At 37.6% G+C, this 60,948-nt stretch overlaps 6 protein-coding genes across 16 annotated transcripts in view; 5 read left to right on the top strand and 1 right to left on the bottom strand.

Moving 5' to 3' along the window:
* The first annotated feature begins 1,358 nt into the window (after positions 1-1,358).
* On the top strand, positions 1,359-8,480 carry LOC126628042 (non-specific phospholipase C3-like). Its single transcript, XM_050297623.1, has 4 exons — positions 1,359-2,566; positions 3,223-3,632; positions 7,420-7,590; positions 7,919-8,480. The coding sequence occupies exons 1-4, from the start codon at positions 1,917-1,919 to the stop codon at positions 8,251-8,253; spliced, it is 1,566 nt and encodes a 521-aa protein (XP_050153580.1). The 5' UTR covers positions 1,359-1,916; the 3' UTR covers positions 8,254-8,480.
* A 2,976-nt stretch (positions 8,481-11,456) lies between these two features.
* On the top strand, positions 11,457-16,213 carry LOC126628043 (non-specific phospholipase C3-like). Its single transcript, XM_050297624.1, has 4 exons — positions 11,457-12,325; positions 14,820-15,229; positions 15,390-15,560; positions 15,736-16,213. Exons 1-4 carry the CDS (start codon positions 11,700-11,702, stop codon positions 16,068-16,070), a joined length of 1,542 nt encoding a protein of 513 aa, XP_050153581.1. The 5' UTR covers positions 11,457-11,699; the 3' UTR covers positions 16,071-16,213.
* A 13,180-nt stretch (positions 16,214-29,393) lies between these two features.
* Positions 29,394-40,072, top strand: LOC126628041 (putative acyl-activating enzyme 19). 11 transcript variants are annotated; one of them, XM_050297616.1, is made up of 15 exons: positions 29,396-30,395; positions 30,864-31,067; positions 31,575-32,300; positions 33,074-33,747; positions 34,065-34,140; positions 34,242-34,328; positions 34,461-34,504; positions 35,009-35,117; positions 35,956-36,015; positions 36,804-36,888; positions 37,005-37,069; positions 37,801-37,860; positions 38,506-38,550; positions 39,510-39,619; positions 39,717-40,072. In XM_050297616.1, the coding sequence occupies exons 1-15, from the start codon at positions 29,499-29,501 to the stop codon at positions 39,904-39,906; spliced, it is 3,432 nt and encodes a 1,143-aa protein (XP_050153573.1). In that variant the 5' UTR covers positions 29,396-29,498; the 3' UTR covers positions 39,907-40,072. The 11 variants fall into 11 exon arrangements, 9 of the variants coding, with proteins under 9 accessions (XP_050153577.1, XP_050153576.1, XP_050153578.1 ...); XM_050297615.1 differs by having other exon boundaries at positions 29,397-30,395; positions 31,575-32,288; positions 39,696-40,072; XM_050297613.1 differs by having other exon boundaries at positions 29,397-30,395; positions 39,696-40,072.
* Positions 40,073-41,997: 1,925 nt separating this feature from the next.
* LOC126628040 (uncharacterized) lies at positions 41,998-42,930 on the bottom strand. Its single transcript, XM_050297612.1, has one exon. It carries the CDS (start codon positions 42,840-42,842, stop codon positions 42,168-42,170), a length of 675 nt encoding a protein of 224 aa, XP_050153569.1. The 5' UTR covers positions 42,843-42,930; the 3' UTR covers positions 41,998-42,167.
* A 12,318-nt stretch (positions 42,931-55,248) lies between these two features.
* On the top strand, positions 55,249-60,409 carry LOC126628036 (5-oxoprolinase 1). Its single transcript, XM_050297610.1, has 2 exons — positions 55,249-55,405; positions 56,359-60,409. The coding sequence occupies exon 2, from the start codon at positions 56,391-56,393 to the stop codon at positions 60,192-60,194; it is 3,804 nt and encodes a 1,267-aa protein (XP_050153567.1). The 5' UTR covers positions 55,249-55,405; positions 56,359-56,390; the 3' UTR covers positions 60,195-60,409.
* Positions 60,410-60,525: 116 nt separating this feature from the next.
* Positions 60,526-60,948, top strand: part of LOC126628039 (uncharacterized) — a 1,768-nt gene continuing 1,345 nt past the window's right edge. Inside the window, exon 1 of the mRNA XM_050297611.1 lies at positions 60,526-60,948. This exon is cut by the window's right edge and continues 1,345 nt beyond it. The gene's annotated coding sequence lies outside the window, so the exon portion shown is untranslated.

Genomic DNA, 60,948 nt, shown 5'->3' with positions numbered 1-60,948 from the left:
TAATTTCAACCATGATTTCTCAGTATAAATTGTAAAAGAAATGAAAAGAAAGTTGCTGATTAAATTATTACTTAAGCGTTGATAGATGTGCTTATTTATATTGGTGACATATTATTTAGTTTGTAAATTTTGTCTCCAAATTTAATTTTCCTAACATTACTCCAAATATATATATATAATTAGTGAGTTCTATGCTGTTCATTTTATAAATTAGCTGACATGCTTTAATATGATCGTAACTAATATGTTGACGTTCAAATGTATTAGATCTTGACTAGAGAATTAGATGTGATTTGAAACATGTCCTGTTTACTGAAAGTTGTTCGATTCGTTACATTTATAGTGGTTTATTGTACTATACGCACCAAAAAAAGAAAAAGGCCCTTCAAAAATATCCAGCCCTATCTTGTTCTGTTCAACTATGTTGTTTCATGGGAGGAGTAAAGGGCCTAATGGACTAATCCAAAGGTAGCAACAAGATGTTCAACGGTTATCATCTATGGCAAATATGTTTTTTTCTTTTTTCTTTTTTTTTTTTTTTTTTCAAAATGCCATATCATTGTTTTTTCTTGCGTCATAGCTCTATTATTCATAGATAGACAAATATGGTTTCACTAAGAAATACTAAGACAATAAGACATTTATTTGCAAGGATCGTCATTCATACATCATCTTAGCAAAATAATAGACAAATTTTGAAACATTAAAACATTAATGTGTAGTAAAAAAACAGAGACGAACACAGTTTCACAAAGAAATACTAAAATGACTCATTTAATTTAATGGTTATGTAGTTTTGGATTTAAGTGATTTTTAATAGACATGATCTTTGAAATAAAATTTAAAAGATAGACGGCCTGATTGTTGGAATATAAGTGGCCTTACAAAATAGTGTCAAAATGTGTTAAAAAGTGTCATTTCGATACATTTTTTACGCACTTTGGGAGATATACGCTTTTTGACACATTTTATGGGCCTATTCTATAATCAACGATTCAACCATCTAATCTCTTATGTCTTCCCTCAAACATTCTCTATTCGTATGACTTGAGGTCTATGGTTGACCGATATTACACTCCATCATTTAACTTCTGCAATTCTTTTGTTAATAGCGGGTCACATGTATCAGACCAACTGGGCATTAGTCATGATATAAAAGATATATTAGAGGCTCGTAAAGGCCCGTTTAAGTTTTTTTCTTTCTGTTTGGGTCTCAATTCACATTTTCTCAAAGTTTAAGTTTAATCTTTTTGTGAATGACCAACTCTGTATAAACATATTCTTTGATCTCTTAGTGTACATTATTCTTTTAATTCATGACAATCTCAATAAAATTGGTTTCTTGTTGACCTTTAAGGTTTGCTACTTTCGCCAATACAACTCCTTGTGCCAATTTAGTAATATTACACGCATAGCATATTCTCTGTTCGTTAGCATAACTTGTACACCTAAATTTCATAACTTATATTATCATACAATACACATTTGACCACACAAAATGTAGAAAAGAATATCCTACACTATATTGCATTTCTGTACGTGTTTAACATGCTAATCACGTACTTTAGAATTAATCTGATTAATGCAAGTAATCACTTCAACCTATCGACTTGCATTCCTAATGTAAGGACCATCAATTTCAACTTCTTATTACTCTCACGCTCATATGAATTTTTGTGAAACACAAGTTTACGTACCCCGCAAGCCTTTCTTATCCAAATAAAACCATATATTTTTTCTCACACTTTCCAAGTTTCCTCTCTGGGTAGTCCAACCAAAAACGTGTCCAACATCATGTCTCTTTAACTCTCTCTCTTATATAACCATATATATTGTCACATACAAAGCGTAACCCCAATAAAATATCTCCCACAATACTAGAATTCCCAACCACCGAAACACACCACCAAACAAAAATGGTTTCCGAGTCGAGCAGCGGCAGCGCTGCAACTCCTCCACCCAGCAGCCCCATCAAAACGGTGGTCGCTTTGGTCCAAGAGAACCGCTCCTTCGACCACATGCTGGGGTGGATGAAGTCCCTAAACCCCGAGATCAACGGGGTCACTGGCTCCGAATCGAACCCCATTTCCACCTCTGACGCCAACTCGACCCAAGTCTTCTTCCGCGACAACTCCGCCTACGTCGACCCTGACCCCGGCCACTCCATCCAAGCCATCTACGAGCAAGTCTTCGGCGAGCCGTGGACGGAGGCCTCCGCTTCCAAAACCCTACCTCCGAAAATGAACGGTTTCGCCCAAAACGCTGAGAAGACACAAACCGGTTTAGCTGAGACGGTGATGAGTGGTTTTAAGCCAGAAAACGTCGCAGTTTACAGGGAGCTAGTGAAGGAGTTTGCAGTGTGCGACCGGTGGTTTGCGTCCATTCCGGCTTCGACGCAGCCGAACCGGCAGTACGTGCACTCTGCGACGTCGCATGGGCTGACGAGCAACGATACGCAGAAGCTGATTGAAGGGATGCCTCAAAAGACTATATTTGAGTCGTTGGACGAAGAAGGCTTTTCTTTTGGAATTTACTATCAATACCCTCCTGCTACCCTTTTGTATAGGTACAAATTTCTTCTTTCCTTTTTTATTTCAGGTACAGAACTTAGTTTTCTTACCTAGTTGTTAATTACAAGAATTATTATTTTTGTTTTATGTTCCAACGAACTGCATGTTAGAATATTCGCACTTCAGTTTTTTTTATTCCGAGATACCCTAAGAAGAAAACAGGATTTCTTGTTGTGATTTCTCCAACAAAATTTATTTTGTCCTATGACATAAGTTGGGCTATCTCCTCTTCATGTACATCAATTTATCTGTCACTCCAAAAGGAAATTTCTACCGTGCACGTGTACTGGTGGACAATGCTTTATGACTCTAAAGATTGGTTTTGCATAGACTTGCACGAGAACAGTGTATCAAGCCGTATTCCCAATATACTGAAATTTTTTTGACTTGCATATGTTTTATTTCAAAAGTTGGTGCATTAGTACACGTGTACTGTAAAAAGCCCTCTTTAAAAGCGATCACCTTGAACTTTAGTATGAGCAATGAGTGCACGACCATTTTTTTAGAATGCAGTAACAACCTTGATAATTTAATTTTTATCTTTTTGTTAGAAAAGAAATGCATAGTGTTTTGCTTCTCAAATCTTCAGTTTTTCTAGCTCGTAAAGGAGTACACGCCACTCACGCGTTTTGAATGTTGCTTAACATTGCAGAAACCTTAGAAAGTTGAAGTATATTAAAAATTTCCATCAGTTTGATCTAACATTCAAGAAGCACTGCGAGGAGGGAAAGTTACCAAACTATGTGGTGGTGGAGCAAAGGTTCTTTGATTTGCTATCAATACCTGGGAACGATGATCATCCATCTCACGACGTCGCTGAAGGCCAGAAGTTTATAAAAGAAGTGTATGAAGCACTAAGAGCAAGTCCCCAATGGCCTGAAATGCTGTTCGTTATAATATATGACGAGCATGGTGGTTTCTACGATCACGTTCCAACACCTGTTACAGATGTTCCTAGTCCGGATGATATCGTTGGTCCCGAGCCATACAACTTTAAATTTGATCGTCTTGGTGTTCGGGTTCCAGCCATTTTAATTTCTCCGTGGATTGAACGCGGAACAGGTAATAACTCAAACAATAATACTAGTTATATATGTTATATACAGTTGCATCATATTCATTACAACGTTAAAAGTACGACCAACTTACACGGATCCCCTCTATCAAGGATCTGATTAACATCCCATAGTTATTCACCAAAAGTGAGACATGTTGAAGATCAACACCAGCCCAGCTGGTGTTTGGATTCTAGAAGACTCTAGCAGCAAGTCTAGAAGGCATAGCTTCTGGAAAACTTGCACTCTGTCCTGGTGAAATGGAACTAGATTTTTCTAGTTCGAATATGCATGGGAGGTGGTTGGTGAATGAATATTAAATATAAAAATATCTAAGCTAAAGTAACCTTGTAGAAAGAGCTAGAAAACTAGTAAAATGACATGCCCAAGTCAATGGGCAATGTGTAAGTCGGTGGAGTACTTGATAAATGCACTAGAGAGTTCTAGCATGTTTAAAGTCGGCAAACATGCGCTATAAATATGGGTGTGGTGCTATGTAACCAACCAAGCAAGCAGAAGAAGAGAGAGTCAAGTGAGAGTGAGAAGCAAGAGTAGTCTTGTAGGAGTGTGAGTGGTCTAGAGTGTGTCTTTAGAAAGTGAGTGATTGTCATAACTTCTCAAGTGTGTCCTTGATAGTTTGTGTGTTGTAATACAAGTAATTTTTTTACTTGTGTTGTCTCTCCAACACTTGTGTTAAGAGTTGTGTACTCTAAAAGAAGCATGGGACACCTTTGCCACACTCTTTTCAAAGAGGAACGATACAAGACTCCAGCTTCTCGAGAATGAGTTGTTAACAATGGCCCAACGAGACATGACGATTGCCGAATATTTCCTTAAGGTAAAGTCTATTTGCCGAGAAATTTCTGAGTTAGATCCTAGTGCTGCCATTGTAGAATCCAGGATAAAAAGAATAATATCCATGGATTGAGACCCGAATATCGAGGCTTCGTTGCCTTTGTACAAGGATGGCCGACCCAACCATCAATTGTTGAGTTTGAGAATTTGCTTGCCGATCAAGAAGCTTTGGCAAACCAAATGGGAGGAGTCTTATCAAGAGGTGAGGAGGAAGCACCCTACACCGAAAGTAAAGGCAGCTTTAAGCGGCGTGCTAGTAGTGGATCTAAAAGAAATGGTGATAAGGCAAAAGGTCATCAAGGAGGAGGGAGTTCTCAACCAGGGGGAGCTCCGAAGTATCACGGCAACCATGGTCAGTCCCAGAATAATAAAAGGTTTGAGGGCAAGTGCTACAATTGTGGAAAGAAGGGCCACATGGCGAAGGATTGCTGGTTCAAAAGGCCTGCAGAAAGTAACGTCGCCAACTCAGAGAAAAAAGTGAAGATGATTGGGACGTCGTTGCGTTTCTAGCCCTGGAGGAAGAATGAGACGCTGAAGCATCTGTTGCTACGGAGAAGTAAAAGTCAGCTCTCATAGCAGCAAGTCCGGAGTTGATTGACTACTAGAATGATTGGATTGTGGATTCAGGCTGCTCAAACCATATGACAGGTGATGAGAAAAAGTTACAAAGTCTGACTGATACAAAAGAGGCCGCTTGGTGGTGACGGCCAACGACTCGAGGCTATCGATTGCTCACATCGGTAAGACAGTAATTGAGCCCAGATACAACACTAATCATGTGCCGCTTCAAGATGTCTACCATGTTCTAGGTATGAAGAAAAATTTGCTTTCAGTGCCGCAAATAACGTCATTAGGAAATTATGTCTTGTTTGGTCCACGAGATGTGAAGGTGTATCGACACCTCAAGATCTTAAGTACACCAGAAATGGAGGGACGACGATTGCAGTCAGTCTATGCAATGTCAGCAGAAACCGCATACGTAGACAAGACAAGGAAGAATGAGACAGCAAATTTATGGCACATGAGATTAGGTCACGTTAGCTATCACAAGCTAAATGTCATGATGATGAAGTCAATGCTTAAGGGGCTACCTCAGCTTGACATGAGAACAGACACAGTTTGTGCAGGATGCCAATATGGTAAAGCACATCAACTACCATATGAAGAGTCGAAGTTTAAAGCGAAAGAGTCGTTGAAGTTGGTTCATTCTGATGTGTTCGGGACCATCAAGCAACCATCGATAAGTGGGATGCGATACATGGTGACGTTCATTGATGACTTCTCTAGGTATGTGTGGGTTTTCTTTATGAAAGAAAAATCTGAAACATTTTCAAAATTTAAAGAGTTTAAGGAGACAGTTGAAAGAGAAATGGGAAAGAATATCTGTTGCATATGCACGGATAATGGAGGAGAATATACCTCGAATGAGTTTTCCAAGTATCTAAGAGATTGTAGAATACGTCACCAGTTCACATGTGCCAACACGCCACAACTGAATGGTGTAGTGGAAAGAAAGAACCGGCATCTTGCAGAAATATGTCAAAGTATGCTCCATGCCAAGAATGTACTAGGAAGGTTTTGAGCGGAAGCTATGAAAATTGCAGCTCATGTGATCAACAGGCTTCCTTAACCAAGGTTAGAATTTGTCTCACCCTTTGAGAAACTATGGGATATGAAACCTATAGTTAGTTACTTTCGAGTATTTGGCTGTGTGTGCTATGTATTTGTTCCAAGTCATTTACGTAGCAAGTTTGACAAGAAGGCAGTTCGATGTATCTTTGTGGGATACGACATCCAAAGAAAAGGGTGGAAATGTTGTGATCCTACGACTAGAAGGTGTTACACATCACGAGATGTGGTGTTTGATGAAGCATCTTCTTGGCGGTCCTCAGAAAAAGAGGCATTGCTTGATTCGAGAGAGATTGAAGATAAGCTGCAATATAAGATGAGGGAGCAAACTGTTCGAATCCAATCGAAACCAGATGAGTCTGAGGATTCACTTGATGGTGATGGTGTTGAGCAAGCAGTGCCCCAAAACTCTTGGCAAGCTGGCGTATATCAACAACCAGAAGAAGATAGACCTAGTGAAGTGGAAGTATCAAGTCCACAATTACAACTAAGGAGGTCAACAAGAATCCGGAAGCAAAATCCTAAATACGTCAACATAGCCATAGAAGAAGAAACAGCTGAACCTAAGTGGTTCAAAGTTGGGAGAAGAGGTCATTGCAGTAGAGCTAAATCAGGCTTGGAATCTAGTGCCAAAGCGAAGAGATATGAAACCCATCTCATGCAAATGGGTGTTCAAGAAAAAGCTTCGTCGTCAACTCGGCATGGAGGAAAGAATGAGCTGATGTTGAGGGGGAGTGTTGAAGATCAACCAGTTGGTGTTTGGATTCTAGAAGACTCTAGCAGCAAGTCTAGAAGGCAGAGCTTCTGGAAAACTTGCACTCTGTCTTTAGTGAAATGGAACTAGATTTTTCTAGTTCGAATATGCATGGGAGGTGGTCGGTGAATGAATATTAAATATAAAAATATCTAAGCTAAAGTAACCTTGTTGAAAGAGCTAGAAAACTAGTAAAATGACATGCCCAAGTCAGTGGGCAATGTGTAAGTCGATGGAGTACTTGATAAATGCACTAGAGAGTTCTAGGGTGTGGTGCTATGTAACCAACCAAGCAAGAAGAAGAAGAGAGAGTCAAGTGAGAGTGAGAAGCAAGAGTAGTCTTGTAGGAGTGTGAGTGGTCTAGAGTGTGTCTCTAGAAAGTGAGTGATTGTCATAGCTTCTCAAGTGTGTCCTTGATAGTTTGTGTGTTGTAATCTTTTGTGAGTGTAATACAAGTAATTTGTTTACTTGTGTTGTCTCTCCAACACTTGTGTACTCTAAGTTTTTCCTCAACAAAACATGCTATATAACATGTATTGATTGTTTATTATTGTAGTGTTGCATGCGCCTTCAGGGCCATATCCCTCGTCACAGTTCGAGCACTCCTCAATCTCAGCAACTGTTAAGAAGATTTTCAATCTGAAAGAGTTTCTGACAAAGCGTGATGCATGGGCGGGAACTTTTGACGTTGTCCTCAATAGAACAAGTCCAAGAACTGATTGTCCAGGTGAGTTTTGATAACTTTAAGCTTTGATAACGACCGTCATACTTTAAGTTTTTCTCGCACTGCTCTCTCTTTCTAGTTCTTATCTACCTTTCCAAAATATATATGCCTCGCATGCATGTACATACATGGCACGTGGGATATTTCTCGTTAATACCACATTTGACAAGTGATTCATATACAATCGACATTTATTACGAATTATTAAGGGACATGTTCACATCATAAAGTATGTGTTCACAGACAAAAATGTGGTCTCTAAAACATTATATATCATAATACATTGACTCCTGCCACATTTTTTTTTTTAAAATTTGCTTATCAATTGCAGCTACTTTGCCTGATCCTATGAAACTACGAGAGGCTGTATCTAAAGACGGGGCAAAAATAAGTGATTTTCAAGAAGAATTAGTACAATTGGCCGCGGCATTAAATGGAGACCATAGAAAAGATATATATCCTCACAAACTGGTGGAGAACATGACTGTTTCAGAGGCTGTCAAATATTGTGAAGAAGCATTTAACAAATTCTTACATGAATGTGAGAAAGCCAGGGAGAGTGGAACAGATGAATCTGAGATTGTCGTCTGTGCAACCTCACCTACACCGCCCTCCACCAAGTCGTTTGCTCAAAAAATATTTTCTTGTTTGGTTTGTGATCATTGATGTCCCGATTGTTAGGGTATATCTCGATACATGTTTCAGTTGGAAAACATAAAAGATAAGTATTTTATAGATTTAATCTAATTAGTGATTTGGTTTGATTTAATTTGGTCTAGTTCCTTGTCTTGTGAACAAAGATTTGATTTTATTTATTTTCTGTTTTTGCTCCATTGTATTCTTATAAATAACTCCTTACGGAGAAGAATAAAATATAGAGGTTGGATTCCAAAGTTCGTGAGATTATTAGAAAATTTTGAATTTTACTTAAACCTTTTATTTTCAACTTGGTATCAAAACAGAGTTCAATTCTTTGTTGAACTTTGTTGTCAGCGCTTCCCTGTGGGTGCACAAAACTAATTTTCTTCGTGCACCCACATGCCATGAACATGAGGGTGAATATTTTCTAATATTTTTGACGAAGAAGAATAGTTTTCATTGTCATGAAGAAAAAAGTTGTGGTTTCGTAGCCATGGAGAAGAGATTAGGGGAAAAAAAAATATCATGGTAGGATCCGTTTCCTATCATGTAGTTTTTTGAGTTTTATTGCAAACCGAATATACTATTGCAGGATCTTCTACAACTTCTGTTGCTATTACTCCCACCTGTCACCACACCACCTCTATTTGTTCTTGTGTGTTTGGTTTGTTTTTGAGTTTGAGGAAGAAAAAAAACAAAAAGAAAGAAAAAAAATTGTAAGGAAAAAAAAGCTTAGGTGACTGGAGCTTCTGGAAAGAGGCGTTAGTTTCTATTGGGTTTTCAAAAATATACCGCTAGTTTCAATTCAACTTTTGAAAAAAAAGGCGTTAGTTCCAACATATCAAGAGCTTTATTAATCGGGCTTTCGATAAAAGACATTAGTACCAATTAGGTTTTCGAAAAGATTAGCGTTAGTTCTAGACTTCCAGTTGGGCTTTCGAAAAGAGGCGTTTCTAGTTGGGCTTTCCAAAAGATTGACGCTAGTTCTAGTTGGGCATACGGAAAGAGGCATTAGTTTTGGTAGATTGTGATTTGTTAAGCTTTTGAAAAGATTGTCGTTAATTTTAGCATATCAATGAAGATTTCTTGCACTTGTGGCTCCCTTAATGCGTGGTCCCATGTGAGGGGGTGTTAAATTTACAAAGTTTCAAAATAGATTTTATTTCCTTCTTGACAAACTCATGATTCCAGAGGCACGTGAGTGTAAAATTGGAGATCCCTAACCTTATACCATTGAAGGAGAATACTCTATGATATGATTTAAGAGTCTTTACCTAGAGCACATGAATATGATTTGGGAAGTACTTTCCAAATCACATTCACGAAAATTATATAGAGAAGGAGAATCACATTAGATAGTAGACATGAATAAAATATCAACTAAACAATGTGATCAAGAATATTGATTTAGAGAAGAACTGTATTGCATTATACTTCCAACTGAATAAGTTCTCCACCTCTTTTGCTTAGCTTAGGTAGCCATGACATACTACTAGATGTCAACCATGGCGTGTGGAAGCCCTGAGGATTAGCACCTGTTCATCTTCATTAAAGGGAGAATTGAAAAGTAGTTTCAATTCACAATCCATTAGTAAGAGTTATAATCACTAACTGCCTCACTAATTAGAACCTAACGGCTCGTACACCGATAAGCTTAAGTTTTGGAAAACTTGTGAAGAAGATGCGATTAATTAAATTAGTTAATCAATCATACGCATGTTAGACGCCGTATTGTGCCTTAAAAGTGAGTTTCAAGTTCCTAGGTTTATTGGGCCTTGACCTATTATTGAGCTCCTAACTCAAGTTATGCATGACAACTTAAGTGTGAAAGCCCAAAAGGCCCACCTACACTACATGGCCGGTTTGGGGAGCGAAATGGTTGGGGTTCCACACATGTGACTCACCTATATAAGCCATTTTATGGCTCCATCCTAGGGGTTTTGGAGAGCACAGAGAAGGATGGAGAGCCACCATTATCCTTCTCTCTAAAATACTTGGCCACCATGGAGAGATTACTATCAGTCCTCTCTTTGCATGGTTATCACATTTTTTCCCAAACCCAGCTTGGCGAAGAGACTTAGAGGCCACCTACCTCGGTGGCTCATGGAGATTCTTATTCTAACACAAATCTAAGGAGCAAAGAAGCTAGGAATGAAGGTCATCTCTTAGGAGAGTATCATTTGCTCAAGAAAGAGATATCTACAAAGGTAAATGAATTCTCACCTCTTTCTTGTAAAATTGAATTGAGTTTTGGTTCACCACCCACTAAGCATTGAATTTCATGGTTAAAGATTGGTTTTTGAGTGCATATAAATTAACAAGCTTCCGTCGTATTGTTATTTGCTCTATATATTTTGCTCAAATGATCTTCAAATAAACAAATTTTTCCTTCGTTTACTACTAGTTTTGTCACTTCCACCGTTACTATGTGCATGCTATTTATAGTCTTGCTTATTATATATATGCATGGTTAATTAGTTTTGCAAAAAATTAAATCCTCAAACCACACAAACCCTTTCATTTCTTAGGGAGAGTATTATTGGTCTCAGTGGAAGTATCATGAAGTATATTTACATGGCCTTGTACTCTTTTTCACTTAGATTAGGAGCATTTTTCCCATTGAATTTTTGCTAACTTAATGAGGCATCTATTCTGGGTTGGTCACACATTTGTGTACATCTTGAAGATGTCAAGCATCAACATACCGCATTATCTCACATTTTTCTCCTTTGACTACGAATTTGTCTCACTGGGTTTATTATAGCTAGTTTTTGTGGGATTATCTTTTTATATGCACCTCTATCAAGAGACTCGTGAATGCAACTATTGTGTTTGCCGAGAAGGCGAGAACAGACAACAACAACCGCCATCTCCTAATCATGAAAACATGATGCGACTACTTATTAAATTGTACACACGCAAGGGGGAGTGTTGTAACTAATACGTGTAAACTTAAATAGGAATCCCAATAGATTTAGAGATACCTAAACTTGTATTTCATGTAAGGCAAAAAAACTCATCATAATTATCATAAATAAAAACCAGAAGGTGAAATACATTTCTCACAAACACCTAAACCCTTGTCTCTTTCTACCATCCCTCTCTCACCCACTCTTAAATTTTAGTTTTACATATTTCTGTTTGTTCTAATTATCAGGAATAGTAACTTTTCATTACAATTGAAACTCATTAGTGGTTATAAAAACTCGAAAGTTTATACTTTATGTTATTCAATCAACTTTACCCTTCTTTTAAGCCCAACCGAAGCTTCTTCAATGTTTCTCCAAAGTCCAACCTAAGCTTCTTCAATATCATAAATCCATGATCATGATCATCTCTCCTCTCTATATATAACAACCATCACATGATCATAACGTAAGCTTAACAACATTTACACAATATATATTTATATTCCCAAGTAACCCAAAGCACAAACCACCACACTCGATCGGACCACCACCGCCACCACCACAATGGTTTCAGAGTCAAGCAGCAGCAGCCCCATCAAAACGGTGGTCGTTTTGGTCCAAGAGAACCGCTCCTTCGACCACATGCTGGGATGGATGAAGTCCATAAACCCTGAAATCAACGGAGTCACTGGCTCCGAATCCAACCCCATTTCCACCTCGGACCCAAACTCCACCCAAATCTTCTTCCGCGACAACTCTGCTTACGTTGACCCGGACCCCGGCCACTCCATCCAAGCTGTGTACGAGCAAGTCTTCGGCGAGCCGTGGACTGAGGCCTCCGCTTCCAAAACCCTACCTCCTACCATGAACGGCTTCGCTCAAAACGCTGAAACAACACAAACCGGTTTAGCTGAGACCGTGATGAATGGTTTTAGGCCCGAAAACGTCCCCGTTCACAGGGAGCTGGTGAAGGAGTTTGCGGTATGTGACCGGTGGTTCGCGTCGGTGCCCGCTGCGACGCAGCCGAACCGGCAGTACATCCACTCTGCGACGTCGCATGGGTTGACGGGGAATGATAAACAGAAGCTAATTGAAGGGTTGCCTCAGAAGACAATATTTCAGTCGTTGGACGAGGAGGGCTTTTCTTTTGGGATTTACTTTCAGTCCTTTCCGTCCACTCTTTTGTACAGGTAAAAACTTTCAAATTGTTTTGCCCTTCCTCTTGAAAATAATGAATTAATTTTCGTTTAGATTCATCCATTAACTAAAATTATCCATTCAATCTATCTGAAAATCCATAATAATTATTCACTTATCGTTTAAAAATAGATTACACTATCAACACATTTATTGTTTTAGTTCATGAAACCCTCTTCAAACTTGTGAAATCATAATGGGTCACGGCAATGTAGTGCTTACCAATCGAAAATGTCGAGAATTTTTACTTGAAACCGACCAAATATATTTAGAATTTTTGGTTGCTCCTTCTATGTTAAGTTTGACACATGGGAAAGGTGTTAAAACCTCCTCGAATAGTACTTGTCTGTTAACTCATCCACAAGTGATTAAAATATTTAATTAATGCCCTTAACATATTCAAGGTTACAAAATAAAATCTAACATTTAAATATAATTCAAGTTTCTTGAGGAATAATGATTTGTAGCATAAATCTTATCCTGTATTATTTGATTGATTTTGGTTCTTTAAGACCATCTCCAACCCTGGGCTAAAAGTCAAATTACCCCCCAAACACTCTCCAATCCATGCTAAAATTTTAGGCTAAATGCCAAATGCTATTTCTGGGCCAAATACCCCCCAGCTTTCCCCCCGGGCTAAATGCGAAATGTTTATCGGAATTTAAATTTTTTTAGATTAAAATGTTCATAAAATTAATTTACAATAATCTACATATTTATTTAAAAAAAAATTGATTTAAGAAAAAAATTTAGGCTAATTTCATTCTTTAATAATTCCGGGCTAAAATTTGAGGGTAGAAGGGTTGGAGCAGAAAAGATGTTTCTGGGCTAAAAGCTAAATTTTCCGGGCTAAAAAATTTGGCTTTTAGCCCAAGGGTTGGAGATGGTCTAAGAGTCAAAGAAAAAAGTAGTAATGGATTTCCTAAGGCGTATGCCAAGTTGGAGTTTTGGAGTCTACAGCAGTACAGATTGTGAAGACAGACCAGTTAATTATTTCGATTTTCTTTCAGAATGATTTTTCAATTTTGTACATAAGAGATCAAAGAGAAGAAGGAAGATCGAGATTGGAATTTTATATTTTTATGATAATTTAGAGAAGTAGCCAACCATTCCAACCACTACAATTTTCTTAATATAAAGGACACTCAATTACTGGACCTACTACAATTTCTCGTCGATATTATTGATTTACCATGTTATTCAAATAATAGCTAGGTCCACTTTGTCAACTCTCTCAGCAAATTTTTATTTAATATAATTAGCGGGCTTCATGTTAAGAACATGCAAACCAATTTGCATATCTCCACCTAAATGGTTCCCCACCCTGTCCGATTATTTGTCCCTTAATTAATTATTACATAACTTGACTTTGTCTATTCTATTCACACCCATTAATTTAATTTATAGTAGTCATTAGTTGGAAAAGATAATTAATCAATACAAATTCAAGGTTTTAACACATGCATATTAATATTTCTTTGTCCTTATTTGGCCTGCAAAATATTCCCAAAACAAGTGGTTAGTGGAGGGGAAAAGTTAAATTGCTTTTGGTTGAGAAAAAATATCATCTATAACTTTGCCCCACCATTGATAAATTTAAATATATCTAGTATTCATTGTGAGATGACGTTCGATTTAACAATTTAATAATAAGATAACATGTGAAAACAAAAACTATAAATAACATTATACTATTGACTTGAAATACGACGGATTGCAGAGTAACGGATTGGAACTCTTCATCGTTTATGTTACATTGGACTATATTATAACATTTTTTGTCCCACAACTCACATGGATTATTATCATATTGCCTTTATACTTTTGATATGTCTTTTGTTTTTTTATTTTGTAACACATATTGTGCATATTGCATGGTTGAAGTTTCTTAGTAAGCAGCCCTCACATGTACATTTATAAAATGATTATCTATTATCATACAGGCGGGGAAGTGATGTTAAAGTATTAAAGTATTAAGAATTGAGTAATGCTACATTTATCACATATTTATACATTATTTATATCTTCTCTCTAATAGAGATAGAGCCCACCAATATACGTGAGTTCATCTCTATTTGAAAAATATTACAAATATGTGATAAGAATAACATTTTTGTTAGGAATTCTCGCACCAAAAAGTTTGGCTACTTCTCTATTTGCCAACTCATGGTGAAATCATATGGAGATAAGCGAAACATCTATGTACGTTATTACCACCGTCACTAGCACATTTAAGAATAAACACCATGCAACATCATCATATCTATTTGAATGATGTAACAAGATTTCGATTGAGCTGAAATTATATGTCATTTAACAAAACAAACAAACTGCCTACCTACTTTTTGTTGGCAAAACGATGTCATCTCAATTTTAGAGGACTGAAAAATCAAAAGGTCACCAATATAAGCTTTGCATTTTTTCTAACTAAGAGAGAAAGTACACAGTAGTTGAGCAATGTTCTGAATTTTAATTTACAAATGGCAGGAATCTAAGAAAATTGAAGTACATTGACAATTTCCATCAGTTTGATCTACAATTCAAGAAGCATTGTAAGGAGGGAAAGCTACCGAATTATGTGGTGGTAGAGCAAAGATTCTTTGATGTGTTATCAGTGCCTGCAAACGATGATCACCCATCCCATGACGTCTCTGAAGGCCAGAAGTTTATAAAAGAAGTGTACGAAGCTCTAAGAGCAAGTCCCCAGTGGAATGAAATGTTGTTCATTATAATATATGACGAGCATGGAGGTTTCTATGATCATGTTCCAACACCTGTGACAGATGTTCCTAGTCCGGATGATGTCGTTGGTCCTGAGCCATACAACTTTAAATTCGATCGTCTTGGTGTTCGTGCTCCAGCCATCTTAATTTCTCCATGGATTGAACCTGGAACAGGTTAGTTGAAGAATATAACTATTTGTATCATAATTAATAACCATATTACTACGATTATTACTGAACTGAGACGTTTAAGATCTAACATTGTTGTTTATTAACTGAAAAGAAGAATATAACATTACTCATACACTATCTTTCATACTTATTGAAAATGCAGTGTTGCATGGGCCTTCAGGGCCATATCCTTCATCAGAGTTTGAGCACTCCTCAATTCCTGCAACTGTTAAGAAAATTTTCAATCTGAAAGAGTTTCTGACTAAGCGTGACGCTTGGGCGGGAACCTTTGAGGGTGTCCTGAGTAGAACAAGCCCAAGAATTGATTGTCCAGGTGAAACTTTAATTAAAAGAGTCGATGTCTAGTGTCTTAATTACCTATGATTATTGTATGAGTTGCTCATTTATAACATTCCTCCTCCTGTATGTATGTGAGTTCCACTGTAATGTGGGATCAAACATATGTATCTGACTTATTGCAACCATACACTTTAATTTGTTCATTGCAGTTACTTTGCCTGACCCGGTGAAACTACGCGAGGCTGCATCTAAAGATGGGACAAAAATTAGTGATTTTCAAGAAGAACTAATTCAATTGGCCGCTGCAATAAATGGAGACCACAGAAAGGATACATATCCTGACAAGCTGGTGGAGGACATAACTGTTTCAGAGGCTCTCAAATATGTGGAAGGAGCGTTTAAGACATTTTCAGATGAATGTGAGAAAGCCAGAAAAACTGGAACGGATGAATCTGAGATTATCGTCTGTGCAACATCACCTACACTACCAACATCCAAGTCGTTTGCTCAAAAGATATTTTCTTGTTTGGTTTGTGATAACTGATAAGTTGTTTGGAGCGGTTTCTTGGGGTTTTCCATTCTAATGATTCGTGAGTATTTTTTATGCCAATAAAATTGTTAGAGACGATTCACAACAGAATTTATTTGCATGTCTTTTAATAATGAATTCTTTAGTTCGTGCTTGTATCTCTATCTATACTTTATTTAGACTGCTACTGGATGTGCTCTAAAAGTCAATCATAATATGAAATATTTTAGGATAACTAGATTAGTCAAACTGATCTCACCAAAGGGCAAGTTTACTAGTTAAGACTGTGTCATTAATTGTTAAACGTCTGAACAATGAGTCCGTGGAGAATGTATAGAGGAAGAAGCAATCCAAGTAAGCTGGATTGGTGAAATCTTTGTCGCTCTATTTTATACTAAATTGTTATCGAATGGACCCTAATTATCTAGAAAGACTGCTACACACTATGTTTGCTCAATTGGGAAGATGGCTTATCTCAAGCTATTCATGTGGAGACACTAAGACAAGAGTATAGGTAACCGATCAAATGAGAGTGTGCATAGAGTTCTACTTACATGTCAAGCAAGTAAACTCTAAGAGTTGCAATAATGCAAGTAATCCTCTAACTTGAGACACCATGGTTGTCTTGTGTATAAGTCGTTGGCTAATTGATGATGTAACATGACCATATATCGCACCAAGAATGTGTTCTATGCATTTTTAGAGTCATTAACGTATTCATAGAGGCATGTGAGCATACAATAAGGGATCTCTAACCTTCAGCAAGAGAAGGAGAATACTCTACGATATGATTCAAAATTATTTGGCCAAAGTATCAAGCATGATTTAGGAAGACATTCCATACACTTCTCCTTTGAATCATATACATTCAGATAATTACAATAGGGGTTTGACATAAGCTTCCGTACCCTAATTGTGTGATATAATTATTGTTTGGGAGATGATCAAATTATTTTGTAATTGCAAGTGAACAGGTTCTCCAAAATATTCTATATTGACTTGGGTAGCCATGACATTGTTGGGTTTCTAGGCAAATTGTTGGTACAAATTTAGTTCGATGGATTAAATATGCAACAAAAAATAATAAATAACCTACAATATGGTATCCCACTATATATATGGTTTGTTGTAATCGATAAAGCAACAAAGAAAGATGGTGAAGAGATTACTATATGAATCCTTAGCCACGTGTGCATCGCTTTGTAGGATCATCTTTGTGCTTGCGTTCTTCCTCATCATGATTAATCGCCAGAAACTCCTTAATTGTTGAGCCTCTAGGAGTATCGTCACTAATACACCAACAATAGATGATGTAGTAGGGTTTCAATTGTGCTAAGGTTTATCACTCACTTGGAAGAATACTATTGGACGGCGCACTGCAAAGAATTTTGGGCTAAGGTTTATCTCTTTTCTTTGAAGGACAAAACTGATTAAACTTGCATTAAGAACATATGATAAAACTTTATGGGGTATGTAGAATAACCCCTAGCCGCACCCTACCATTGGGCTTGATGCTAAGGCCATCTCCAACTGACCCGGCCAAAAATTGGAGAACTGGCCAGCGAGCTGGCCAAGAGCAACCAGCCAGCCAGCCATGTAGTCCAGCCCAAACACATGCTACCTGACATCATGCTGACATCAGGTTACTGTTGGATTTGATTTTTTTTAGACGAAATTAAAAAAATTCCCAATAAATACCTAAGCCATTTCTACCCCATTTTTCACATCCTTTTCATTATATAAAGATCAGAAATCCAGAGGCTTATTAATTTAGCGACAAGTGGCACACAAAATATGTCCGAAAACCTTATTTTAATATGGTAGTTTAATTCAATTAACCATATTAATTCAATTAAAATAATAAATTATTGAGGGGGGCTAATTTTTTAGCCCCCTTCGGTTGGAGATGGTTTTTTTTTGTCAAACATGCTATGTTTTAGCCTATGGTCCTTTGGCCCCCTCGATTGGAGATGGTATAATATATGTCAAGACACTGTTCATTAAAAAATAATTTCTTACAAGGCTATAGGGCTAAACATGGTCCTTTGGCCCCCTTTCGGTTGGTGATGGCCATGTTTAGCCCTATAACCCTGCAAGAAATTATGTTTTAATGACTAGTGTCAGACCGTATTTTATACCATCTCCAACGAGGGGCCCAAAGGTCCATAGGCCAAACCATAGTCCGTTTGACAAAAAACCTATCTCCAACTGAAGTGGACTATTTTTTTATATGTTCTATAATGAAAAAAACCTCCAAACAATAACCAACCAATAATAAAAAAGGGTTGTACCTAAATCAACATCACTAAATAGTTAGGTTTATCAAATAAGTTAAATTTGGGTCAATTACATTTTGCTTCCTCAAGTTTGGAGTCAATTGCAACTTCATACATCGTCTTTAAAATATTTTAATCTCATACATTTATTTATATTTTTTTCAATTTCATATATATATATATATATTTGTGCTGACTTGGCTACCAACTTTGAACCATTTGAATAGAAAAAAAAAAGAAAAGAAAGAATTAGTCAATAAAAAATCAATAATTTTTTAACAATTAAAAACTTAAAGAATAGAAAATGGATTTGGGTAGATTTTTCTTGGGTCTTCATCCCCAATAACCCATATCCTTTCTGCGCTTGTCTGCAACCAGAATTAATTGATTCTTGGTTTGGGATGCTTCTTCTGTTGTCCCCCTTCTTCGACTTCATCCTCATCTGCCTATCTGTCTCCAACAAATCAGCAACATCCTCACTGGCACCGTCGTCCCCGTCCCCGACTCCTCACCGGCACCACTGTCCCTAACTTTAAATATGATTATAAACGGAAGCTGATGCAGCTACACAAACATGATCAAGAAATACCAAACCCATGGCGCTGGCTAGGCTGCTGCATCAGGCTGATTGGCTGGCTCATTTTGACCAGCCCGTTGGCCTGGTGTTTGATTTCTGCTGCATCAGGCTGATTGGCTGGCTCATTTTGACCAGCCCGTTGGCCTAGTGTTTGATTTTTGGCTGGTATGGGCTCACAAGTCCTTTGGCTTAGCTCTTAGTTGGAGACAGTTTTTGTGTCAAAACGGACTATATTTTGGCTTATAACTCTTTGGCCGAGTCACTTGGAGATGGCCTAAGAGCTTTACTCATTCCATTTTGTCCATTCCATTAGCCCACTTGAGCTTGTGACTTGAACCCTTTTTAATTAAATAAAGTACAATGCTTATTTTAACAAAAACATGTTCAATTACCCTAAATAATCAATCCAATGTAATTAACAATTAATTATAACTTATCATCATCATTTGTGTAACATCGTTATTACTATCGTAGGTGTGTGATCTCTTAAGTTTTAACAAAAGCTGTTAGTAAAATTAATTAACAAGTTAATTTAATTCCACAAATCATAAGCGACAACTAGTGATTAGTAAATGTATGTTAAGCTGGAAGTGGACCCAAATTAATGCACAAAAGTCATTGGTGCAATTCCAATACTTTTAGCACCCGCTCTTTCTTTCTGGACTGTAATATTTGATTCTAGGTTTTCAAGAACATCAATGGAGTTTCTTTGGAATACTAATTAATTACTTCTCCATCTGTAACAGTAAAATTCAGCCTCAAAAGAAAGATTTCTAGTCTCAATCTCTCTTCTAGGCTCCATCATCCACCTCACTGCTCTACTCTATAGGTGTCGTGAATTTGGAGGTTGCCTATTGATACTATATATGGAGGGATATCTAAGGAGATTCAAGGAGGGCAATCAAGGTTCTAAGGAGCATAGTAGTTACTTTGCAGAGGCCATAACATTGGCTCCAAATGGTATAATCTCACTCTCTTCCGTTTAAAAAAAATGTGATGTAAGGTAGATACATCAACCACTAAGCTTATGCTTGTGTCACCCCCTTCCCCCGCGTTTCATTCCCTCTCCCTCCCCTTGTCCCCCCTTCCCCGCACCTCTGTTATTTCCTTTTCTTTTCTCTCATTCACTGTGCCTACCCTCCCCCTCCGCTTTTTTTAGCTTGCTCCATCCCTATTCTTCTCCCCATCTTTTGCACTGATGTCCCGTGATTTCGGGTCTCTTTCCCAGATCCGGGTTTTGCCCTTTTCAAGTTATACTCTTGATTTGGGTCTGATTCGAAGCTTGGGTTTGGATTGAGGTTGTTTGGTAGGTCAAAGCCACTTCTCTGTCGGTGCTGTGATGTTTCCTCCTCTTGATTTAGACACACCGCAACATGTGCCCACCCTCTGTTTTCTCCGTCTGGGTCGTGCTTTTGCTGAGGTTGCATCACTTGGGCTTTTCCAGATCTGGCTTTTCGTTGTGCAGCTAGCTGCCTTAGTTCGACTTGCTGATGGGGCTATCCAAATCTATGCAGTGGTCTTTATCAGGAGTGGCGCATTCTTCCATCGGAAGATGCTGCCTTGTGGCTTCCTCCTCAGAATATTTTGTTAATTACTGAGGTGTACAACGGACCCCTTTCTGCTGTTGTCTCGTTGTCCACTAGCCTTTGTGCACCGTGGTGTTGTTGTTTATTTTGGTCAAATTGGTATTCACCTTTGTGCGATGCGTTTTGGTAGTCTCGTTTGCTAACAAAACGATGACTTGATGTGATCTCGTTTTTTTGCGATGATTTTTTGTGGCCTTACTTTTCAGCGATGTCCGTTGTGGCTGTCTCTATTTCTTTGTTGCTGCTATCGTTTATTGTAACATATATATACTTGTAGCTCTTGTGCGCTTGGCTGTTGTATGTTAGCTCTTGTGGTTGTTGTTTAGGGGTTTCCTCTTATTTGTCTATTTGTGTAATTCACTTCAGATCAATTTATTGGTCACTGAAGCCATGTACCCAATGACACCCTTATAATGGTTCATGTTGATTAATGAAATACACTATCGTTTCCTGTCAAAACAAAAAACAAAAAAACAAAAAAACCACTAAGCCTATGCATTTTGAAAGAAATTTAATTTGATTAGTAATTTGTAATTGATTCCGTTGTCATGGTTTTATTTTAAAGTATATGCATGCTAATCTCTAGTTTTTTTCCCCCTTCAACTGCTAACACATTGCAATTCCATTGTTACTACACTGTTATTACATTGTTAACATCACTGTATGAAAAAATTATGTAATGTTAGATTTATCATTTACCTCTTTGAAAAACAAAATGAAATCTGTGTCAAAATTGAGTTCTCTACTTCACAGATATTTACTTTCTGTGCAGTTGGTCTCAAATCAGCTCGAATCCGGTGGTTATGGGGAGTTGCAGTAGCTGTAGTTGTCATACCCTATACCTAATAAGTCACATAAACAAGGATTGCTTGCCTGTTTAATTGGCTTAGAGATACGTTTGAGATAATTTGATGTAGGCTATAGTTTCTTTTAGGAGTGTATCTGTGAGTTGTCAATTAAAACTGGAAAAAAATATATTATTGCTTTTGAAAGTTTAAGAACGAAGACTTTAATTTTCTAGGGTAATGTTAGGGAGACCAAAAATTTAAATTAAATTTCATAAACCACATAACATAGTTGTTGATGATTGGGCTATTACTTAAGGTTGATTAACGTGTTTATTTCATATTAGTGACACATCAATTAATTTGCAAATTTAGTATAAAAAATTGGTCTACTTAGCATTACTCTTTTTTTTTTCAAATAAAAATGGTAAAGTACTGTTGGCTTGATAGAGAAGAAAAAATATCTATAATATATGTAATTAAAAGTAATTTATCTATAATATAACTATATAAGTAGATTATTGACAAAAAAAAAAGTGATATAAATTGATAACATACATCCCAAGCACCACACCCCGAGTCCCGTGCCCCGCGCTTGCACTCTTCACCGATGACTCGCTGCCCAACGGGCCACCCCACCCAACCCAACCAGTTGCAGTATTGCGCCATGACGCTCCCCACCTTCCAATGCAGCAATGCGAATAACTAAATCAGCCAATTCCTGCTCGTTGGAAAATTTAATACTAATATTATTATATTAAATTTATTAATTGAATGGAAATTAGAAGTGGAGTTTGTGGTAGAAATATATGTCTACTTAAATAAAGTGTTGCAACTTTTGACTATTCATGAATAGTCACTTGTTTTCCAAAGAGGTATCTCACATTCTATAAATAGGGAAGCCCCCTATAATCATTAAACAACTTTTCATTGTTTACATAATCATACGTAGAATGCACTAAATATTAGAGAGTCTTATTGAGTTCATATGAGAGGGTTTTCAACACAATCGTGGTTCAGGGAGCCTTGTGATTTGGAGTGCTACTATTATAAGGACGTGGTCGTTATATCTTGGGAGACATGCGCCGATCAACCATGAGCACCGTAGTGAGGCGTAAACTTGTCTTAAGGACAAAGTGTCCAACACTTGCCTTGACTGTATTTTCTAGGTTTTTCTAATCCATTATATCATGTTCATTTAACATTGGTTACTCATGTGCATGCATTATTGTGATACATAATTGCATGAATTATTTCTTAATTTTCTATGTGATTTATTCTAGCAATTAGACCCAATGTTTCCAACACTGCTAACTATGAAAATAGGGTTTGGCGTGATTGTCAAGTGTTGATGAGATATATTATGTTCTTTTTGGTCATTATACACAACCACAAATTTCTACATAAAATTTTATCTAACACTAATATTAATTTTTCATGTTCACAACACTTTTACAAACAAAGTTTATCAAACATTACATCTGATTATTGTAGAAGCAGTTTTAGTTTAAAACTATCTAGAGTGAGGTGCATCGGAGTAAGTACGCCTTTATAGTTCAGTGATAGACTAAATAGCTCCCATCTTGGAGTTGCACAAACGGATCAGTTATGCCACCATCATTCTATTCCAAAGCCTTGCTGAGATTGACCATGTGCGTTTGTTTGGCTTCATTAAATGGGACTGGACTGGACTGGACTGGACTGCAGTCCCATGTTTGATAGGTTAAGTGGGACTAAAGAGGACTCGTGTGGACTAAAGGCCTTCTTAAAGGTTCTTAGCGAGGCCCTCCCCAAACCATGGGACTTGCTAAGACCGGTTTCTTCCTCCTCCATGCAAGCCCTTCTGTGAGCTCTAGGCTTCTTAATTTTGGATTTCGATGGGATTTAATTAAGATCTGTAAACTATTCTTAGCAAGCTGCTTCGCTTCGCCATGGTCATCATCCTCTAAAATCTCGAATCTCATATTTCCCATCACCAGCATCAACCACAAAAAATCCCTCATCTCATATTTCCCACCACCAACCATCACCCGTAAAAAATCCCCAATCTCATATTTCCTGCCACCACCACTGCCATGGACGAGCCATCTGAGAAGCTCCAGAACCTCAAGTCGCTGAATTCTCTGCTGCTTAAGGAAACCAAGGACCGCCAGCAGTAGGTGGAGTCGTTGGTGCAGGGTAAGGTAGATTTAGAGTCCGAGCTGAGTCAGTTCCACCGTGGAGATTGAGCCGCTTGTGAGCGAGTTGAGTGAGTAGAGTAAGGAAAATGTTGGGTTAGAGTTGGAGAATAGTGTTTGTGGTGTTTTTGTTCTGACCTAGATGGAGCAAATGATGTGAGATAAAGTTTGAGATTGAGAAGACGATGAATAGAGAGATGGTGAAATTGTGAAGTTAATGAGGGAAGTGGAGCAACTTGCTGGTGAACTTGAGATGGAGAAGGGAAGCTGAGAGAGAGATTATGTGAAGAAATTAATAATAAATTAATTTCGACAATAAACTACAATATTATTTTCATTATCCTACTTGTTAATCCGATACTGCACCAAACGCTTCACTAAGTTAGTCCAGCTTAGTCTAGCCTAAGCCAGTCCAGTTTAGTCCTTGAAGCTAATCCAGTCCAAGACAGTCTGGTGCAACAAACGCCCCCTTAGCAAGATATGAAAACCTGATGGTATGGAATCAGCCAGGTTTCCGTATTCATGAAGATTCCTAACACCCAGGGATTTGGCATGCGCCATAAGTAATCACACTTCTAAGAGGATGAAATATCTACTCCTACATATCCTTTAGGATTCTCGAATGCTTTATTGAAAACGAACTAGGAAGGCAACTCGAAGACTCATTTGACGGGTAAACAACATTAGTCCAAAGGTAGTACTTCAAGAGATAAATACTTCTGATTATTTAATTGTATACATGATTAAATGCATATTCAGAACAGAAGATTCAAAAGTTAGGAATGATCTTTTCGTCCTTGTGCATATTTTTCTTTGTTCTTTCTCACACAATTCTTTGCGGTACATGAAATACCCTAAATTTCCAAATATCACACAGCTTTGAAACTTCGGATATTGAAAAGTCTAAAAATTTAAAATGATACTATTAAATGAGTCTCTTAGAGCCCATTTTGTGGTGTTTCAGTTAGCAGCTTAAGAGGCTTAAGTTGTATTAAGTACGGTTACAATATGCGGGCTACATACACAGGACATGGCCCTATGATTTGGAAATCCAACGCACCATTCAAGAGGTTTTCATACTCGAAAGTCTATCCGAAAATCATTCGAGTGATTCTTCCGCTGTTTGGGTTTGAAAAATCCCTTGTTATCTTTCTTTTTATTTTCTTATTCACACATATTCAATCACCAATTATAATAGCAACAATAACAATATAATTACGAACCATAATTAAAGCAGAATATGTAATTCGTAAAGCGTAAATTATGGTACATGCGTCATGGTGAATGTTTCCTGCAATCAAGGCTAAAAAAATCCAACTGAATTATGTGTTCTAGAAGTTACTTGGATTGCGTGATAAGGATTGTGAGCGAGGTTGTAGCATACTTAATAACGTAGAGTCGAGAACCTACTTAATAATGTGTTGTGGCCTAAATTTAATTGAAGGAGAGAAAAAGAATGTGTAGGGACAAAAAGTGAAAAAAGAGACTTGAAATTTTCTATTTACCTTTACCCTCGCATTAAACCTGACAATCGTGTCATGTTAGTCGTGTTCATATCGTTTTCGTGACATACTCGATATCTTAAAGGATTGTGTCTTGCCTAACCCATTAAACTGAACGGGTAATATGACCCAACCCAAATTTAACCTATTAAAATAACGATAATATGACCTGACCTGTTAGTCGTTAAAGAAAATATATGTTACTTCAACAAATAATCAAATGAAAAATATCATTAGCATCTACATATTCTAAACCCTAAAACCCTAACACCTAAAAGTCGCGTTGACATAATTTTTTTTCTTTGCACTTGTAAATTAGTTAGTATGAATTGTTACACATTTTCAACTCCACCTAAAACATTGTTCATTAGGGTTGGGAGAGTTTTAAAAAAGGAAAACTAACAAAAAATCCAAAAAAACTTTAGTTTTAATGAAAAATAACAAAGAAAGGTGTAGTGAATAGTACCATGGAAAGGTAAAAATGTCGTTTTTCATTAAAAGTGAACAGTTCCGAGAGAGTTTCGTTAAAACTCCCTTTTAAACATCTAAATGATGATGTACCAATCGTTAAAGCGTAGATGATGTGATCACGGACGTTTGTATAGTTTTTTCACATTTTTTGCACTTGTAAATTAATGATTCTTTATTTTTTTAATTTGCTTTGGTATTTTGTAGGAGAAATCAAATTACATTAAAATGTTCATAATGAGCGGTCAAAGTTGACCACCCTTGACCGTTGGCGAACGTTGACTGTTGCTGACAGGCGTTGACAAACAATAATGATTTGATCTCACTTATGTAAGGTTAAATCCTGACTATTGTAGTAAGGTTTTTTAGTTGTTGAAAATTACCAAACTAAACTTTTTTTAACAGGTTGAAACGGGTTACATGCAAATAGACATATTGCTGGTTAAAAAATCAAACTTTAAAGTTTCACTTGTTTTTTAGAGTGTTGTTATTGACACTTCAAATATCTCATTTTGCACTCCAATTTTTATTATTTTTTTAATTTAGAAAGAAAAAATTACACTTATAAAAGTGCACAATAAAGTTTTAAAGTGCTAATAAAAACAATTTTTAAATATACAACATTATTACATAATACTAAATGAAAACACTTTGAATATAAACAAGGTTCAAATCGGCCCTTCGTACATAGGACATATTAGGAGTGGGCAAAAGGGTACAGGAATCGCGGGTCGGGGCGGGTACGGGCTGGTTCTTAATTTTGTAAAAACAGATTAGGGCGAGTCGGGCCAGGTAATTGAAGTATTCGATTCGGGCCGGTTCCAAAAGTATAGGAATTGCGGGTAAACGGACCGGCCCGTTTGTGTTACAATGGACGGACGAGATTTAAGATACATCTCTCCATCTAATCTCAACTGTCAGTTTCAACCCTAGCCAATTCCACCTCTCAAGTTCCAGAAGCACCCTCAGTCTCTCAAATTCTCAGACTCTCCCTCGACTCCCTCTCTCTATCCCTTCCTTCCCTCGACTTCAACTCTCATACTCTCTCACACACTTACTCTCACAGTGCTCATCGCCGTCGGGACCAACACAACAGCACCATCAACTCCGCCGTCGCGACCACCATCACTTACTCCATCACCACCGTCGAGCTGTAACTCTCAGACTCTCACATCGCTGTCACGACCAACACAATGGCACCACCTTCGTCGTCGCGACCCCCATCATCACCCCATCACCACCGTCGAGGACACTGCTACTACCAGTACCAACCATCATCCCTCTAAAATTTAGGTAATTTTGAATTAGGTTTTATTATTAATGTGAATTTCTGGTGTAGGGATTTTAGGGGTTTTAAGTTAGAATTTGTAGATTGATTATTGAGCTGTAAAAAATATTCCTCTTTTGGTTTTGGTAGTGGTTAGGCGAAGCTACTTATGGGTAGTTAGTTTGGTTTTGGCAGTGTTCATCATACGGTTTTTTATTTACCATTCTTCTGTTCTTTTATGTATGAAGATGATATGTTTATAACACAAGGATCGTATTTAAGAAGTCAAACTATGTTTTCCTTTTTGTCTTAACTGATTTTGTTTTTCCTTTTTTTCCTTGTAGGCACTCCATGGACTGAAGAGGAACATACTAACTACATAGCTTGGTAAAGGTGATTGGCTGACGTTTTCTTGAAGGTTAAATATTACCCCTACCTTCTTGCTTCAGAGTTCTTATACATTTGCAGTGTTCATTCCCTCTGCAGTTAGGGATTCGAAAAGAGAAAGCTTTAAGCATAACATTTGCAGTGCAAAAATATGGCAAAAAATTAGACCCTAAATGCTCACAGATTGAGGTAAAAAGTTATTAAGTTATAGTAAATAATGATTGTTAAAAGCTCAACATTAACTTGTTGACCAATAGAAACGGTTTAGTACTAGAGTGAGACATAGAGAAAGAAGCGAATGCCAAAAATGGGAGGAAGTTAATTAGTTAGGGATCAGGGTTTGTCTTCTTTTTTCGTTCTAGATACTCAAAATCGAATAGTTTCCAAAATTACTTGTGCAGTCTTTCATATGTAATCGAAAATGGATTAAAATATCTTGTACTCAATAAATGTTGTTCAATGTGTATGAAATTAAAGAGCTAGAACGGATTTATTTCACCCAAAAAAATATAATCTAAGTTCAATCCTAAGTTTAGAACACATCTTAAGCAAGCTCTATATATTCTTCTCTCAAAAATAAAAAAGAAAATTTTCTTATATTATCTCTTTAATTATCTTCCAGGCACTAGCTTCATTAGGACTGAAGATGGGTGGTACTGTTCAGCAGCGTGTAGAGAGGCTTTTCCTTACAAAGGTGATTGTTCTGTAACTTTTTCTTTTTGAGAAAAGTGGCATATTTGATATGTGCTTGTACATTCTATGTTCTCTAGTTTCTTAATCAGTATTGTAGGGAGTATTTTCAATTGGAACTACTGGAAATGTCCTAAAATTGCTTTCTTGTTTTGATGGGGATCAATAAGACTATTAAATTAGCCAAAAATCAGAATGCCCTAGCTTACCCAAGTCATTGCACTTCATGTTATGTTAATTATGTGTTATTCATAAATTTGAATCCTTATGGAAGTCTGTTAGATAATTTGACATTTTTTCACTATTTCTAATAAAATCTTCTTTCCACGTAGTACTTAAATATCTGTTTATGTTATGCAGGACACACCTCTGGAGAAGTTGGACAAGAAACATTTTGCCAAAGGTTCTCGTGGTGCAGAACAGAATGGGGCTGCTGCTGCTCCATAAATATTGAGGTAGTGTTGTAATCTGTACAGTTTGCAATCTGTACAATTTTTTTTTGAAACAACAAAAAAGAAAAGGACCCATGGACCTGGCCCGTTTCCTTTGAACCTAGGTCCGGTCCGGTCCCTTCAAAAATGGGCCCGCCCCGGCCCGTGCCCAGCCCTAGGACATATCACTTAAACCATTTTAGGGTTATAATTAAGGGAGTTTTAACGAAATACTCCTGGTACTGTTCACTTTTAACGAAAATGACATTTTAACTCTAAAAGTCACTCCTAGTACTATTCACTTATAACACATTTTTGTCATTTTGATTAAAACTCAAAGTTTTCAAGCCATTTTCATTAGTTTTCCTTATAATTAATTGATAAAGGACCAAACATAGGCTCTAACACCCTAATACATGCATTTTTTGAGAAGCCAAAAGACCACTCACACGTAGTACTACGATCTAGTAATATTTTTTTTCACTTGTAAGTGAGAGGTCTTAGGTCCGATTCTCGCCAAAGGCGAATTTGAACCACAATATTACTAACCCATTGTGAGGCTTGACCTAACCTCCCATCTCTCTTAGTGTAGATAATATCGTTTGTCCAAAAAAAAAAAAACCACTCATCCTACCACTTAGTACTACGGTTTAATGATATTCCGTACTTCTCTTCATTTGTAAGTAAGAGGTTTTAGGTTCAGTTCCCACCAAAGACGAATTTGAACCACGTTATTGCTAATCCATTGTGAGATAAAGCCTGCTCCTCTCTTTCTTTAGTGTAGATAATATTGTTTGTTAAAAAAAAAAAACACCCTCATCCTTGTTTGAGTCTAACTAAGAGAGAAAGCAAAATATTTTATAAGCTGAAACAATCCTTCGCATTTGAGTTTCAAGTGAGTACGAACTCCATGTCAAACCTAACCTCATCAACCTCCGCATTACTAATCATCATTATTGGGTCAGCCCAAACAACTTTCGCCATACTGGACCATTTCGTTCCTTCGATAAACCCAAAGCTTTTCTCAGGTCCAAATCGTGCTTTGAACCCAACTCACCAAATCACAGACCAAAATAAACAAAAATACTACTAAACCTTAATATTAAGTATTATCCTAATAGTGTTAAACCCTCACTTCCCTTAACAATAAAATCTATAAAAAAAAATCTTCCGTGCTTTTAAACCCAAAATCATTTTCTCAAAATACATTTTTAGTCGTTCAAATGTACCTTCCCAAACTAACTCTAATCACATTCTCGAACACGCACGGGTTCTAATCTGTACTCTCCAGCGGGAGATGCCGAGAAATGATGCCCCCCAAGCGACAAGATCAAATACCCATTGCTGCCTTTCCCGCGAGTTCTCCGCGGCAGCCTCCACCAACACCGACAAAATCGCCGTCATACACGCCTCCGGCGGTGCCCTCCTCTCCCTCCAACCCCGTCCCCGCTTCTCCATTTCCGACGATGCTGCTCCCGCTCCCGTCCGACAACAACTCCTCTACGACGGCGACCACTCCTTCACGTACTCCCGCCTCTTCTCAGCCGTCAATTCCCTCACCTCCCAGCTCCTCTCCGCCCCTCAACTTCCCAGCAGTTACAAGAAGCTCGGCCCAAGAATCTTCGGCATATACATGCCGCCGTCGGCGGAGTACATAGTGTCCGTACTGTCAGTTTTGAGATGCGGCGAGGCGTTTCTGCCTCTGGACCCTTCCTGGCCCAAACAGAGGTTACTTTCGGTAATTTCCTCGGCCGACGTCGACCTTATCGTCGCCTGTAAGACGCCGTTTGGATTCGAATCCGACTCGAATTGGCTACCGGAGACCTGCAAACGCAGTGTTTTGTGGTTTTCAATGGAAGAGGTTGGGGAGTGTAGAAATGGAGTAATCGATTGGGCGTGCAAATGTGAGAGTGGTGGGAAAGAGAGGTTGTGGTGTTATTTGATGTACACTTCCGGTTCGACCGGGAAGCCGAAAGGCGTGTGTGGAACTGAGGGGGGACTTTTGAACCGGTTCCGGTGGATGCAGGAGCTGTATCCACTGTTTGGTGATGAGGTTTTGTTATTCAAGACCGGAATAAGCTTTGTTGATCACCTGCAGGAATTTCTCAGCTCAATTCTCACTGGTTGTACTTTGGTCATACCTCCTTTCGATCACCTTAAGCGAAATGTGTTTTCGATTCTGGATTTCTTACAGGTACACTGCCTTTCTTTTGTTCGTGCTTCGTAACTGTGTTTAGCTTCGTTACTGTGTTTAGCTCAGATTAAAATCTTGATCTAGGAATGCGACATTGTGAAAATACAGCATTATTAATTAGATAGAATTAAGTAACTTTAACGATCAATTGTTTTTTGACCTCCAATGCCGTAATCGTCATGCATTGTGCTCAACTTATCCACAAAATCCTCAGGCTGGAAAAAGATAACGGAATAAAAACTCGATACGTCTTGGTATCCGTTTATGCAATGCGGGACGAACTATTTAATCTACAATTTCTAATATGTGTACTGATTATGCAAACCAAAACGAAATTTCATAAGCTGAACAGTTAATCATTTTCGATGTTTACATTTTGCCGAAATAAGTCACATATACCATTCGTGTTACTATAAGTTGATTATTATCATTGTTTTTTTCTTTTCTAAATGTGGAGTTTTCTTGTAGGCTTACTCTGTCAGTAGGCTTACTGCTGTGCCATCACTTATGCGAACTATACTTCCTTCTTTGCAAGGTCGAAAGGAGGAGCGGCTTCCAACTTCTTTGGATTTGTTAGTACTCAGCGGAGAAGTTCTGCCTTTATCATTATGGGAGATGCTTTCCAAGATATTACCCAGGACCTCGATCTTGAATTTGTATGGGAGTACTGAGGTTAGAGTTTAGAACTTACCTTGAATTGAGCTCTTTTCGTTCGATTGGGTCTCCAACATATCAGATCAATTAATATTGCCTGTTTGGATGAATATGAAATGATTTTCAATTCCGTTTTAAGCCATTCATATTTTTACTGATAAATCTTGTGTTATTTGCAACATATGACCATCATACAGTTTGGATATTGCCAGGTTTATTATATTAAGTACTGTGACAACTCTGAAGTGGGCTCATTAATCAAGAGAGCGAAAAAAAACCTCTCTCTTTTTTCATTTATTTTGAAGAAACAGCATATCTTCTCTTTAATAAATGCACCATGATCGATTCTAGCCTTCTGTTGAGCTTGTCGTAGCGTAGGAGTGACAAAGCTGTTATTAGTCATTTCATAGTATCACTTATAGTGATGTACTTCATCATGAGAGATTGGCTACTTTGAGTTTCACTCCCAAAGGATAATACATCAATTTTTAAAAAAGTGCTAACATGTAAATTGTTAAATTTTAGGTTTCTGGTGATTGTACATATTTTGATTGCAAGAGGTTGCCAATGATTTTGCCTTTGGAGACAGACACACTAACAAGTGTTCCAATTGGCATGCCTATTGTTAATTGTGATATTGTTCTTGTTGATGGCGATGGTGCATCCAGTGAGGGGGAAATTTGTGTTGCTGGTGTATGCAATTCTTCTGGATACTATTCTGACTCTACATTTACACCTTTGGACACTGTAAACGTGCTTCAAGATTCTGCTTGTTGCAGTTCTGTAAATGGACACAGAAATCAATCTTATTTTCGGACTGGTGATTTTGCCAAACAGCTTCCTAGTGGTGACTTGGTGTACTTGGGTAGAAAAGACCGTACTATTAAGTACAATGGGCAGCGTATTGCTTTAGAGGAAATTGAAGATACATTGAGGGGACATTCAGATGTAAAGGACGCTGCTGTGATTTTTCATAAAGTTCAAGGGGAACTCATGTCACTCGTAGCTTTTGTAATATTAAGAGAGGAAAGACCCAGTGAGATACTTAGATCTTCCATCAAAAGTTGGATGACTGACATACTTCCATCAGTAATGATTCCTGGCCACATTGTCATCAGTGAATCATTTCCTGTGTCTTCTAGTGGAAAAATTGACTATGAGTTGTTGGCAGAATCAATATTTCTTGCAAATCATGTCCGAGATGGGATTGGTGATGTTGGGAGCCACAACCTACTGCAAGTAATTAAAGGGGTTAGCTCTTTACCCTCATAAAATGACCAACTCATTTTTTCCAGTCATTTGCTAAATTACACATGTTTGCTCGGATTTGTTTTTTTGATTTACCATTGATCTCTGCATCTACTAGTGGAAGTTATTCTTATGGATAACAGGGTGCATGCAGGGGAGGGTCTCATATCATGGGCTTGAGTCTAGAATCTTGGCTTAAGTTTTCAAATTAGGGATAAATCTCCAGAGTGTTTCAATTTTCTATCAATATTTGCTGTCGTTTTTATTGATTAAATTTTCACTTTGGTCAGCACTATTATTACTAACAGTCATGATGTTCTTAATTTTTAATGAATATCATTATGGGAGATGAATAAATGCTAACTTGAGCTGAGCATGGTTCTAAGCCAAATTAATATATTTTCCTAAGCTGGAATGGGACTTCGTTTGTCCCTCCCTGCCACTTGCCCTTTTACTTGGGCTGAGTTTTTGTTGAGGTTTTGAAACTTAAATCTAGCCCATTATGTAGTGGCGTGTCACCGAGTTCTGGAAAACTGATGTATGTTATGAAATGCAAAAATGTTAACAAATAAAAAGATCATTTATCATCCTACAAGTTTCCCACAATTTCTTTCAAGTAACAATTTATTTGTTATCTCAATCACTTTTAGGATGACAATTAATCTCTTACTTTGAATTTTTATTATGTTTAAATTCACACTGACTATTTGTTTCCTCAACTCAGGTTAATTTTTTATTATCTATAAATTCATAGTAATTTGTTTCCTTCTTGACAGGCCTTTAGTGATGTTTTAAGGGCTGATGAGGTTTCTGATGATGATGATTTCTTTATGATGGGTGGAGATTCAATTGCTGCTGCTCATCTTTCTAATAATATAGGAGTTGATATGCGACTGATATATTCCTTCCCAACTCCATCGAAGCTTTGTACTGCTCTTCTAGAGAGAAAAGGATCGTTCAATATGAATGTTAGCAGAGATTCTAAATCAAAGATGAATCTGGGAGGGGATAAACAGAGCATTTATCATGTCCAGTCTGAGACTCCCAATGCAGTAAATGTTGACGGGCAGAGGAGATTTCTAAGAACTCTTTCTGAAAGAAATGAAGATGATACAATTATCTCCAAACGCTTGAAAGTTGATTCAAATGTTGCTTCAGGTGCTACTGGTCCATCAGATGGCTATCCATGGAATTCTGGGGCAATACATGTGTCATGTTCTTTCAGCCGGTGCAACAAAGTTGTCTATGAAGGTGGGTCCAGGGTGAAAGATATGTATCAAGCAACCTGTTCTGTGCTGGTCCCGAGAAAAAAATTTAATATGCAAGAATCGTGGAAAGTTTACGTGGGATCCTGTGTTGATGCATCACCACTTATTGTTCACAAAGATCAGGATATCTACTTATTTATTGGATCACACTCACAAAAATTTCTGTGTGTTAATGCCAGAAGGTAAGGCACATATCATTGTTTCTGAATGCAAAATATAAATGGCATAGTTCTTAGAGAATTCCGGAGGCATTTTATTGTTTAATTCACCACATGATAGATTTGATATTTGCTCATCTTTGGAATCTTTCTATTCTCTGTCAGTATTAACAGTCATATCCTTCATTCGAGACGGGATATTTACATAATATGCTATGAGTATATTATTCCTTAGTGGTTTAATTGAACACAGAAGAAACCTTTAACAGCTTAGGCGTTCCTCTAGAACAGCTTGAAATATTTTTCTTTCGGGTTTTGTATTGTTACATTATTTTCTCTAGTGGTTCTGTCCAGTGGGAGGTACAACTAGAAGGACGCGTGGAATGTTCAGCAGCAACTCTTGATGACTTTACACAGGTTTAATTTGACATAACTTTGTGTGCTTTTAACTTCATAAATCATCTGTAGATTAGCTCCATGGGACATGTTGATGATTCTCAAATGGGGTATTTCATTAGGTTGTAGTTGGATGCTACAGAGGGAAAATATATTTCCTTGATTCTTTGACTGGTAACATCTGCTGGACTTTCCAAACATCTGGTGAGGTAGGGTTGTTCTAACCTGTTGTTGATGTTGTTTTGTTGTTTTATATTTATTTCTAATCCCCATTTCATTTGCATTTTGATCCATTTTCATTCTTTATCTTCTCTCACGGTTGATGTATTTTCAATATGAAGGTAAAGTCACAGCCCGTCATAGACAGTCGGAGACAATTGATCTGGTAAAATTTCTGACTCCTCTTGCTTTTTAATTCCAATAAACTGAACATTGTATTTCTTGGATCAATTGTGTCCACAGACTAACTATTCCATTTATAATGCATGGAATCAGAAGACAATTTTTTTCATGTTCTGTTTTATTCATGCTTGGAAATCCTTTTTATAAACGTGCCACTATATACGTTGGACTCACAAAGTGAACTGTTCATGTAAACAACCATTCTGATGTAAAAGAACTGAGGAAGGAAGGGAACTGTGAACTTATGTATGGTCTGCAACATTTTGGGTAGAATAAATATTTGGTTGCAGATAGAGTTCTCCCTGAAAACTATTTGTGAAGCAACCAAAAGAAAAGGGATGATTGTGATTTTAAGACTTGTTTTGGGTGGTGAAAAGTTTCTGTTTACTACGTTATTTACAGAACGTAATCTGACTTTGTATTTGTTTCTATTATGTTGGAAGAGGGAAAACAAAACAGAGATTGATCTATAACAAAATTTCTGCAGGTGTGGATCATATGACCATAACTTATATGCTCTTGATTACAAAAATCATTGCTGTGTATATCAACTTCCATGTGGTGGGAGCATCTATGGGTCACCCGTAATTGATGAGGTGAGTTTTGGAATTTATTTTTTTTAAGTAAATCGTTAATTCTTCTCCAGGGAAATTTTACTGCAGTTTGCTTGTTTTATTTGCAGATGTTTAAATATGTTGTTGAAATTTTAAATGACCTCTCTCTCTTTCTCTCTCTCTCTCTCTTACTGCAGTTTGCTTGGTTTATTCGCAGATGTTTAAATATGTTTTTGAAATTTTAAGTGACCTCTCTCTCCCTTGTTTCCTTCAATTCAGTTTTGTTTCATGAATCTTGGTCAGTTTGATGAACGATTATGTCCTAGTCTTGCTTTTGGATTTATTTATTTTGTCATATTTGATAAGTAATCGTTTTGATCAAGTGTTTTCATATGAAAGTGAAAGTCAGCGCTTGATTGGTGGCCCATGGGATAGTAAATCTTGTAACATGCTCCAGGAAAAAAAAACTGGATGCATGCATGTCCATGTCCACATTTGTATGTTTTGTGCAAATGGGAGGGTAGAGTGCTGATCATATATTGTTTTAGTTGATTCTATTTTATTCTTTTCTTTCTGAGTTGCCCCTTCAGAACAGAAATCTGGCTTGATTGTTGAATTTACTTGGATTAGTGGGATTTGTGCTTGGAATTGTTATTTCTTGCTGGTGGAGACTTTTCAGGGGTTGTTTGGTTGGAAAGAAATAAGAGGTTTCAGATGATCAGGTGGAAAAACTGGACTTGTGGGAATTTTTATCTTTCTTTTGGGTGTCTGTTCAATTGGCCACTCCCAGTAAATAGTTGAACTCTTGTCAGACAGTAAACTGTGATATTTTGTGTACATGTCAGTAAATTTGATTTTCTTCTACTAATCTTTCTTTCAGACCAATAACATACTTTATGTGGCTTCTACGAGTGGCCGAATGACAGCTATATCAATAATGGTATACAAAATTTCATGGCTTATCTTATAGTTATTGTTATACCTTTTAAAGGGTGAATGTTGTGTTTGTGAGCGGACTTGAACATGCTGAATCAGAGAATTGAAATATCTTCAAAGAACACTATGAGGTTGAAAACTTGTTTGTATACCTAAACAAAGCTTCAGAATGTAGAATATTGCTAGAAATGCATGACTATTAGCTTCAATGTTACCTTTACTCCTCATATTAAATAGCCCTATATGACAATTACCTACATAAATAGTAATTGGTGCCACTGCCTTCAGGGCTATGATTGTTTCTATGTCATTTTGCTTCTCAAAGTAAACGGACACTATAAAGTGTTCAACATAATGAGAATAAACTGAGTAGGATTAAAAGAAAAAGAAAACCAATAAGAGGAAAAGGTGGCCCCAAAGTCTTCCCCTCTGGGGACAACTGGTAGACCTAGTGGTCTACCATGCCAGTTCCTCCAATTGGCCCAATTAATACCTAGAGTTAGAACTTATCTAATGATGTGCTTGCATCATATCATGTATTGTGATTACTAATACATGGTGACAGGATTTCAATGTCTTAGTTTCTGAGAGATATTTTGCCCAAAAGTTATTCCCATTTTAGCACAAATTTTATGTTCAACTATTATTGGTTCTCATATTTATGCTATTCTGCTTGTTTCATCCCAACTAACCTTCTTTGGTAAAAGAAGTAAACGTGTTTTGATTTATTCAAGTAGCATATTTTTTGGCCTGCAAGCTGATTATTGTTTTGGGTAATCTATTCACATTCAGGCACTCCCATTTTCTAGTATGTGGCGGCATGAGTTAGAAGCTCCAGTGTTTGGGTCTCTTGCCATCAATTCTTTGAACGGAAATAGTATGTGCAGTTCATTTGATGTTATCCTTTTTCATTTATGAAAGTTGGTCTCATTTTATCGTTGGAATTGGTTGTTATTATGTTTTACATTTCTTATGTGTTTTTCTTAACTACAGTTATATGTGGCTTGGTGGATGGTCAGGTGCTTGCATTGGATACAAGTGGATCTGTTATTTGGAGGGTACAATTTTATTACGCTTTTAATACCCATATGGATTTTTTTTTTCATAATATTATAGGGTAGTGCTGTTCACACACACATGTTACCTTCCACACACCTTTGTTAATTTTTGTCCATAGATCTTCTTCAATTCATTCGATCTAGCAGCCGGAAATTGAGAGTGGTTGTGAGAGGTAAAAATGGGTGTGTGGATAGCACTACCCATATTATATTGCATGACAGAAACCTTTTCTCTAATCCCAAGACATTCTATCCTTTTTGCTTGGTTATTTTCTTTTAAATTTGTATTTTTATTGTGAAATTGACTTGGAATAAAAAAATATATCTTGCTTTATACCTGTATTTTTTATTATGTTATATTATACCTGTACATGCTTAGTGGGAAAAGGCTTTGTTGTTGTTGTTATATTATACCTGTACATACTGAAATTTTTAAACCTTCAATTTTCATTTTTTTTAAGTTGAACTCTACATTCCATCCCATGCATTACTAACTATGACTCATTAGAAATAGCACACTCATGAATCTCTGAAATAGCGTGTTTTAATTCTGTGTTTGGTCGTCTCCAAACAATTGCACCTGGTTGTAGTTCTCTGTTAGATAAGGACATGGATGTACAGTGATGCAGTTCTTTGTCAATGTGTTCTAGACTTATAGTCCTCTAACATACATGTTTTGCTTGAGTTGCAATTCTTGATCCTGCATCTTTTTTTTGAATATTTTTTAACAGTATCGAACTGCTGGGCCTATATTTGCTGGAGCCTGCATATCTTCTGATCTTCCTTTGCAGGTATAAATACCTGTATACATATATGTATATAATGTATGTGTGGTATGCATATTTTTATATGCATATACTATGGAGTTAATGTTCTGTTGCGAAATCATAAAGTATCTATCATTTCTTGAGTCTGCTAAACATTCTCATATGGCACAAAAATTATACCCTTCGACTTTGGTTGTCACAAGATTACGGCACACCTGTGATTGTAATTATTGTAACTACCAAATAGATATCAACCTTCTTTTTAATTTCATTGCAGCAAAAGAGATCTTAACAGAGAGATTAAAACCTTAGGGCTGAGGTCCTGTTCAAATAAGCTAATTATTGTTATAATTGGCCCCATCTGGATAGTGTAAGAATGTTCGCTTAATTCTTAAGTGAATGTAAGTAACATAGGAGTGAGGGTAAATATTAACCGCATGCTTATGTTTTATTGTTGCTGTAGTGTTTGGGTATGCTATGTAGGGCTAGACCTTTTTATTCAAATATTTATTCAAAATCTGATTAACAATTTCAGGCATTTTCTGTTTTTTGTTGTTTTTACATGTTAATTCATGATGTCCCTGCCCACACTGCATATGGAATTAGCCTAGGTCGTATTGAACAACGTATTTTTCTTATAAAGATTGTTTTGTCTTGGTTATTCTGTAGGTACTCGTATGTTCTAGAGATGGAAGCATCTACTCACTTAAACTGGTAAGGTGCAGTATATGTTTTGATGAAAATCTGCATGCTTTTAGTAATTTTGGCATAACCATTGATAGCTTTTCTGTTCTGTAATGATTGAATTTCCAATTTCGAATCTTATGCTGTGGCTTAACCATAAAAGTTGCACTAAGCACATACTCGGATAGGGTTGCGAAGTGCAAAGCCCCAGTCTTTGACAACCTTTGTAAGGACAACAAAACCTCTACTTATGTGTGTTCAACACTATAACTATAGGCAAGGCCAGTTGTAGGATGAGCACCGAGTGGCGTTCTACTCGATTAGGCAAATGCGAGTGTAATATTTTATTGCTCCTAAAGAATGGAAGAATTTTATCTGTTCTAAGCAACCTTTTTATAATAAATAATTTCTGGTAATACTACTAGTTTACGACAATCTAGTTACAATGCTTTGTCTCAATTTGAGTCTGGTAGTGTTCCTAATACACAGTTTTAATTGGATTTCAAATTTAATGGGTCGCATGAACTACAAGCTGAGATCTATAAGTATAATGTCACAGAACTTGATAAATGACCTGAAATTTTTAACATGGACGAGAAAATAAGTTAGTACGAGTAAATAATCAAATAATCTCATGAACCAGCAGTCCTATATTCATTACAAGTTTTGTGTTTCATAATCTCGGAAATTTTCTAAATGGCCTGTTTTTACTGTTTGGCATAAAAACACGAGCAAATTGGAATTTGTCCATTTTGTTCTCTTAATAGAATCTGATAGGGCTGATAGGCAGTTTGCATTCACTCTTCTGAATTTGCAAAACTTGCTGGTTTTAATTTTATTCAGAAAGATAGTTTGGAAAACAGATTGGTACTGATTGCTTAATTATACTGGATTCACCCTATTTCCTAACATCCTGTAAAAGAAAGAGCATAATTTGTTCATATTCAGTATATTGTACTGCACGTTCAACACTGCTTTGTTCGCTGTAGGAAACTGGAGATTTACTTTGGGAATACAATGTTAAGGATCCGATTACTTCATCCGCTTATGTGGATGAGCACTTGAGCTTGGCATCTGATCCGCCAAACTTGCCGGACAGGTAAATAACTGCAGAAGACTTTAAATAACTTGAACATTAAGTGATCATTTTCATATCTATCCACAACCTTTTCCAGGTTGGTTTGTGTCTGTTCCAGCTCAGGAAGCGTGTACTTGCTCCGGGTTAACTCGGGTGCTGCCAAAGTTGCAAATCAACGAATGGATGTTGAGGAATTTGCAAGACTGGACCTCGGAGGAGACGTATTCTCTTCACCTGTGATGATTGGAGGCAGAATTTTTGTTGGTTGTAGAGATGACTATGTGCACTGCATTACTGTTAAGCCCTAGGTCTGCAGGAACGGTAAGTTCCTTAAACATGAATTTTGTTGTTAAATATGTAAAGTCCTTTTTAGGACAAATTAGGTTGTCAAATTTTTATAGGACAAATTGCAATTTTAGTCCTTGTAGTTTGGCCCGATTTAACATTAAGTCCCTATCGTTCCATTTTTTACCATTTCCCCCCAGTAGTTCAGCAGTGTTTTCAGTTGAAGGAGAATTTGTTTAACCAATTGAGAGTTGGACTCAAGAAACAATAGGGGAGAATATCTTATAACACAAATTAACAAATGAATACATCAAATTTCGACACAACGGGCAGAACCTGCTCGTCTCCAACCATTCAACGATGCAGTTCTCGTGGTAAAGATGCAAACACGGCATGCGAAGTCCTTCAGTACCCACTCCAATCTCCGAAATACAAATAGAACAGCAAAACCCCGATGAGGCTTCCGCTCTTACCCTCCAACTTGTCAATGGAAGATTTTGTTGCAGGTACAAACGCTGGCTCTACGTTCATACCATCATCATCCGACTCCTCAACCACTTCAACTTTGATGAGTGCCTCCATGTGCACAAGACTGGTACACCTTGCCCTAGCACGTAGGGCCTCACACACGATTGTATCGGCCACGGACAAAAGAGTCCGCAAAGGGACGTTGATCAGGCCAGAAAGCGCGCGAGAGACGGCTTTGGAAGCGGCCGGCGACATGGCGGTCTTGTCTAGGTCAATCTCAAGTTTGTCCTCAAAATCAATGCTGTCGATGCTCTTCCCCATTTGATCAATATCTTCTAAAAGCATGACTTTGTAGTGGTTCTCGAAATCCTCCTCGTCCTCTAAGATCCTCGGCAGCACCATCACCGTAACATTGGCCTTAACGTCCAACCACAACTTGGATTTCAAGTCGTCCTCCATTTTCGGGATTTCAGAAACACCGAGCAGCCTCGTGCTGCAGCAAACGTCGCCCAGAACCTCCCAGGTCTCCTCCGTAGTGACCACCATCAGCAGAAAGAATGAGCGGTATAATGTGTGGGATATTTGTAGAATTCAAAGGGTCTTAGTTGGGGTTGGGGTTGGAAAAAGGAATAGGATGGAGAGAGTCCTGGGGTAGGAAAAAGGAAGACGCGAAGCCGTTGGGATTTTTATTTATTTATTTTTATCACAAAAATTCTAGTTTCTTACATAATTAATTGATTAACATTGTTCTTAAATATAGCCTCCAAATATTATGATTCACTGTTAAATAAACAATTTACAAGAGTAGGTCAAGTCCACGGTTTAAAACCCTTTCAACGTGAGAAAATTTTTACTGTACTTCGAACACAAGGTTACTCACCTATCAGAATCAGGTGAAAAAAACTGAAAATTATATCGTTTATTCACTTATATCATGACACATGTTGTACCGTCTTATGTTCTGGGTGTTTGAAAAGAGCTACGCCAATAACAAACTAGCCAATACTGGTTGTGTTTGGGTTTAGTTTTTTTAGTACATCGATATTTTTACACTAAGGGAAGGGGGAGTTCGAATCTAATACATTTCACTTCCAAGTGAAAAGAATACCACCAGACCGTAGCACTGAGAGACTAGTTTAGTTGATTGCAGACTTTTCATTTCTCAATTTACCCATACAAATGTTGGAGTTAAATCACATACAATTTATGATGCATACATATATTTTGTTCCGAAGGAAATAATCTCTCTAAACATAAATGTTTCCTTTCCTTAATGGTGGAGTTGCGGCTCTTAACTAAACTTCCATCTATGATAGAGTTCTTTTTTATTAAAAAAAAATGACAACTGGTGGCATGCCACGGTTATCCATTATTTTTAGGACCAGAGAGATTATGAGGAATTTCACTTGTCCGTGGCCACAATCAAGTAAACTCACAACTCGAAGCATATATGATGTAGTACTAAAGGAATAACACAAAATCTAAAATAAGGAACAAATCCTAAATCAGTCACATGAACGTATTTGTTGAGCGACATGACACTGTTTCATGTTTGATTTTTGTTTTTGTCGGCTTGATTTCGTTTTATCTTTTTGGATCATATCCTAGATTGGACAAAGAACATATAGCCACCATTCCATAAAAGATAAGAAAAAGAATTTTAATTCCATATATGTAGACTCAAGAAACAAGTAACTGATCAAACTTTTACATTAATTACACAAACTTACAAATGGATTAATAGATATCATCAAAACAAAACAATTAATGTTGAGCGAATCGTGAAGCAAAAGCCCTCATTGGCCAAATTAATCACTTAATTTTGTGTTGTTATTATTTCGGGAGGCATGGCGAAGCGGCACAGTGGGCAAACCCTACTTTTCTTCAACCACTCGAGAATGCAGTCGTCGTGGTAAAGATGCGAGCGCGAGCACGGCATGGGGATTGCTTCCGAACCAACCTCCATCTCCTCCATGCAAATTGAACAATCTGCTGATACTTCCACTCTCACCCTTTCCAGCTTCTCGATCGATGACTTACTTGCAGGTACAAATTTAGGGTCATCCGTGTCCAGGCCTCCAAATTCATCGACAAGAACAACGATGGACACTGGCATATGAAAAAGCATGCGATCACTGTAAGGTCGAGAATCAGTTTCTGCGACTAGGAAATCTTGTACTATTTTATCCACCACGGAGTGGCAAATCTGAGGAGGGACATGCAGGCTAGAAACCAGGGCCTCAGCTAGGGCAGCCCTTGACTTGTCTTCATCCATCAACAAATCGAGTTCGAGTTCGTCGAAGTAGGTTTCTTCTACTGGAAGTGAATCGTCGTCGTCCTCGGAATGCAAGGCAGGCTGACTTGTCAATATTCTGGCATCGACACCCAGCAAGAATTGGGTCCATGGCAATTCGTTGTCAGGTTCAAAAACCTCCGCCTGCTTCGATTCGCAATGGTATCCCACCACTTGCCGATCACTTACAGCTTCCATAGGTGGATCACGAAGAGAAATAAAGAAAATTAACCAGAAACTAATTAACACACGATCGAATTAGTAGTGTTTGAGCTACTGTAGTTCTTCCGAAGGCGAATGAAGCAATAGATAAATCTGAAATACTTGAGGTAGGCATATAGCGTTTATATAGACCACTTATATGCGCGTGTTTCCTTGTTAGGGTAGGATCATATTTCCAAATGAAACCAGGATTCAGAAATAATAATAAATGGAAACATATTAACGTAAACAAGTAGGATTACGAATCCTTATTTCCTTAGGATTTCTAGACTCTTAGAGCATCCCAGTGAGAGGCTTTATATAGGGCTGAAAAAGTGATAAATATAGCTCATTTTAGAGCTCCGAAGAATCTTTAGGGGCTTTATAAAAGAATCACTCCTAATGAGGGGATATATATCTTTCGGGCTCTATATGGAGCTATATATTTATTTATATAGTAATTTGATTATGCAATAAATTTATTTTTATCTTAATTTTTCTTAAATTGATTTTTAGCGTGTTATCTTAATTTTTTTAATGAACTTTTGAACCTAAAAAAATTCAAATTCTGACAAAGTTAGATTTCTTCACATATGTACAGTCGGATTAGGTTCTCTTATCTTAATCTCATCCGTTTGTTTGCTCTATGCAATCAGATAAGATAAGATTTCACTTCATGACAACCACTAGATTGAATTATCTTATCTCAATCTCAAATGTTGGTTTATTTCTCTAATTGACACATTCTCCGAAATCAAAGACAACAACTTTATAGTCTTGCAAGAAGTTCTGTCATGCCATCAACGCCGTCTATGGACCAGAATATCATCGTAAACCAACGAAGGGTGAGTTGCAAAGACTTTTGAGAAAAGCTAAGGAACGAGGGTTTCCTGGTATGCTTGGGAGCCTAGATTGCATGCACTGGGATTGGATCAAATGTCCAGTAGCATACCATGGTGCTTATACTGGACACAAAGGACACCCAATCATTGTCCTCGAAGCTGTTGCATCATATGATACATGGTGGGCTCCATTTTTGAATTAAAAATAAGAAAAAAAAAGTATGTGCTCCATTTTTTATATGGGTCCCACTAATTTTTGGGGCTATACGTAGCCTAACTTTTTGCTATCCAATAAAGGAAATTGATAGCCTTTGTGGTGGATATAACCCCATTTTCTAGCTCATTGGAGATGAAATTTCTCACTAGGGCTTTAAATATGGTAGCATCATGAAAGATAGAGCTCCCATTAGGGATGCTCTTACTATAGTCTAGTAGTATTGCTCACTTCCCCATTTCCTTAACTCATACCACATGCTCACGATAGGGTAAAAACCTTTTGAGTTCTAATTCAAATTGACTCAATGCTTTGAATGTGTTCCTGGAGAATGGTTGAATAATTTGACTTTTTTTTCTTCTTCTTTTCAAGTTTTGTTAATGTTTTTTTATTATTCTTTTTTATGTGGATGTTTGATTGCGCTAATGTTCATGGTCAAATTATGGAAGCTAATGAAATTGGCTCAATAGGATTTTTTTTCTTCTTCTGATTTTTCCTTTCTTTTTTAATTAAGTTTGTTCTTTCAAGGAAAAACACTTATAAAAAAAAATTATTTTAAGCCCGAAAAATATGTACCGTTGGTCAAAATATCTCACAGCCCAGAATTTGCCACGTGTACTTGCCGTTATTTTTTAAATTCAATTTTTTTTAACTGTTAGAAATACAATGGCCTAGAAATATAGCATTTGGAGATCCAAGGGCCCAAACAAAGCCATGTCGCCTCCACCTGTAATCAGTCGAGTACACCTACAACGGAGTCCCCATCTTTGTATTTGTGTTGGCTCAATCGCCAGAATTTGTGCATATAACGCTCACGCCTCGTCGAAAAAAAAAGTTCACGTGGTTGACACCAGGCTAACATCAGATCCACTCAGTGAGTGGGCTAGGTGATTTGAGCCCGTGTGTGGAGACGAGACCCCTTAGAGCCTAGTTGATTGGGTAAGGCTGGATGGGTTTTGGGGAGGTAGGGAAATTTGATTGCGTAATAGTCCAAGTTATTTTCTTGATGATATAAAATACTGATACGAATATATGGTAAAAATTGTTGTAATTCTAATTTACTAAACTTTATTTAGGACTAGAGAGGGAGATGGCCGACTGTAAGAGAGAGAGAAGAGAGAGATGCAATTTTGAGGTGTGTGTTGTATCACCCTATTGTGCCTTTATTTATAGTAGTAAGATAGGTTAAATCCTTACCCTGTTAGGATTATAACTCTAATATGATATTAACTACTAAAAGGAAAATTCCAAGATATCCCTACATACACTAGGATTTACACAATCACATTCCTAAACTAATAGGACTGCAACACTCCCCCTTAAGTGTGTAAATACTCAAACAAAACATCAGATCAGATCTTCAGTAGATGAGGTAGACCAGTTGATGAAGTCGTCGACACAACAGGTGAATGCAAGTCTCAAATTTAAAAGAAAGTATGCATGGGTAGTAAAACTCACAAAACCTTGCTATGGTAAAACCTAAGGTAGGTAAAAACCCATAGACTAAGGAGAAAAGTGAGAAGTATGCATAGTGTCTAAAACAAACATCAAACAGGACGAAAGTAGTGAACTCAAAGGAGCCCAGGATGGGTGCTTCATTAAAACCTTGTTAGGTAGCAAAAACCTAGTGGGAAAAATGCTTCTAATTGTAGGGAAAAGAGTACATTAAGATCAAGCGAGTTTGCTTCTGGATACTCCCCTTGAATTAGACATAACTTCCAAATAAAAAAACTGCAAGCAATTCAACTCAGATAATTTACGCATACTGATTCCTTGGACGAGCTTCTGAAAAGTAGACTTGGGCAATGACTTGGTGAAGAGATTGGCTAGGTTGTCCTGGGAATGAATTTGCTTGACTTTAATATTCTGATGTTGTTGTTGCTGGTGAGAATAAAAAAACTTTGGCACTATGCATTTGGTGTTGTCTCCCTAGATGTATCCCTTCTTTAACTGTTTGATACATGCTGCATTATCTTCAAAAATCGTTGTAGGAAAGTCAACGACGAAGGTAAGACCACTAGTGCTTCAAATATGTTACATGACTATTCTCAACCAAAAGCACTCACGTAATGCTTTATGCAGGGCGACAATGTTAACATGGTTTGAAGAAGTCACAATTAGTGTTTGCTTGGTAGACCTCCAAGATATAGCAGTGTCTCCAACAGTAAAGACATAGCCCGTTTGAGAACGTGTCATATGTGGGTTGGACAGATAATCAGCATCTACCTAACCAATGAAGCATGAATCAAGCGGCTCCTCTTGAGGATTCATGGGTGTAGAACAAGCCCAAATCTGTCATACCCTTGTGGTACAGAAAAATGTCTTTAACACAATTCTAGTGTCTGCATGTAGGCACATTGTTGTATCTAGCCAAAAGATTAACGACAAAAAAGATGTCGAGTCTAGTGCATTGAGCCAAATACAATAAAGCACCAATTGCACTTAGGAATGGAACTTCAGGCTCCAAAATCTCTTCCTCATCCTCCTTGGGACATAAGGGATTTCGTTTAGCATCTAGAGTCCGAATGACCATATGAGTACTCAAAAGCTTTGCTTTATCCTCATTAAAATGTCGCAACACATTTTGGGTGTAGTTCGATTGATGTACTAGGATTCCATCTGAACTTTGCTCGATCTCCATGCAGAGACAATATCGAGTTTTCCCAAGATCTTTCATCTCAAATTCCGATTTCAAGTGAACGGCAATTTCCCCAAGATCTGAAGGAGTTCTGATAAGGTTCATGTCGTCGACATAAATTGCAACGATTGCAAATCCGGAATATGACTTCTTTATGAACACACACGGGCATAGTTCGTTGTTCATATAACCCTGACTTGTTAAGTATTCACTCAGACGGTTATACCACATCCGCCCGGATTGTTTCAATTCGTAAAGTGATCTCCTCAATCTAATCGAGAGAGTGTTCCATGGTCTAAAACTATTTGAACCAGTCAATGCAAGTCATTTTGGAACTTTCATATAGATTTTCGTATCTAAATCCCTATAGAGATACGCGGTTATCACGTCCATAAGTTGCATATTTAGTTTTTAGGAAACTACCAAACTGATAAGGTAGCGGAATGTTATAACATTCATTATAGGGGAATATGTCTCCTCGTAATCAATCTCAGAGAGTTAAGAGAAGCCTTGCGCTACGAGACATGCTTTTTATCGCATTATTTCATTTTTCTCATCACGCTTCCTCAAGAAAACCCACTTGTAGCCCACAAGCTTCACATGTGGTGGAGTAGGAGCTACAGGCCCAAACACTTTACGTTTTGCAAGCGAATTGAGTTAGACCTGGATTGCTTGTTTCCAGTTTAACCAATCTGTTCTAAGTCAACATTCATCAACGAATGTGGTTCAATGTCATTGCTAAGCATGATGTCGGAAGCAACTGTATACGTGAATGCATCATCGACAATCATCTCATTTCGATTCCAAACCTCATCCAATACTACATAATGGACCGAAATCTCACGATTCTTGGGAGGCCGGTACGTCTCATCTAAGACATCACCGTAATCTAGAATAACCTCATGCGTTGGAACACTACTACAATATTAGCTTTAGGTGGCGGATATTAGAAAAATCTTGTCGGTTATATCTGAATAAATTCCTGGCGGATATTTAGTGGTGGATATCAAAAAAATCCTGTCGGTTAAAACCGACAATATTTTTGAATCTTTTTTTTAAAAATATTTTTGACAGATTCTGGCGGTTTTTAAGTTAATGGTGGCAGTTATAACTGACATAAATTGACTATTTTATTATTTTAATTTTTGGCGGTTATTATTTTAGTATTCTGGCGGTTATAACCGATAGAAATAAAAAAGTTATTATTTTAAAATGCTATATTGATTAAAAATAAATAAATAAACACATATTAAAATTTTTTTTTTCACTCATGATCCTAAAGTCTAATGAACCTAATTCCCACGAGCCATAAATTTTCTGAGAGAATAATAACAACATATCACAATCTAAAGCTTTATCATTTTTGTAATAAGAATTATGCTCCCTCACAGGCAAGCAACAAGATACAAAGAAATTCAAACAATTTTTTTCAATGCTCACAAAGCACATTGTCTAGCACATAAACACTCATGAACATCTGGTGTACTCTATCATGTCTTATTTTATTATTTTAAAATGTTATAATGATTAAAAATAAATAAATAAACACATGTTTTAAATATTATTTTTTTCACTCATGGTCCTGTCAGATATAACCGACACGATCAAAGCAAAATTTTGGATGGCCGCCAGAATAATCTCTAAATGTTTTTTTTTGTTATTTTTTACACATGCAATCTCGGAGTATATACAAACATATTTGACAGTTGGATCGTTGAAAAAGGTTTTGTAGAATGCATATCGCATCAAAACGATGGATTAAACAAACACCTAGAGTTAATGTTATACTTCCCCATCAAGTATACAATAAGATTTAGTGTAAATATTTTAAATTGAAGATCGAATTCATTCATTGCATTCTTATATGGTCGAGGAGTGTAGCTGTAAAAAAATCATTAAAATCGGAGCTAAAATAACCGTTAAATTTTGATTTTTCGTTTATAACCGTCGAAAACTTTTGTTCCGTTACGTAATTTCTGAATGTTTTTTTTACAATTTTTTATGTATGCAATCTCGGAGTGTGTACAAATAAGTTTGACGGTTGGATCGTTAAAAAAAGTTTCGTAGGATGCATATGCGTCAAAATGGTAGATTGAACAAACACTTAGAGTTAATATTATACTTCCATTAAGTATAAAATTAGTGTAAATATTTTAAATTGAAGATCGAATTCGTTCAATGCATTCTTATAAGGTCGAGGAGTGTAACTGTAAAAAATATCAAAATCGGAGCTAAAATAACCGTTAAATTGTGAATTTTCGTTTATAAACGTCGAAAACTTTTGTTCTATTACCTAATGTCTGAATGTTTGTTTTTTGTGATTTTTTACGTATGCGATATTGGAGTGTGTACAAATAAGTTTGACGGTTTGATCGTTGAAAAAAGTTTTGTAGAATGCGTATCACATCAAAACGATAGATTAAACAAACACTTAGAGTTAATGTTATACTTCCGCATCAAGTATAAAATAAGATTTTGTGGTATCTACTAGTGTAAATATTTTAAATTGAAGATTGAATTCGTTCATTGCATTCTTATAGGATCGAGGAGTGTAGCTGTAAATAAATCATCAAAACCGAAGCTAAAATAACCGTTAAATTGTGATTTTTCGTTTATAACTGTTGAAAACTTTTGTCCCGTTACCTAATCTTTGAATGTTTTTTTTTTGTGATTTTTTACGTATGCGATCTTGGAGTGTGTACAAATAAGTTTGACGGTTAGATCATTGAAACTGGTTTCGTAGAATGCATATCTCCGTTAAATTTCCTAAATTTTGAAGTGGGAAAAGTAATTTGTGCTAATTTTTTATTTATGTTTTTCAAGTATTGTTTAGACAATATTTAGTTTATGTGATGACACTTTCATTGTACAATTATCTTTTTGTTTCTTTTTTGCATATTTTACATGGGTTATTATCAATTAAACCAAACAATGATTTATTTAATTTTTAAAAGCGTATTCTATTTAAATACATATTCTTTATTTATTTATTAAACAAAACAATTATTATTTTATTTTTTAAAATCGTAACAAAATTTTGGGAGGGAATTTTGCCGACATTTTTTTTTGTCGGTTATAACCGACACTAATGAAAAATTTATGTCGGTTTATATTTTAAAAATGTTTATGTCGGTTTTAACCGACAGTAATGAAAATTTTCCAAAATAAAACCCTTCCATCTCTTCCTTGTGCCAGTGCCTTCTCCCTTCCCCCTTCCTTCCCTTATTGTTCTTCTTTCCACATTACTCTGCAATCTCTGTTATTCTCTACAGACTTACAATAGCCAGAGAGATGAGATTGAAGAAGGCCATTACCTCGTCGTTGGAGGATGTAATAAAGAAAGCAAGGGGTTGTGCTGTGGTGGACGGAGGCTGCTCCACCCAACTGGAGAGGCACGGCGCTGCCATCAACAACCATCTCTGGAGAGCCGTCTGCCTTATCAAACAACCCGACCTCATCAAACGGGTCTGTTTGTCTGTTTCTCTCTCTCCCTCCCTCCATTTTCTTCACTGTTTGATTGGATCTCTCTGTCTAATTGTTCTGATAAATGTTGGGTTTGGGTTGAAATTTTCAAATTCCTCAGGTTCACGTGGACTACTTGGAAGCCGGCGCTGATATTCTCATCACTTCTTCTTACCAGGTTGATTTCTTTTCCTAATACACGTTACTATTACAAACAACTTGTTCTTCTTTTATCTTTTTAGGGTTTTGCACATTTGAACAACTTGTTCTTTTTTTCGTTTAACAGAGCGGGGAATGATGAGTTTCCGTTATTAGCACCATAGCTCAAGTGCACGTTCAGTCGTTCAAATTCTCAACCCTAATCTTCTACAGCTCAATCTTAAGAGCCTTCAAGTACTAAACAGCTTCATCCAGAACAACGACGATGTTTATTTCATTCCTATCAGGTACAATCCCTCTCAGCGCCGTCATCATCTTCTTCATTTTCTGGCGTTTCATTTCACTGTTGCAGCTACTGTTGCTACCAATGCCAGAAGACAGTTCAAGTGAGGAACGCAGCCTTTCCTTTTTTTTATTAATATATTTTCTGTCGGTTTTATCCGACAAGAATGCTCTTATTTATTCTTATTAATAAATTCTCTGTCGGTTATATCCGACAGAAGTTCTGTCGGCTTTAGCCAACATAAATGCTCTTATTTATTCATTATTAATATATTCTCTTTCGGTTATATCCGACACAATTTCTGTCGTTTTAGAGTATTTTTTGTCGAAAAATTCATTCCTTGATGCTGGCAATGATGTCGCTTATTATATCCGCCACTGCATCTATTTTCTGTCGGATTTTGCTTAAAATCCGACAGTAATATACGTTTTTTGTTGGTTTTTGGACCGTCAGTTATAGATAATTTTGTAGTAGTGGAACATATGAGTAAGCAATGGTCGGATTTAGACTAGGGTTACTAATTTGTGCCATTTTCCTCTTATGGGGTTGTGAATCCTTTGAACCAAAGTGTCTGATACGCTTCAGTTTCAGACTGAGGGTACATGGATCTAAATGAGACATAATGGAGTAATCCACGATAATTCGTGGCGTTCTACATGAACGTTAGTGATCTTATCTCCTCCTAACGACATGAAGACTGTCTCATCGAGGTGAAAATCTATAAAACGTGTGGTAAAAAAATCTCCTATCAAGGGCTTTAAGTAGAAAATAATTGATGGTGAATCATAACCAACATAGATTCCCATTTTTCTTTGAGGACCCATTTTGGTACATAGTGGTGGCGCTATTGGCACATAGACTGCACACCCAAACACACGTCAATGCGAGACATCAGACTCGTATCCAGTAACCAACTGTAATGGTGAATGAGGTTAGGTAGCGATCGGCCTCAGGTGGACCAACATAGCTGCGTGCAATATTGCATGGCCTTAGGCAGATATCAGCAAGTTGATATGCATAACCAAAGTTCAAGTTATTATTTAAAGGCACTTTATGAAAGCTTTTGCCAGGCTATTTTGGGTGTGAACATGGGGTAAATGATGTTCAACTTCAATCTCAACAGACATGCAATAATCGTCAAAAGTCTGTGACGTAAACTCTCTAGCATTATCCAGTCGAATCGACTTGATCGGATAATCAGGATGGTGAGCCTTAAGCTTAATAATTTGTGCTAGGAGTTTTTGCAAATGCAGCATTACGTGTGGACAATAAGCAGACATGTGACCATCGCGTCGTTGCATCAACCAACACCATGAAGTTTTTAAATGGTTCGCATGTTGGTTGGATAGGTCCACAAATATCCTCTTAAATCTTCTGAAGAAACTTAAGAGGGTCGTGAATAATCTTTGTAAGTGAGGGTTGAATGTTCAACTTCTTCAGGGAGCATGCTTTACAAAGCAGATGGTCATGATAAGATTTTAAGTAATGCCCATGTGATACTTTAAAGATACGACACATCATATCTCATCCTGGATGTCCTATTCGATTATACCAAAGCAGAAGAGTGCTCTGGAACCCAGTCATAGGGTTGGCTGCGTGATGTGTCTCCAAGGATCGAATGGTTGTTATGTACAACCCACTCGGGGGACATTCCAACTTCTCGTGAATACACTTCTGGCCATATTCGTAAGAAGTCATACAAAGAAATTCATAACCATTCTCTTCAATGGTTTCAATATGATATTGATTATCTCGAATATCTCTAAAACTCAGCAATGTTCTGCCGGAACGTGGAGAATAGAGTGCCTCTTTAATGGTTAATTCAGTACCATTAGACAACATAATACGAGCTTTTTTGTATCCTTCTATCAGATTAGATGGCTTGAGAGGGTTGTCAGAGGTGCATTTTTAGGTATGAAGTTAGTAAAACAGTGTTTCTCACACAATATGGTGTGCGTGGTGTCACTATCAGCCAAACAACTAACTTCCCCACTAGTCATACCTAGAAATAAATTAATTGAATCGGTCACATGCATAAATAAAATTCCATTCATTCAATTAATCAATTTGAGAAATAGTATCCATAAAATAATTATTAATTCAAAACAAACCAATCCAAACAAATCATTCCATAGACTTAGAAAAATTATCCAAAAAGTAAACCATAAACCTAAATTTTAAGGGAGAGGTTCGGCCATTAGGGGTATAAAAACACCCTAACATGTCTTAGAAAAATAAAACTCTATTCTTCCATGTGAGTGGATGCCTCCTGAAAAATCTGAAACCTCCAAAGTTGTAGTAATATCTTCGAGATGTTCTACATGCACAAAGTTAGTTTCACGACGTGAATGATACTTGGCAATAGCCATGACAGGGTTTCCGTCGGTTGTGGCTGCTAAGATTAGTCGTATGCGCTTCAAGCGGAGTGTTTAAGCCAGTGGGTCAAGTTTAATAGTTGGTTCTGCTTTTCAGCGAGAAGTAAAACAGATATTAAATCCAAAAATTTGGTGAACTTATGTGCCCATATTGTTGCTGCAGGACAATATTGGTGGCATTGAAGATCAAATATGTCTTCTCCAAGAGATCCTGTTCGGTTAAGTCCTTTTTACAGAACTTAAGCAGTGATCGGATTCTACAAACTTCAGAGTTGTATTCATTCACAGACTTAAAGTCTTGGAAGCGTAAATGTTGCCAGTCATGTCTTGCTTCAGACAAGTAAATGTCTTTCTGGTGATCAAAGCAATCGGCCAAAGCGAGCCAAAGTGTGTATGGATCCTCTTCTGCGAGGTACTCGGTCTGCAGTGCATCATGGATGTGTCTACAAATGAAGATCATAGCAGTAGCTTTCTAAGCTTCGTCAACAGGTTCATCGTCGGTAGGTTCTCGATAGTAGCACTAAGACTTTGTGTAGTAAGATGGAGCTTCACGTCTTAAACCCATTTTAGGTGTTTTCATCCAGAGACATCCAGAGCTGTGAAATCGAGCTTGTTCAAGTTCGACATGTCCCTAAAACAGAGGGTACAACAAAACGTGGTTAGTCGTATGGAAAGCCATAGACATATATCGTAGAACATGCGGGTTCTATACACATGTATTGGTTTAATTTAAGCATGGAAGCTACGGGTTTCATGTGGTAAGTTTTGAATGAAAACTGCGGGTTTTAAAGGAGCTAAATTTGAAATTACAAGTTCGATTTAATTATGAACGTTCGATTCATATATAGGGGTACCTGCAAGAACACATAAGACAATATACAATAAAAAATGTAGTGAATTTGTGGATTGCTTCAGGAACTCAAGTGTGAGTGCATTGGGACTACGAAAGATAGTTAACTGTTCAAAGAAATGAAATAATTTATTGAATCATTAATTGCCAAAAAGTGAACTTCAAGTCAATAATTTTGGATTAATTATTAAATTAATGGACTGCTGGTCACTTTAATTATTTCAATAGATCATAACCGCTCAGGTTTGATCGTAGAAGCAAAAATCATAATAACATTCGGGTTAAAATTATAGCCCAATCTTGGTGGGCTTGGGTGCTGTGTGCAGGGTAATGCCTTAAAAGAGGTTTAATGGGCCACGGGTTAGCTGTGGAACAACCCAATCATGGATGCAGGCCATGGACCGTGTGTGTGGGACAGGCCCAGCAGCAAAGTTGTTGGTTTGTGGGCCACAAAAGGTGCATGTGCATAGACCCAACACGAAGCTAGCCCGTGATGGGTGTGTGCGAAACCCATCGAGAGCTAGCTTCGTTGTGGGCGTTCTAGGCAAGCCCAGCCACATGGGCTGGCTTTAGTGATCGCTGGCCGAGTTAGATGGCGAGCCCAACAAGCAAAGCTTGTTGGCTTGATGGGCCGAGACAAGGACAGAGTCCAACAAAGGCTTGCTGGCCTACTGGAGTGGACTCAAGGCTTCAGGTCCTGCATAAACCAACCCAGGCCGAGGCCTAGTTGCAGTACAGTGGCAGCAAGCCCATAAGGCTATTGCGAGAGGTCCATGGCGTCGAAACGATGCTGTTCCTAGCTGTGGCGTGGAGCCATGACTCAACTGCGAAAAATCCCAAATTTTTTTTTTTAATTCTAGGGATAAAAACCCTAATTGCTTTTAAATTAATTTCGATGCATTGACTCACAAATTCCACATAGCATAATTGCGTATTGCATGAACAAATATATATATATATATTGACAAAATATTTGAACACATATGCAATATATATATAATTGAAAGTAAAATATAAATATAAGGGGTTCATGCATCATGGAAATATTTTCATGCTTCATAGTCATTTCAAATATCTTAATTTATTTTAAAAGAACCTGATTGGCAGACAATAATTGAAAGCCCTTAATGTTGTAGAAGAAAGTCTCATCCACGATCCTTCAGTTCCTTAGTTTCTGGTAAGAGCATGTTGATAACGTGTTGTAGGCCTAATTTACTGAAATGTATTTAAGACTAGAGAGGGAGAGGGCCGGCGGCAAGAGAGAGAAGAGAGAGATGTAATTCTGAAGTATGTGTTATATCATTCCATTATGCCCTTATTTATAGTAGTAGGATATGTTAAATCCTTATCCTTTTAGGATTGCAATTCTAATAGGATATTAACTACTAAAAAGAATATTTCAAGATATCCTATACACATTAGAATTTACACAATCATATTCCTAAGATGAAACAAAAATAACATTATCGGATCTAAAATGATTCGCTTTTTAGTATTTTCAACTTTTAACAGTATCAGATTAGGTGCTAGACATGTGTCAACAAATCACACAAGTCACAGGCTTGGCCGAGGCTCCTTGAGCCCAGCAGACATGGACTTTACCGAGTTTGGGACCCAAATAAATCTCGTTTATTGGTGCTAGCCTAGCCAGCTCCAACTCAAGTGCACCCAGTTGACTGAACGATTTACGCATCTGCTCTCCATTTCTTCCTCAACAACGCCATACATACCAGACGAGTACGTCTCTTAATTACCTTAATTGTTTCTCAATAATTCATCGTTTTAGTTTCTGGGTATTCATAGTTTGTCAGGTTTGACAAATGGGTTCTGATTGTTTATCGTTTTCTCCTGCTTTGGTTCTTGGTTTCGTAGATTCTGTATATTTCGTACTTTGTATTAGAATTTCGTAGCTTTTAGAAATATGGATGTGGGAAAGTTGATTTATTTTTCTCTGATTCTTAAATTTCCATCACAGTACGAGTTGGATATCGTTAATCGTTAGGACTATTGCAAAAATGTATAAGGGGTGAGTAAGGAGATATGGTTTCTGGAGCAGCGATGGTAGGGAGAGATGGTGGAAAGCTAGGAAGCAGGTTGGAAGTGATGATATTGACGAGTGAATGATTGAGATCAGCTAAACTAAAACTAAAAGCAACTATATACGAGTTCTTTACAGGATTTCCCATTTGTGTTGAGTCCACAAATCAGAATATTGCGTAGCGGATTCGGTCAAATGTGATTAATGATTTCCTGGAAGGAAATCTAGATTGACTTCTTTGGAAATTGTGTCTTCGGTTTTGGTTTATGGTTCCAGACGGTTACTTGTTATCGGCAAGTTTGGACTCAAATTTGAAATAAGTTTTAGATGGACTTGTTTGTCTCTCGTTGTGGCTGTTTTGAGTGCGTTAAAATGGGATGTGATGCACTCTGCTGTGATTAGTAATTAGTTCAAGTTTAATGGATTATAAGCCTACAAATATATTCACTATTTTTAGTCTAAGTTTATGGAGTTGCAGAAGATTGTTATTTGTAGATTATATAAACCCTGTGTTATCAACTGAACCTTTTCTTTACCTTTGGGGTTTGTATTGCATGCACCGTCCATTATGATCTTTGGGGTTCAGTTGATGTCAAATTTATTGTTGCAATTGATCATATCTATTTTGTTCTGTTTGGTTTTTCATCTGTAGGTTATTCGCAACTTTAATCTCTTAGCATCGAAATGGGGAGTGTCAATGACGACAAGCTCAGATTTTGCATTGACAGAGGGGGAACCTTCACTGATGTCTATGCTGAGATCCCAGGTCAGCCTGATGGACGGGTTTTAAAACTTTTGTCTGTAGATCCATCAAACTACGACGATGCTCCTGTCGAAGGAATTCGGAGGATTCTTGAAGAGTTTACGGGGAAGAAAATTCCCCGTGCTTCAAAAATTCCCACTGATAAGATAGAGTGGATAAGAATGGGTACGACTGTAGCAACTAATGCACTTTTGGAAAGAAAAGGGGAAAGGATTGCTCTTTGTGTGACTCGAGGTTTTCGTGATTTGCTTCAGATTGGCAACCAGGCTCGTCCCAAGATATTTGACCTCACTGTATCAAAACCATCAAACCTTTATGAGGAGGTTATTGAAGTTGATGAGAGAGTTGAGCTTGCTCGTGATAATGAAGATTCTTCTTCTTCACCATCATTAGTTAAGGGGATTTCTGGTGAGATGGTTAGAGTTGTAAAGCCTATTGATGTAGAAACTTTGAAACCGTTACTCCAAGGTTTGTTGAAGAAGGGCATTAGCTGTTTGGCTGTTGTGTTAATGCATTCATATACTTACCCACAACATGAAGTAGCGGTTGCAAGCCTAGCGGAGAATTTGGGCTTCAGACATGTGTCCTTATCTTCAGCGTTGACACCCATGGTTCGAGCTGTTCCTCGGGGTCTAACAGCTAGTGTTGATGCATATTTGACGCCAGTAATTAAAGAGTATCTAACAGGGTTTATGTCAAAATTTGATGAAGGGGTGGAGAAGGTGAATGTTTTGTTTATGCAATCTGATGGTGGACTTGCACCAGAAAGTCGATTTTCAGGGCATAAAGCTGTTTTATCTGGTCCTGCTGGTGGGGTTGTGGGTTACTCACAAACACTTTTTGGGCTTGAAACTGAGAAACCTCTCATTGGGTTTGACATGGGTGGCACATCTACAGATGTGAGCCGTTATGCTGGGACTTATGAACAAGTCCTGGAAACCCAGATTGCAGGTACCATAATACAAGCACCTCAGCTTGACATAAGTACAGTAGCTGCTGGTGGTGGATCAAAGTTGAAGTTCCAGTTTGGATCTTTCCGGGTAGGACCGGAATCAGTGGGTGCACATCCTGGTCCAGTATGTTACCGGAAAGGTGGGGAGTTGGCAGTTACAGATGCAAACTTAGTTCTCGGATATGTAATTCCTGATTATTTCCCACCAATATTTGGGCTCAATGAAGATGAGCCTCTAGATATCAAGGCAACAAGAGACAAGTTTGCAAACCTTGCAAGCCAAATAAATTCCTACCGGAAAAGCCAGGATCCATCTGCAAAGGACATGACAGTGGAGGACATTGCACTGGGATTTGTAAATGTTGCCAATGAGACTATGTGCCGTCCGATAAGGCAGTTAACGGAGATGAAGGGCCATGAAACAAGGAACCATGCCCTTGCTTGCTTTGGAGGTGCTGGGCCTCAGCATGCCTGTGCAATTGCTAGATCATTGGGTATGAAAGAAGTACTTATACACAGATTTTGTGGAATCTTAAGTGCTTATGGGATGGGATTGGCAGATGTTGTAGAAGACGCACAGGAGCCTTACTCTGCAGTTTACAGTCTTAAATCTGTCGAGGAAGCCTCTCACAGGGAAGCTACTTTATTGAATCAAGTAAAGAAGAAGCTGCACGATCAAGGTTTTAAAGATGAAAACATGACAACAGAGACATATCTGAATTTGAGATATGAAGGTACGGACACCTCAATCATGGTTAAGAAACGAATTTCTGAAGATGGGAGAGGATTTAACTATGATATTGACTTTGTGGAACTATTCCAGCAGGAGTATGGTTTTAAATTACTGAATAGGAATATCCTAAAATGTGATGTTAGGGTTCGTGGGGTAGGTGTCACTAATATATTGAAGCCCCTGCCTGTGGAATCTACCTCATGTTCTCCTAAAGTTGAAGGTAATTACAAGGTTTATTTTGGGAGTGGGTGGCAGGAAACACCTCTATACAAGCTTGAGAAACTCGGGTATGGGCATATCTTGCCTGGCCCGGCAATAATCATGAATGGGAATAGTACTGTAATAGTAGAACCTAAATGTAAAGCTATAATAACCAAATATGGTAACATTAGAATTGAAATTGACTCTACTCCAAGCACCATGAAAGTAGCGGACAAAGTTGCTAATGTTGTGCAGCTCTCAATCTTCAATCATAGATTTATGGGTATAGCCGAACAGATGGGAAGGACCCTGCAGAGAACTTCCATATCAACCAATATCAAGGAGCGGCTAGATTTCTCTTGTGCCCTCTTTGGACCTGATGGGGGACTAGTTGCCAATGCCCCTCATGTCCCTGTGCATTTAGGAGCAATGTCCAGTACTGTCCGGTGGCAGATCAATTACTGGGGTGACAACTTGGATGAAGGAGATGTTTTGGTCACCAATCATCCTTGTGCCGGAGGTAGTCATCTTCCTGATATAACTGTTATTACCCCTGTATTTGATAATGGAAGGCTGGTGTTTTTTGTGGCGAGTAGAGGGCATCATGCAGAGATTGGGGGTATTACTCCTGGAAGCATGCCACCTTTTTCCAAATCTATATGGGAAGAAGGGGCTGCCATAAAAGCATTCAAGCTTGTGGAAAAGGGAATTTTTCAAGAAGAAGGGATCATTCGACTTCTTCGATTCCCCTGTTCTGATGAATTGGTTCAAAAGATCCCAGGCACTCGCAGGATTCAAGATAATCTGTCAGATCTTCGAGCTCAAGTAGCTGCGAACCAGAGGGGAATTACACTTATCAAAGAGCTTATTGAGCAGTATGGTTTGGACACTGTTCAGGCTTACATGACCTATGTACAGCTAAATGCAGAAGAAGCAGTGAGAGAAATGCTTAAGTCTGTTGCTGCGAGAGTTTTATCTCAGTCGGCTAGTTCTGGAGATCAGAGTTCTGTTACTATTGAAGAAGAGGATTACATGGATGATGGATCCGTTATTCATTTGAAACTTACAATTGATTCTGTTAAAGGGGAAGCAAATTTTGATTTCAGTGGAACCAGTCCGGAAGTATATGGGAATTGGAATGCTCCAGAAGCCGTAACTGCTGCAGCAGTTATATACTGTCTTCGCTGCTTGGTGGATGTTGACATTCCTCTAAATCAAGGTTGTTTGGCTCCTGTGAAAATCTATATTCCACCAGGCTCTTTCCTTTCTCCAAGTGATAAGGCTGCTGTCGTGGGTGGTAACGTTCTCACTTCTCAGAGAATAACTGACGTTGTGCTTACTGCATTCCAAGCTTGTGCTTGTTCACAGGGTTGTATGAATAATCTCACTTTTGGGGATAATACATTTGGTTATTATGAAACAATCGGAGGTGGGAGTGGAGCTGGTCCAACTTGGGATGGGACGAGTGGAGTGCAGTGTCATATGACCAATACCCGAATGACTGATCCAGAAATTTTTGAACAGAGATATCCTGTTCTTTTGCATAAATTTGGCCTGAGAGAGAACAGCGGTGGAGTTGGGTATCATAGAGGGGGTGATGGGCTTGTAAGGGAGATAGAGTTCAAGCGCCCAATTGTTGTGAGCATTCTTTCAGAGAGGCGTGTTCACGCACCAAGGGGGTTGAAAGGAGGGAAAGATGGTGCTCGGGGGGCTAACTTCCTAATCACAAAAGATAAGCGAAGGGTTTATCTTGGCGGGAAGAACACGGTTGAAGTGCAGTCGGGGGAAATTCTTCAGATTTTAACTCCTGGTGGTGGTGGATGGGGCTCTCCTCGTTGATGCCGAGTCTTGATATGTCTAGCATGTTTCTCTTTACATCACTATCTGGTAAGATTTTAGTATTTGTGGTCACCTTCATGTTTTCCAGTTGATACTTGGTAAATTTGATTTCCAAATAAATCCGTCGTGATAAAAAATTTGAGAGAACATATCATAAATTTGATACTGCAGCTATTCCATTTGATGTTGTTAATGAAATAAAATTCAGTTACCAACCTTTTACTTTCATCTGCTAAACTTAGTTACTCTACTAATTCTTTTTGTCAAACCTTTCATTGTTTGGTGTTTTTTTATCCAACGATTTCTTGTCAATGAGAATTGGACTCAGAACCTCCTCCGGATTTGGTTCCTTTGCATTCATGCTACGGAGCTGCATACTCAGTTGCCTCTTTTGTTTCCCGGTGTCGTGGCCGCCATAATTGGAATGTAGTTGTGCCGAGTTTGCTATTTAACGTTCTAGCAAGCGATGTAAATATTTTTAATTCACATCTAACGAAAGGTCCTATATAAAAGGCTCAGACCTCCTTCGTCGAGTAAAGTTCAAATTTTGTGTCACTAGACCAAATGTTCAATGATTCGTTTTGTCAAACTTTATTTAACAAAACAAACCTCTCTACATTATTGTTTCTCTTCACCATCTCTTGGGGAGTTTGGAGGTAGTTGGCAATTGTAGAAGGTCCTAGAAAGTCAAAAAGCAAATAAGACCAGTTCTGTTAGTTCAACTAACATAACAAGACCGAAAGCATAAAATTTA

Source organism: Malus sylvestris, chromosome 7, assembly GCF_916048215.2.
Source record: "Malus sylvestris chromosome 7, drMalSylv7.2, whole genome shotgun sequence".
NCBI classification, from domain to species: domain Eukaryota; kingdom Viridiplantae; phylum Streptophyta; class Magnoliopsida; order Rosales; family Rosaceae; genus Malus; species Malus sylvestris.
Note: the sequence above shows the minus strand (reverse complement) of the source record. Positions and strands in the feature narration are given on the sequence as shown.

What these genes read in the sequence shown, in the direction of transcription:
- LOC126628042 (XM_050297623.1), top strand. Translation starts at nt 1,917, where the DNA reads ATGGTTTCCGAGTCGAGCAGCGGCAGCGCTGCAACTCCTCCACCCAGC. An exon ending in CCTGCTACCCTTTTGTATAG is followed by an intron (nt 2,567 to 3,222) that starts GTACAAATTTCT and finishes TTAACATTGCAG; the next exon opens with AAACCTTAGAAAGTTGAAGT. An exon ending in TCCAAGAACTGATTGTCCAG is followed by an intron (nt 7,591 to 7,918) that starts GTGAGTTTTGAT and finishes TATCAATTGCAG; the next exon opens with CTACTTTGCCTGATCCTATG.
- LOC126628043 (XM_050297624.1), top strand. Translation starts at nt 11,700, where the DNA reads ATGGTTTCAGAGTCAAGCAGCAGCAGCCCCATCAAAACGGTGGTCGTT. An exon ending in CCGTCCACTCTTTTGTACAG is followed by an intron (nt 12,326 to 14,819) that starts GTAAAAACTTTC and finishes TACAAATGGCAG; the next exon opens with GAATCTAAGAAAATTGAAGT. An exon ending in CCCAAGAATTGATTGTCCAG is followed by an intron (nt 15,561 to 15,735) that starts GTGAAACTTTAA and finishes TGTTCATTGCAG; the next exon opens with TTACTTTGCCTGACCCGGTG.
- LOC126628041 (XM_050297613.1), top strand. Translation starts at nt 29,499, where the DNA reads ATGCCGAGAAATGATGCCCCCCAAGCGACAAGATCAAATACCCATTGC. An exon ending in TACTGCAAGTAATTAAAGGG is followed by an intron (nt 32,301 to 33,073) that starts GTTAGCTCTTTA and finishes CCTTCTTGACAG; the next exon opens with GCCTTTAGTGATGTTTTAAG. An exon ending in TGACAGCTATATCAATAATG is followed by an intron (nt 36,016 to 36,803) that starts GTATACAAAATT and finishes ATTCACATTCAG; the next exon opens with GCACTCCCATTTTCTAGTAT.
- LOC126628040 (XM_050297612.1), bottom strand. Translation starts at nt 42,842, where the DNA reads ATGGAAGCTGTAAGTGATCGGCAAGTGGTGGGATACCATTGCGAATCG.
- LOC126628036 (XM_050297610.1), top strand. Translation starts at nt 56,391, where the DNA reads ATGGGGAGTGTCAATGACGACAAGCTCAGATTTTGCATTGACAGAGGG.